This window comes from Temnothorax americanus, unplaced genomic scaffold, assembly GCF_048541705.1.
Source record: "Temnothorax americanus isolate GAGA-0224 unplaced genomic scaffold, ASM4854170v1 Scaffold102, whole genome shotgun sequence".
Classification (NCBI taxonomy): domain Eukaryota; kingdom Metazoa; phylum Arthropoda; class Insecta; order Hymenoptera; family Formicidae; genus Temnothorax; species Temnothorax americanus.
In genome coordinates, this window is record NW_027509234.1 from 715 (window position 1) to 61,662 (window position 60,948).

At 37.1% G+C, this 60,948-nt stretch overlaps 4 protein-coding genes and 1 long non-coding RNA gene across 9 annotated transcripts in view; 2 read left to right on the top strand and 3 right to left on the bottom strand.

The window, feature by feature from the left end:
• The window catches only part of LOC143902575 (uncharacterized), a 5,153-nt gene extending 696 nt beyond the window's left edge, over positions 1 to 4,457 (bottom strand). Inside the window, exons 1-3 of the long non-coding RNA XR_013258409.1 lie at positions 4,144 to 4,457; positions 3,310 to 3,461; positions 1 to 1,176 (exon numbers count right to left, since the gene is read on the bottom strand). The exon at positions 1 to 1,176 is cut by the window's left edge and continues 696 nt beyond it. This is a non-coding gene — a long non-coding RNA (uncharacterized LOC143902575). The remainder of the gene's footprint in view (positions 1,177 to 3,309; positions 3,462 to 4,143) is intronic.
• Positions 4,458 to 4,563: 106 nt separating this feature from the next.
• LOC143902541 (uncharacterized) lies at positions 4,564 to 9,697 on the top strand. Of its 5 annotated transcripts, none has more exons than XM_077415537.1 (9): positions 4,565 to 4,766; positions 5,005 to 5,214; positions 5,371 to 5,495; positions 5,556 to 5,660; positions 5,740 to 6,010; positions 6,113 to 6,213; positions 7,649 to 7,868; positions 8,870 to 8,983; positions 9,075 to 9,487. In XM_077415537.1, exons 2-9 carry the CDS (start codon positions 5,043 to 5,045, stop codon positions 9,377 to 9,379), a joined length of 1,413 nt encoding a protein of 470 aa, XP_077271663.1. In that variant the 5' UTR covers positions 4,565 to 4,766; positions 5,005 to 5,042; the 3' UTR covers positions 9,380 to 9,487. The 5 variants fall into 5 exon arrangements, with proteins under 5 accessions (XP_077271692.1, XP_077271663.1, XP_077271671.1 ...); XM_077415545.1 differs by having other exon boundaries at positions 5,024 to 5,214; XM_077415554.1 differs by having other exon boundaries at positions 5,036 to 5,214.
• An 8,320-nt stretch (positions 9,698 to 18,017) lies between these two features.
• Positions 18,018 to 19,514, bottom strand: LOC143902573 (uncharacterized). Its single transcript, XM_077415593.1, has 4 exons — positions 19,343 to 19,514; positions 19,099 to 19,279; positions 18,521 to 18,633; positions 18,018 to 18,452 (listed from the first exon to the last, which is right to left on the bottom strand). The coding sequence occupies exons 2-4, from the start codon at positions 19,131 to 19,133 to the stop codon at positions 18,142 to 18,144; spliced, it is 459 nt and encodes a 152-aa protein (XP_077271719.1). The 5' UTR covers positions 19,134 to 19,279; positions 19,343 to 19,514; the 3' UTR covers positions 18,018 to 18,141.
• Positions 19,515 to 31,754: 12,240 nt separating this feature from the next.
• LOC143902676 (uncharacterized) lies at positions 31,755 to 32,622 on the bottom strand. Its single transcript, XM_077415786.1, has 2 exons — positions 32,553 to 32,622; positions 31,755 to 32,422 (listed from the first exon to the last, which is right to left on the bottom strand). Exons 1-2 carry the CDS (start codon positions 32,620 to 32,622, stop codon positions 31,755 to 31,757), a joined length of 738 nt encoding a protein of 245 aa, XP_077271912.1.
• A 9,905-nt stretch (positions 32,623 to 42,527) lies between these two features.
• LOC143902683 (uncharacterized) lies at positions 42,528 to 44,515 on the top strand. The gene is given in 5 exon segments (XM_077415799.1): positions 42,528 to 42,803; positions 42,805 to 42,821; positions 42,907 to 43,003; positions 43,128 to 43,227; positions 43,301 to 44,515. Coding segments are annotated over 5 exon segments (534 nt in total). The 3' UTR covers positions 43,345 to 44,515.
• The last annotated feature ends 16,433 nt before the right edge of the window (positions 44,516 to 60,948 follow it).

A 60,948-nucleotide genomic window follows, 5' to 3' on the forward strand; every position in this document is an offset into this window, starting at 1 on the left:
CAGAAATATATAGCCCGGGATGATAACAGTAGCTACATCCAAAATATCCATTATATTGTATTCTATTTTGAACTACTGGTCGAGCTACGGAGTCCATTGAACAACATAAAACAGTTGGCGTATATGAGGTACGAACATTATCAACCGTTATGCCAAGATCAACACCGTCTTCACATAATTGATTGATTTGTTTAATAAACTCCGTAATGTATGTATTCATAAGTTGAGGAGTCGGCTCATGTTCAACAATCATGATACCTACCGTCAATACATATTTAAATCGCATTGTTGGCGGTAAATCATTGAAAATGAGTTGAAGAGGCCAAAAACTTCGTTTTGACTTATGAAATAACGGCGCTCCATCAGTATTAATATTGCATGTTAAAGAAGTGGGATAGTCCATAATCAATTCACGATATAATTCTCCGTCGCTTATATCACTAATATCTCTACTTTCCTGTGTAACGCGCCGAGCATTAATTTTTTCAATCAAAGCATTCTGAACATTTTTATCTTGCATAAGTAAATCTAATTGGTACCGTAAATCTATAGATAAAAACATATTTGTGCTTGACAAACTTATATTGTGTTTATGATTGCAAAACTCGCACAATATTTGATTCGCGTGAAAATGTTTCTTTGTTGTGGAATATAATTTGCTGTAACAATTAGTGCAATAATAATGATAAGTTATTATATTATCCGGTGGGTCAATTTCCTTCGCGAATCTATGATTTGATATATTAATATTACGAAAAGCTGGTCCAGCACATATACGAAGAAGTTCCATTATGGATTTGCGCGCTTCATTTGACGCACGATATCGCAAACAGTGCCCAGCTACCATCGAGACAACATCATCTACACTTAAACCCGCCGCCGGAAACATTATTGCACTACCTGTGCGTGTATGAAATTCTTCATTTCGCACGTCTAAATCATCTTCATTTTCTTCAATGTCATCAACACTCCCAGTGACGCTTCCTGCATCCGATGTGTTTTCATCAAATACCATTACCCATTCTTGATCTTCAAATGAGATATTCTCTTGCACGCATTGTGCAGATTGTGGTATTGTATTTTCGTGACTAACACCAGCACTGCCAATGACTTCTTGTTCAAATATTCCAGCGTTGCAAAGCTGATTCGAACACGATGGTTCACAATCAGTAATCCCTACAAGGAACACAAGAGATTTATTATTACTCTTGAAAAGCCATTAATATGATACACAAAAGATATTGAAAAATTACTAAAATAAAGATATTAATATGATTATGATACACAAAAGATATCGAAAAATTATTCAAATAAAGATATATATTTAGATATATATTTTGTTGCAATACCATCAAATTAAACAAGAAATAAATTAATACTTTTGTTTCCAATTTAATAAGATAATGATATTAATTTATTGTACCATAATTGTACCAAAACGTATATATATTTCATTAAATTTTAAATAAATTTGTAGAGATCTCTAAAATTCGCAAGAACATGATTAAGATAAACATCGTTCTAAATTGATTGAAAATTTCATGTAAAATCCAAAATAAAGTATTTTTTATTTACCTAAAATCTTCTTTCTTCTAATCTTTTTTTCGCATTAGTTATAAAAAAATTTAATTTTTGTTATAAAGTGAAGAAGCTGTAAACTTTATAAATTACGTAGGCCTGCCAATATGATGGGCCTGAAAGATGTTTCAGATGTTGCAATGGTTTTCGAAGTATTTTTATTTGTTGAATTCAAATCCGCCCGCAAAAATTGTCTATCACGTTTTTTTTTTAGAAAAATGTAATTTTATGAGCTAAAAACAGCGATTTTTGCAATATTAAGCCGTTACTGTAGCCGACTAATTAATCTCTTCAATATTTTCTTTGCGGTATCTTAAAGAGCTATCTTTTATTTTTATATAGCGTTCTTTATTTGCGTTTATTTTTTTCGTTGAACTGTAAAAGTTTTAAGAAGAAAACTTTTTAAAGTAAATCCTGTAATGTATGTACACAAGGAACTGGACTAGTGTTCACATAAGCTGTTTATATTTTAAGGGGTTTTTGAGGTGACTGATTTCGAATCTGCCATCAGATTTGCAAAATTAATTTGTTTAAACAAATTGTTATAAATTATTTGTTTAAATAATTTGTTTAAACAAGTTATTGCAAAATTCAATTTTTTGAACCTGTACTTATATATAATTTTTTTATCATTTTTCCCTAGAACATAATTTTGAGATTTTTTTTTTTAAATTAAATTTTGCAATAAAACTTTCACAACCCGGCAAAAAAAATTGTACGTAAATAAAGAAAAGTCGCTTTATAAAGATAAAAAATAGCTCTTTAAGATACCGCACAAAAAATATTACAAAAATTAATTAGTCGACTACAATAACAATTTAAATATGACAAAAATAACTGCTCATAAAACCCCTTTTTTTAATTTTATGATAATACAAGACTGTATCACATTCTGCACCTGGGAAATATTTATTATTACAAAAATATTTATAATTACAGCCCAAAGTATTACAATTTTTTAATTTATATACTTTATACACGCGATACATATACCGTAGTAAAGCAAAATTAATAAATTCTTGTCATAATATTTAGAGCTTGTGAACAAAACTGTGATACTAACTTTATATATTAATATAAAAAAAAAATTTCATTGTCAAGACACAGCATAGAATTGAATATTAGAATCCTGGCTAAGGTATTATTTTTCTCTATAAAATTTCTTTACAGTTTTACGAGGGAAGGGGGAATATAGATGCTAGTTAGCATTAAAAATATTAAATGGCTTGTCAATTTAATTTCTGATATTACGTTCCGGCTTCACGTAAGGACTGTGTTTTAAGACCGACAAATATGCGGCGCGCAGTTCGCGTGAGCTATGTTTCGTATATAAATTCACACAAATAATTATTAGGCACTAAAGAACCGCCGCAGATTTTCTGCAGACCGACATAGGCATTTCTATATATCCTTGTTTGAATACTAGATATTGTCACTGAATTTGATTCTTATCCAGCATTGGCTTTAATAATATATATTTCCTTGTTCCCAAATTGAAAATGTCATACTGTCCTATATATATTTTCATATATGATACAAATTTTTTTTTTACTTAAAAAAATAGTGACTTGATCAACAAATACAAAAAACATTGTTACGTCTTGGAATAAAAAACTATCATACAGCAGATAAAAAGTATTTATGAAGAATGCGATAAAGAAAAGATGAAAATAAACAAGTGCCCAAAAGTTAGAAGTTCATTATTATAATAAAATTGAAATAATATTAAACCTGTGCGTTCATCTATGCGAAGTAACATTGCGTCGTATTTCTGTTTCCATTTCGTATATGTAGCTTTCGACACCATATTCTTGTTGAAGTTTCTGTGTAACCACAGTTTATATCTTTTTCTTTCCATGTTGTATTCAGTGTTTCAATATTCACTGCAATTCAATGCAACAAAAAAATTAGCAATATACAACAGTATTTTACTACATCAATTTTACAACAAAAACATAAATAAAAATATTAATTAATTTTATGACAAAACTATACAAAAGACTACAAATATTTTTAACTAATTTGCATACATTTCAATACATTGTTACGTTCAAGTAAGGTGAAAAAATGATGCATGCTTATGGCGTATGAAAGAGATTGATTAGGTTTATTTATTTGCTTGAAATAAAACATAAAGAAATAAAGCCCCTATGAAAAGCGCAAAAGCATATACTTGTTACATATGTGCAAAGGCCTCACCATGCAAAACGAGGAGTTTATTTTCATTACAAAGGCAGGATGAAGTGTGCTGCTTACGAGCTTTCCCCTTTTTCTCTTTCTTTTACCTTATTTTCGAATGAAAGAGAGAGAAAGAATTACTCGCGAGCAATATTTTGTCAGACTTATTGTAAAGTTATGTACATATGGAGGGGTTAAAGCCATAGTGGTGTAAGTCACTTTTTTTAACCTATCGAGTTAAGTTCATAGATGCAATCTACACATGCAGATATGTTGAAAAAAGAAGAAAAAAAAAGTTGTCAAAAAAATTAACTTACACCACTATGGCTTTAACCCCTCCATATATACAATGACGTTGATACTTGTTAAAATGATAAAAAATCTTACCTTGAATACCTTAAAATGATCTCTGCTATCTGCTTCCAATGACTGCGTATAATTTTAATGGAAGATGTACAGGTCAACAATGCAGTCTTTCAAAATCTGAATGTCACACTTGAAACGCAAATATTCGAAAGTCACAGAAATATGTAACTGCTTTCCGTGAATGCACTGCACAAGACGTAAATTACGTAGTTACGTATTATAAATTACGTATTACACAATATAGGCTGATCAGGCTTCTCTCATGTTCGGCAATTGACATCTTGAAGGTTAATCGACCGATTAGATTAACTCGCGTTGGTGAAACCGAGCCTAATGCTGGGTCTACAATGCAAGCCGCAGAATCGTGAGTCGCAAGAATTGACCAATCACAGTCGATTATTCTCCTCAAATTCGACTGTGATTGGTCAATTCTTGCGACTCACGACTCTGTGACTTGCATTGTAGACCCAGCATAAGGCTTTTGTTTACGATATGAACACGTGCGTCCCGGCTGCGCGTGACGTAGTAGTCAATGATTGGGCGCACGCTTGCGGCAATAGACACGTAGACAGTAGCCGAATATTATCGTTATGTTGATTCTCAGTGTCCGGCGAATGTGATTTTCTCTGCTTTCGCGTGTATCGGTATTTTCATCCTTAGTCCTTATATCATTTCTTGAGCTGTGTATTCGCGTTCGGTTCTCTTGCCTGCACAGCATTAATCGATTCTCGCGTCGTTTAAGTTTGACCAATTTCTCGTGTTCGGTTTCTGCCACAGTGGCAGAAAGTGGCAAACAGTGCCGTTTCTACCGAACACGAGGAAATCGGTCAGACTTAAACAATGCAATGAGCTTTTCACGGTACGTGAGTTCATGATTTTTAGTTAATTTTTAAACAAGTAGAAATTTATTAAGACCTAACATGTATGCGTACGTGCGGATTCCGCCAACAAAAAATGTCCGCGAGATTCGGAAAGTTATGTCGGTGAGGGATATTAAAAAGTTCAAATCGCAAAATCCACTTAATCCGCGACAATTATATAAAATTAAACACAATGGAGATATTGTCGTAGGTCACGTTCTATGTACTGCAAGTAAGTAAAAAAATCTAATTTTCTTATGTATTTAAATTTTCTATTGTACTAGATTATCAAAAATTTCCTTAAAAATTCAACATTTAATGCAACAGATTTTTCATAAAAATTTATTGTTAAATATTTTTATTATTAATTTATTATCATTATTTGTAGGTACCAAGAGCGAATTGGAAGCAATGGTGGCAAGAAAAAGGATGAATATTCCACCGTCCCAACATCTACTGTCAGCATCTGACAGCTTTAGCACCGATACTGAAAACTCACCTAAGTCTGCTAAGGTACGTTAATATACAAAGAAACAATGACTCTACAGTAAATTTTTTATGTTTCTTTTATAGAGGATAGATGAAGATTTAGAAAATAGAAAACAACATAGGCTAAAGCAATTGAAAGAACGTCAGGCTTTGTGTGCAATTAATGCACAATCTGTTGAAGAATACCAGGTATGAAAATTTGATACAAATTTTTATATACCTGATATAAAGTAATTTATGCAATTATAACAAACACATTATTAAACAGGAACATAGCACTTGCAACAGAAGCTCGTCGACTTTAAATATTGAAATTGAAGATTTAAAAAGTACTGTAAACGCATATAAAGCCCAGTGTGACTTCTTAAAAGACAGTCTCCAAAAAAAAGAAAAAATAATTGCAGAAAATGCGGAATGGATTGCTAAACAAAAAGATATGGAAGTAACTATTGTGGCATTAGAGGAAGAAGTACAATCATTACGCCGATTGAATGTTGAATTGCAGGAATCTGCAATCTTAAAAGGAAAAGAAATTCAAAGTTCGTATATATATATGTTTAATATACACAACATAGCAGCTATATTGTACAATATGAAATAATAATACAATTATTATTATGTAATTGATCACTTTTTCACAGGTTTCAATGAAGGCAACAATTTAAATGTGGTTACAGGAAACAACCTGACAGTATCAAATAAACATCCCGCAGTTGGTTCTATAACGCCTGATAATAAAAGCGTAAGTGATTTCAATGTTTGCAAGATTAATTTACAGATATTCCTCTACTTACAACAAGATTACGTTCGTAAAACTTTGTTATTTGTAAATCAAATTTATTTGTAAGTCGAATGAATAGCATTATTATATTTTATGTAGTTTATATGAATGAAACATTATTTAAGCAAAATAATTATAACTAAAAACGATTAGAGATCTATTTAGAAAATGACAAAGGAAAATGTTTTTCTAAATTATCATTTTTAATACATTTATTATAAAATTAATATTTAGCTGCACCTCGCACAGCGACTAATAATTTAATATGAAAGACTGATATTTATAGTTTGATCTTCTATTTAAGATCTTAAGTTTATCGTTAAATACTTTGTTTTTAATGAAATTGTATCTAAAGACAAACTTAAGACAATCTTAAGTTATATCAGACTAGAGATTGAGATTGAGATTGAATTGAAATTTCACTAATCAAAGTTAAAGAATATTGGTTTCTTATTTGTTCATTTTATTCAATCCCAATATCAATCTCCAGTTTGATACGGACTTAATAAAAAACTAAACTATGAATGCCAACCAAAAAATAATAATAAAAAAGTAAATGTTCTTATTCGTATGAACATCCATTTTTATAGTTGGCGCATTTTCTTTATTTTACTTTTTTTTGTAGAGAAAACATCTTTTTTTGAAAAAGATAATTTCGTTAAGATTTCACACATTTGTAGTACCAAATTAAAGTTATTTTGTATAAAGTTATTTTGTATTTGTCGAAAAAACAAATTTTTTAAAAAAAGTTATAATTTTATTTTGTACGAGAATAAATTTTTGAGGACGTTTCTTGCATATACTTGGCGCAAGGCATTACTGTGCCTCTTGATTTTAAAATTTTATTATTTTTTTTAAATAAATATTTATATATTTAACAACATTAAATAGTAATTAAATAAATATGAAAAAAATGTCTTTAAGTTTGCGTTATTATAAATTGAATTTTTGTTTACTTTATAACTATAGTATTTATTTGTGTTTTGACCATTTTTATATAAAATGTAAAATATAATAATAAATTACAATAGTCTTTTTCAGATATATGTTATGCAGTTTATTGAAAAAATTTTAATAAATTAAACTTAAATTTTTAATGTAAAAATAAATTATTAATTACAAATAGATTAAAAAAAAAACATTATCAACTGATTGGATAGTTTTGCATACACTGCTGCTTTCCTCATACTATCCATACTCTCAGAGTACCACAGCATTTTACATCTAACATAATGCAGTAAACTGTAATATTTATGAAATATTGCCATCTAAACAATTTTAACTTCTGTTATTGCTCCCCACAATAATAACCTTTGGAAATCTGCCCAAGTTTTTTATATATCTTCTTTATATGTCATATCTACGAATGTAATATTATAACAATTAAATCTTGCAGATTCATCTTGGATATGGCGAATACTTGCCTAAAACTTCATATGTCGCAGCTGCTTGCGATTGCAGAAGGCCCGCAATTTTTGTTCGGCAAATCGCGATTTGTCTGTTTTCTTTGGAAACGCTTTTAAATAGCACTGTAACAGGCAAAGGAAGCAACCGAAACAAGAATTCTAAACAGCCGAAAAATGCCTTAGATTGCAACAAAATTTTAGCAATTAAAGGTAATCCATGTGTAATTTCATATTATCTCATCAATGATGTCTTCCTCTTTTATCATTGCTTTTCTTATTATTAGATGACGAATAAAATATATCATAAAACAGTCAACCCTTAACATTTTTTACAACCACAACGATAGAGATTTTAATTTTTTGCTAAAATTGCAACCGGTGTTGTACAAAGTAGTCATATTCATATCTACGAAGATAAATTTAATTCTCTTTAACGTTAGAAACTATATCAATGCTTTTAAATATATCTGTCTAATTATATTTGCGATAATAAAAGAAAACACCGGTCTAAACATTTCTGCTGGAGACAATTGTTCTAAAGCAAAGGCTGCAACTTAAAAAAATGAAAACATACAAAGTTTTCTAATTTTATCATTGCATATTTTGCATTATTTTACAATTTATTTAGAAGTTTTGTTTGTTGAAGTCGCTATTAGTCTTCAAAATAACATGTCATTGTTTAAGGGTAACATAAGACATGTTTTTTGAAGACCAATAGCAATTTAAACAAACAATTAAAATTTCCATATAATTTGTAAAATATTGCAAAATACACAATAATAAAATTAGTAAACGTTTGTAGTATGTACCTACGTTTTTACTTTTTGAGAAAGTTAGAGTTGAGTTGAGTTGCAGCTTTAGTTGTGTTGACGGGGCCCTTCGTTCTAAAACGAATGTCTCCAACAAAAATTAAAAAATATTCAGTGTATCTTTTATTTTTGGCAAATTGCCGTAATGAAGCAAACATTTGAAAGCACCAATTTCTAATTAATATTCAAGAGAATCAAAATTATTTACACAGATAAATATGGACACTTTGTACAATACCGATTGCAACTTCAATAAAACATTGAAATTTTAATGTTATTGTTGTAAAAAAAGTAAAGGGCTGATTGTTTAGGAGTAAATTTTATTCTTTGCCTAACAATACAATAACATTTTATTTTCTAATTCTCTTTGATAATATACTATTAAACTCTTCTTTTCTTTAGCAATATACTATCATTACTTAACAGTTGAAAAAAAAATCCCACCAGCACAGGCGGACAAATTAGTGGAAAAAACTAGAAACATTTTAGCTAAACTTATATCTTCCTTAAAAGATTGTAAGCAATTTTGTTTCAAAATGCGACTATAGTTACAACTTCTTTATTGAGATATTCATACCGACATATTTATAATATAAACATTTTTCAGCACATACATGTACTGCAGAAAAAGAAACCGATGCAATAGATGAGGAGGTTCTTAATTCAGAAGAACCGGACATCGAACCAAATATTGATGATGATATGATTGATATTGACATTGAACAAAATATTGAATCGAATATTGAACGCGACACTGAATCGAACATCGACTTCTCGATCGACCCGTTAGGAATGGAAGAAGCAGCACAAGTGCCTAATGAGGAAACATCTTCGTTGAACGAAAATAACAGCGATCCAGACTTCAATGTCCTTTTCCCACCCGAGTCATCAAGTAGTGGTGGGTACAAATAAATATAATACTTATTTTTCGAAATCGCTTATACTCATCACAATTTTTTTTTTCCAGATTCTGATTAAAGGTGAAGGTTTTTGGACATTTTAATATAAAAAAAAAATGTTTATATCTATTTCTTATAAATATAAGTGTTTTTATTTAACATTTTATTTTTAGATTTCTTATTTTTACAAGTTTTTTTTGTTTAAATTTGATTTTTTATTTTTTGTTTGATTATAATTTTTAACCGAAAGTTTTTTATTAATACTTATGTATTAAGATACTATAAAGTATATTAATTATATAATAAATAAAAAATAAACGTTTATCTAAAAGCATTAAAATTTATTATCCTTTCCTATTTTCCTTTCCTTTCCTATGTGTGTGTGTGTGTGTGTGTGTGTGTGTGTGTGTGCGTGTGCATGTGTATGTGTTTGGTCATTACGGGAGGCATTTAAAACAATTTCCTAAACCATCTAATGCCATGCAATTCCATAACCTTTACGGATTCCATAGGATTGGATGGAATTGAAAATTTCTTTTTTGGATTCCATGGGATTGAACCATCTCATTTCGAATCCCATCTAATTTCATCTAATTCCGCCAAAAAAGGGATTCAAAGGTATTAAAAAATTTTAATATCTTTTAATCCTTTTTCGTTTGCTGGGGTTATATCTTATGCGAATCTTCAAATTGTGTTGGAAACATGCTCTTTTCGGAGATTATACATCTATTATGGATTTAAGATGTAACAAAATTTGAAGTTGTACAGTCTGAGATGAAGAAATGGAGCTAGTTTTTCTAAAAAAGGAGTTCAAACAATTAAAGTTCTCAATAAAACTGGAAGAAAGGAGTTAATGAATAAACATTTGGTTTGAGAACTAAAATTGAAGTGTGCTAAAAATGTAACGAAATCGACAAAAGTATGTAATTAACATTTTCATTCAACTTTAATATAGCATCCATTTCCTATTAAACTGATATTCATTAAAATATTCATTAAAATGTAATAACGTTGAAAGAACGATGTTTTTAGATTTTAAGGATCGACCTGTTTGGGAAAAATAAAAATCAAAACACAATTGATAGCTTGTTGATATGACTGATTAGTTATAATAATAATCCGTAAATAACAGTAGATTCCGTAAAAGTGGTGAATGTTACTTCCACAAAGGCGGTATTTAATTTGTCAGTAAATCTCTATAATTATCTCTTGCATGTTGACAAATTGATCACAGTCTGGGATACTTGATATTTTAAAAAACTAATTACTATAGTATCGCAAAGGCAAATTAATTACACACACATACATACACATTAATAACATTTATTGTGCTTCAGGGACAAGTATGGAAAGTATAAAATTTATAATTAATAATTAGTAAGATAATTAATATAATAAAATTCAATAAAATTCAATAAAATAAACTAAAATAAAATAACATTATTAATAAAAAATATATTTATAGCTTATTATGTAATAATAAATGTTATACTATAATATTATGAACAATATAAATATTTTTTTGTAATTCTCGTGAATTTTAATATCTTATGTATAGAATTAAGCTAATTTTTATATCTGGACACTTTTTATTGAATTTTTTTACCTTGGATTGAAGATCATTTCTTTTTTCCCACTCATTGTTTAGACGTCGACTATAAGCAACATAATGTCCAATTCCACCAATATCTAATGGTGGTATAAATTCCACAGTTCCGCACAATAAAAAATTCTGCTCTTTAATACACAGTTTGGTCGGTATATCTCTTAAGTTAGTTTTAAAATTTTGAATATTATTCTCTTGGGTATAATTCGACTTTGCATATACATCATCTGTATCAATACACAAATACTGTCCTATTTTAAATTCCCTATTTGCTGTATTTTGATGGCATTCAGAACAATATACAACTTTATTGCTTATGTATTTAATTATTTCATTTTCCAGGTTTTTATAACCATTTTCCCAAATGAAATTCAGTGATGGCACAGGTATTACTGGTTTTTTAATCACCTTCTTGTCTGCACATTGACTGCAAGTAATAACTTCCGATGGACTTGGATAATGTTTCATTAAAGTAATAAATAATGTATTTACATTAGAGTTACAGTTAATAGTTGGTTGCGTGTGATCAAAAAGTCTATATTGGATATACGCACGCCGTTTGTAGAATTTATCTTGCAATCCAGTATTAGCATAATCTACAACGATTTTTGCATAATTAAAATCAGTTGTTTCAAAATCATTCAAGAAATTTCCTGTAGATTCTTTTGAACAACTATTTAAAAAGTCTTTAAATTCTTGACTTATACCATAACCAGCTCTTAATAATTCTGTACAGCTATCAATTGCACAAGTATTGAGGAATTTAAATTTTCTTTTAAATACGATTCTTGGCCTTAATTTGTTTCCATTTTGTATGACTGTTTTATATGCTTGACCCGTTGGTTTTTGAAGCTGTAATTCAAATTCTGGATCTGCTGAGACAAATTTTCCTCGTTTATTTGTTTCTGCATTATCAACAATTTCTTGCACACTATCAATATTCCTTTTAAAATCATCAAAATCAACATTTTTGTTAGTTACTTTTGTTGAGTGTAATGGTATATTTTTAAGAAAGGAAGAATAGTTCACTACATTAATTTCATTAATTTCTTTAAAGTTGCAGTTCTTGATAACTGAGTTACTATTTTCGGCATGGTTAATGTTTTCGTCGGAAATTTTGTTGGTGTAGTTGTGATCATGATTAATAGAAACATTAATTAAACTTTCAGAATCTCGTTTATTTAAAGGTGTATGTAGAATGTTTTCCTGAAGCTCCTCTTTTTTTAATAGATTTTTATATCCTTCTTTTTTGCTTTCCAAGTTATCTGTAAAAGTATCTGTTTTATCCCATTTGATATAAACGTCATTGATTTTTCCGTCTTTAACAATTTTTTGTGTACCATTATCACATTCCAATTTAGTGTTATTATCTAAATTATTATTGTCTGAAAAATCATGTAAATTAATAACTGAAGCCGAGTGTGTGAAATTTTGAGGTAAATAATCATTATTTTTGTTTATACTTATATCATTAGAGTCTTTTTCTAGAGAAAAATGTACAGAAGTATCATTAAAATTTTCTGGAAAATTTATTTTAACGATGTCAGCCTTTCCTTTCCAGTTGTCTGTTGCCTCAATGTGTTCATTATTGTCTTTTCGTTTTAAGATTTTAGTTGAAGGAATTTTCCCAGAATCTTTTAATCGATTATAAGCTGCTATACCTAGTTTTATATCTGTGTCGATTTGTCTACAATGTTTAATTAATATTTTATCAACTCTTTGACGTCTTCTTTCTTCTAACAGTGAGCCTTTAACATCGGAAAAGTAAGCTTCTGACCTAGCTGATGTAGCTACATCATGAGGACTTTTAAAATGATCCTGCATCACGTTTGTCCATGCCGGGAATTCCATGCAAAGCCTAGACAAAGGATCTATAAAAGCTGGCAAGTAATAATCATTATTCTTTAAATCAAAGTCAGAATTATTAAACTGAGAAAAATCTAATAATGGTGTACATTTTAAATTTTCAATATAACAAAAAATGGGTCTTCTTTTAGCGTCATTATTCATATCTTCATTATCTTGTAAGAAATCCTTATTTGCTCTTTTTTTATTCAAATCACCTTTCTTTTCTGTTTCCTCTTTCCGACAATTATCTTCAAATTTGTAAGTTTTAATTTTTTGAATTAGATTCTTCTTCGCTTTTTGACACTCTTCAGTATCGATTTTATTACCGGCCACCATGAAAACTTCTTTTAATGTTATAGTGACTGCAGTCATAGTTTTTACATTACTTAAAAGCCCTACACATCTTCTGAAAAATTCCTTGACTCGAAAGTCACATCGTGTAAAGCAATCCCATTTTCTCACTGCATTAGTTAAATGAGCTATGTCAGTTCTTAACCAACATTTTAAGTTTTTTATTTCTTCAGTATCTTTTTGTAAAATCATAAAACAGTTGTCAATATAATCTTTAAATGTACTAATGTTAAATGCTAAACAAATTGCATTTTGTAAAGCTTTACTCATATCCGTTATTACTTCTTTTGGTGTGAGAGCCCCAGATTTTTTCCAATCATTCAGCCACCATGTAAGAAAATTGCTATCATTTTTTTCAGTCATTGTTTGAGTCACTGGTATAATAAGATGGTCAATATGTGTTACAAGTTCATGAAGAAATATTTCACTGCTTTCTCCATTGGGACGACTAATTGATGTAACCATGCTACCAGTTGAATCAATAGAAACTGGTGTTCCAAGGTATTTTTGGATGTCATTATATAAATTAGTTTGTTCTGGTGACCAGTACGTTATGTGAAACTTATCATACCCTATGTCTTTTATAAATTTATTAAACTCAACATTTTCTTTTATTAGCGACAAAGAATCCCATACTGAAATACCAGTTACGATTCCTAATTTTTTATCTTTGGCTTTTTGCCGAGCCTTAGACAGAGCAGATAATGTGTACACATGTGCAGGTTCTGGACAACCATGAACCATTTCTTTGGCTGCTATGTCACGTCTCACTTTTTTTGGTTTTTTTGTTTCCAAATCCTTCATAAATTTTTCCAATTCAATGCCAGCTAATCTTCTTTTTTTCGTGTGTGGGATTCCGTGAGAGTTTTTCGTTTTAACTTCAAAACGCACTTTTGTGTCACTAGGACCATTTTCAGATTCAGCTATTAATACAGCGCTGCACTCATTGCAGTATCCATTTATTGTTATCAATGGAAGACTATCTTTTCTAACAATCGCATGCTTGAAATTAAAACAACAAGGCAACTTCTGATACTTCCAAATAATTTTGCTTATAATGTATGTCCATCCAGGTTGAAGAACATAATTACCTTTTTGATGTTCTATGGGTTTAATGGAATCCCACTCCTCACCTTCTATCTCTATATAAAAAATTAATTGCTTTGATTTTTTGATATTTTTCTTTTCTGGAGATTTATCTATGCTTTCATCTTTTTCGAAAGTATTTGAGTGCACAGTCTGTATTTTTTGAATGTTATCTACCGCTAAACCTATTGTTTTTCTGTACTTTAAGTAAACATCATGCCGATTTTGAAATATATAAATGTATAAAGTCACTGGTTTCATGCGATTATCTAGGGCTTCAGATATTTTTTCCCAAATTTTGTCTTTCTTCCTTTTAATTTTGTCATTATTATCTAGAATATTAAAATCATTTTCAAGCAAAATTATTAAAATGTCCTCTGGCGACACTGCATATTTTCTGCCTCGTTTTGCTATAATCGAAACAATTTTTTTTATTGTCTTCCTATATAAATATACTTTAATATTCTATCTTTATCTTCTTTATTCTATCTTCTATCTTCCATCTTCCATCTTCTATCTTCTATCTTCTATCTTCCATCTTCTATCTTCCATCTTCTATCTTCTATCTTCTATCTTCCATATTTTATCTTCTATCTTCTATCATCTATCTTTTATCTTCTATCTTCTATCTTCTATATCTTCTATATCTTCTTTATAATTTAATATATATTAATTCGCTTTAATTATATCTTTATTTAATGTTTGATATTATCTAGACCGATGATTTTATACTTTATAAATAATATAAAACAATAATGATAGTAAACAATGCTATACTGCCATCTCGTGGTATAAATAGAAAGCAAAGGTGTGTTTACAGGAGTATGGCCGATATTCACATCTGAATTCAACACAGGTTAAAGCGATTAGGTCCAATCCACAAGTCAATTATTAGATTGTGATTGGTCAATTCCCTGGCTACGGCTTGCGACACCTATTGTGGATTGGACCTAGTCGCTCAAACCACAGATTAATAGACAGATAGCCAAAGGCCACCTGGAAATAAGTTGGCGCTGGAAGTTTATATTTTTTAATGAACCATAGCTCAAACAATTGCTCCTTGATTGCTCCCTCAGAATCAACAATTGCTCCTCTTTTAAAATGATTATTTTTTAAGATATTAAAAAAAAAAACGAAAATTTTCTAATTTTCACTCAAAAACATATTTTTAATAACTCTATGCAATTAAAACCGGTATAGAACGATTGCTCCTTAATTGCTTCTTATTGCTTCATCATTATTTTAATGATTTATTGCATTTTTCATTGAAAAATTATCAAATTGATTATTTTACAAGTAACGCCACCGCCACTTATCGGCCGCCTATTGTAACTATGGCTCGGCAGCCATTGGCGGAAATATTCAAACGTAATATAACAGCTCTATTGTTTATAACTATATCTCAAAGAGTTTAGTCAATATTTCCTATTGATTTTTGCTAGAATAACTGATTCTCGCTTGCTCTATTGGGATATTCAATTGCTCCATTCGTATAATTAATTTTTAATGATATTTTAGCAAAAAACCACTTATTTCTTTGGAATAACATATTTCCTATAGTTCTCTGCAAGTATATCCAACATAAAACGATTGCTCTTTAATTGCTCCATCATTACTTTAATGATTTATTGCATTATTATTAAAAACATAACAAACTGAATGCTGAAGCACAGACTTTTGCATAACGCATATAGGTATCAACCAATCATAATTCTATATTTTTATTCTGTTGTTAAGGCTATTGCACGTAACAAAGTTTTAGTCATAATCGTAAGGCTGTAAGAAAATAGACCAATCACAGTCGATTATTCTTCGAGCTGGAGGACACAAGGCGTTAAGCTGCGATTTCATTGACGCTAGAAACCAGCGTCAAATATAGTCACGTGACTAAATTTGACGCTCGTCTGATGGAGGGAGAAGTAAGCGGCAAAACGTGCGCGTCGTGAAACCGCCGCTTTTGACTTGCGATAACAGTTCGTCCCCAACAAGGTTATGTTTGTCTGAGTATTTTGAACATAATGGCCTTCATGCAGAAATATCGTACATGGGTGACAGAACGTGCGAGGCAGTTGAATAATGCTCAAGAGGAATAACTCCTGAATGACATGCTACTAATTGTCATTGTGCATGAAATATTGCGGACGAACTCAGAGGAGAAAAAGAAACGGATCTACACAAAAAAGCGTTTTTGGGTACATCCTATATTTAGATTGAGAAATAAGTATGGGTTTTACTACGCAATATATCCAACTCTATCGAAGTATAACCCTAAGTTTAAAAACTATATGCGGATGTCATTATCGCAATTTGAGGACCTGCTGCATTTGGTTGCACCTCATATCACAAAACAGACTGTGACTCGAGATCCCATACCTGCTGCAGCACGATTATCTCTGACATTAAGGTAAGCTGGATATGTTAAATCGAACGTGTTCTTTCCATAAGGACAATATTACATACAAAATCTTTTTTTCAGATATTTGGCTACTGGTGATTCAATGAACTCCATGTCATATCAATATCTTGTTGGAACTACGACAGTGTCAAACATTATTACCGAGACATGTGCAGCATTATGGGATTGCCTTGCTAAAAAAGTGCTTCCTTTTCCATTAAGTAAGGAAGATTGGCTCAATATCGCACAAGATTTCGAAGATTGCTGGAATTTTAATCACTGCATTGGCGCAATTGACGGAAAACACGTTGCTATTCAGGTATTTCTTTTATTTGACATTATCTAATAATGGCAACTGGCGAGCTAGCTATATAATTCCATTTGTTTTAGTGTCCTCATAATGCTGGCTCTTTATATTACAACTACAAGAACTATCATAGCATTGTACTGCTCGGAATATGTGATGCCAACTACATGTTTACGTTCGTCGACATCGGAGCTTATGGCAGACGTAGTGATGGCGGAATTTTCCGAGATTCTATTGTAGGTCAGAAATTTTATAATAGAGAAATGGGATTGCCAGAACCTAAGAAACTCACGGTCGATGGTGATCCTATGCCATATGTTCTTGTTGCCGATGAAGCATTCCAGTTAACTGATTTCATGCTAAGACCATATCCAGGAAAAGGAGGACTTAATCACGAAAAAAACATCTATAATTATCGCCTCAGTCGTGCTCGTAGAACAATCGAGAATTCTTTTGGAATTCTTGTGAGTCAATGGAGAATATTGAAAAAGCCTATTGATGCTACGGTAAAAAATACAATGCAAATTGTCCAGGCCATTATTTGCATTTATAATTGGCTTCGAAAACAGGATTTAGACGAAAACGAATATATTTCTGCGGACATGATTGATCACGATGGACCTAGTGGTTTTATTCCTGGAAATTGGAGGAAGGAAATTGGTAGTAGTCATGCCTTGAGAGATCTTGGTAATTGTGGCACTAACAATTCTTCTCGAGATGCCATGAACATCAGGAATGAATTTTGCGATTATTTTAACGGCGAGGGTGCTATACCCTGGCAGTATCTTCAATAGCAGTAATTACAATTATCATCATTATGTTTGATTTTTTTGACATTTTAATTCAATCAAAATGGTATATATAAGTCATTTAATTAATCATAAGTAGACTACAATAATACTTATTTATATTATATTAATAAAATTATTCTTATACCGCTTTTTAAATATGTATTACACGTGTACCGTCATAATATACGCAACTACATCCATATTTTGAAGAAAAAAATAAAAAGATCTAAAAAAATTTAAACAATATATTATATAACTATAGAAGTCTATATAACTATAGATTTATTTATTTTGTTAAAATAAAAAAATAAAAAAATTTTATAATTATGCTCGTATAAAAAAATATAAAATGTGTTGTCGGAATCTTCTAAAACATCCAGCTGAAAAAAACTTAGTTATTATTCCTTTCTTCCTGTAGTCTGGAGAAGGTCATTTGGACAATATCATGTAGAGTTCGCATTTGTAGTTGAGGCGACATTTTGCGCAAATGTAATGCTGCTGTTTGTAGCATATGATCTACCTCATCGAATGGATCATCTATATTTGGTGGTGCAACATTTTGCGCCTTTTCTCGTCTCTCAAAAATTTGGATTAGTTTATCCAACGGATTCGTAGAACCAACTGAAATATTGCTATTAATAGTGGAATTGGTATTGAGTCTTCGTCTTTTTCCACTCGTAAAAGTACTTGATAAGGTTGGTGCTGCAAACAAATTTTTATATTAGTTATAGTTGATATAAAAAAAAATAATAATAAAACAATGATCATACTTTCTGTGCTACTACTGTCATTTGGATCTATGTCAATCGGACTTTCTACTTGAGAAGTTGACTGGTCCACCGATAATAGCTCGTTCTCTGTGCTAGGAATATTACTCGACGTGCTACAATAAATGAACAAAGTAAAAATTACAGAAACAAATTGTGGAATTACAGTAACTTTATCGCTGTCTAATGATGTTCCTGGCACAAAGAATGAGCAATTTTAGAAATTTGGTTGAGTAGTTAGCCTCAAGATCAAGTGCAAAGTCTGTTTGACATGGACAACATATGCAGTAGCTGGGATAGTATAATGGTTGTTATTATTATTGCTATTGTTAGAAAATAATTTAATAATAATAATAAATAATAAATAAATTAAAAATAAATATAGTTGGATTATTATTATTATTATTAAATAATTTTCAAATAATAGCAATAATAATAACAAAACCATTATACTACCAGAGAGCTATTGTTGTCCATGCCATACAGAATTTGTAATTTGTACTTGATCTTGAAACTGATGTCTACTATTGTGTTGTGCCAGGAACATTACTTTATAATAATAACATAAATCAGTTACTTACTCCTTCGATAGACTGGTATCACGAAGAAACTCCATTATGTTATAATGCTTCCACTTGTGACGGTCCTCATTTTCATTCCTCCCAGATCCACTCGGAAGGTACTGCTCTGACTGGACAATTTTGCGATATGTATCGCGTAATGATTTAAATTTCTGCTGTACAGCAGTTGCGTCGAGTACACCTAGAAAAATCAGATTTTATCATATCCAACTAATCCAACTGTATAATATATTTATTTATTTACCATTCAATTCATCAGCAACTTCTTGCCAGAGTCGTTTCCGGGTTTCCTTGGATCTCCGGTCCACCGGTTGACTAATGTCCCACAGAGGCCTTCTATGTTGGATAGCCAAAATTAAATGTTCTTCCTCTTCTACCGACAATTTCTTTGAGGCCTTTCTTTTGGAAGGAGTTTTAAAATTTTAACTGCCAACAGCATTTTCTTTAGATTGACAGCTGGAGTTCGCTAATTGGCAATTTCCTGCCACGACTAAAATTAAGTGAAAAAGTATTCGATTTTATTGTAGAGGAGCAGGAGAGTTTATTATTGTGTCAATTAATCCATAACTTACGTATATGCTGGTTGAAGGTTGCACCAATGTTGACCTCAACTATTTGCTCTACGCCGTCAATGTAGGCACGGCGTAGGCACGTTTTTCCATCATCTACAAACAAAATTATTATTTTAGTGAAATACACCTACAATGTAATAAAATGTACTTATAGTAGATAAAATATATACTTAAAAGCGGGTAAAAATAGCGTGTCGCCTCATCGACATAACACCCAAATCCCTCCAGACATGCGTGGCCGTCCACATCGGCGACGTTGCAAATTGTTTCGCAAACCCCGCATGTCTGCACCATTGTAATTTCCTAAAAAAAAATTATTATTAATTATTATTTTAATGAAATGGACTAGCTAGCAAAGCTCGATCTTAGTGCTCAAAATCTTATATTACAAATTCAAAATATTCAAACGTTTCGGCATTAAATGTGGTCTTCATCAGTGATAAACAATTATAACCTTGGTCGTTTAAGAAAAATTAAAACGACCAAGGTTATAATTGTTTATCACTGATAAATGCCACATTTAGAGCCGAAATGTTTAAATGTTTTGAATTTGTAATATAAGATTTTAAGCATTAAAATCGAGCTTTGTTTGCTAGCCCATTCCATTGAAATTGTTTATATATGCAAACATGACTAATTGTTTATTATTAATTATTTAACATAGCCAACTAATCCAAACATAGCTCTATCCCTCAACAAAAGTTATTTTAATCACTCATATATTTGCAGATATATCCAACTATAACCTAAAATGTAGAGTTATCATAACTTATTAATACCCTAAAAAGCAGCATATTTATCCACAAGAATGATCAAAATATTCCATATCTACCATATAATATTAATATATTACTTACTTCATTCTCGTTGATGTCACCCATTGTATAACTTCAAACACGTTAAACCTTTGAATTTCGTAGCACGTTGAAAAAGTTGGAACGGTCTGAACTTTTTCCCCCACTACATTTTCTTGACGCCAAAAGTCACGTGACCCCATTTGACGCTGGTTTCTAGCGTCAATGAAATCGCACCTTTAGGGTGTCTCCCCATGCAGGACGGAATCTCGGAATCATTCTGATTGGTTAGTCTCATGAGGCTAACCATGAGGTCATTAACCAATCACAAAGCCGTATTAGCATCTTAAGACATTACTTAAGACGGTCTTAAAATAAGAACCGACTATGAATACCGGCCTAAAAGCCATTGCACGTAACAAAGTTTTAGTCATAATCGTAAGGTTATAAGAAAATAGACCAATCACAGTTGTTTATTCTCCTTGAGCTCGAAGAATAATCGAGTGTGATTGATCTATTTTCTTACGGCTTTACGATTATGACTAAAACTTTGTTACGTGCAATGGCTCTAAGTCCGTATCTACAATGGGTACAATGGGTGTAGTAAAACAAGGAGCACACACTTCTGCACAACGCATAATGCGTAAGCATAAGAAAATTGATTGGTTCATACAAATGTGCATAAGGAAATAGACCAATCAATTTTCTCATGCTTACGTATTATGCGTTATGCAAAAGTCTGTGTTCCCCGCTTAAGCCTCAAGCCGTAAGCAATTGACCAATTACAGGCGAATGTGAGAAGAATAATCGACTGTAATTGGTCAATTTCTTACATCTTGAGGCTTACTACAGCTATTAGTAGATACGGACTGTGGGTTTTCAGTAGTTTAGTAATTTCCTAAAAATTACTATATAATCTCTAGAAAAGTTTAATAATTTCTAGGGAAGTTTAGTAATTTCCTAGGAATTTTCTAAGAAATTACTAAACTGCTGCTCGCTGCTGCAGCATTTCACTGCCTATGAAATTTCACCTTTAGACTTTAGGTTTGTTCGCGTGGCATACTCCAATATACACCAGAGAGCACTTGGATCACGAGTAAAGGTTGCGATTGGAGCAGATGAGTTTTTGGAGTGCGTTGGAGTGAGTAGGAGCATGGTGGGGCATGCGACGCGAACAAACCTTTTTACATTTTAATTGAGATAAGACTATTCTTCTGGATCTACAAATTTAATCCAATCAGCCCAAAGCGCTTACTAAGCGCTGACTTCTGCTGAACGCAGCCAATACCTTCGCGCATGCGCACAATTTCTTAATATCCCGCAATATGCATAATGGAATTATTTATGTTTTCCTTAATAAATACTGTAGATAATTAGTTTTTAAAGGTGGAGCAAATTGAAACAAGAATGGAGCTAATTGTTTGTGCCTTGAGAATGTACAAATTCCAATGAATGATATACCGCAAAATGCATAAAACGATAATTTATATTTTTTTCTTAATAAATACTGTAGATAATTAGTTTTTAAAGGTGGAGCATATTGAAACAAGAATGGAGCAATTTGTCTGTGCACTGAGAATGTACAAATTCTAATGATTGATATCCCGCAAAATGTATAAAACAAATTAACGAAAAATGACAATTTTAAAAATGGCGCTTTCGATTTCTGTTGCGCAGTCGCTAAATACTTTTGCGCATGCGCACAATTGCTCGATAACCTCCAAACTGCATAAAGCAATTATTTACGTTTTTCTTAATAAATACTGTAGATAATTAGTTTTTAAAGATGGAGCAAATTGAAACAAGAATGGAGCAAATTGTCTGTGCCTTGAGAATGTACAAATTCCAATGATTGATACCCCGCAAAATGCATAAAACGATAATTTTTATTTTTTTCTTAATAAATACTGTAGATAATTAGTTTTTAAAGGTGGAGCAAATTGAAACAAGAATGGAGCAAATTGTCTGTGCCTTGAGAATGTACAAATTCCAATGATTGATATCCCGCAAAATGCATAAAACGATAATTTTTATTTTTTTTAAATAAATACTGTAGATAATTAGTTTTTAAAGGTGGAGCAAATTGAAATAAAAATGGAGCAATTAGTCTGTGCACTGAGAATGTACAAATTCTAATGATTGATATCCCGCAAAATGCATAAAGCAAATTAAAGGAAAATGACAATTTTAAAAATAGCGCTCTCGATTTCTGTTGCGCAGTCGCTAAATACTTTTGCGCATGCGCACAATTGCTTGATAACCTCCAAACTGCATAAAGCAATTATTTACGTTTTTCTTAATAAATACTGTAGATAATTAGTTTTTAAAGGTGGAGCAAATTGAAACAAGAACGGAGCAATTTGTCTGTGCCTTGAGAATGTACAAATTCTAATGATTGGTATCCCGCAAAATGCATAAAACAATAATTTTTATTTTTTTCTTAATAAATACTGTAGATAATTAGTTTTTAAAGGTGGAGCAAATTGAAACAAGAATGGAGCAAATTGTCTGTGCCTTGAGAATGTACAAATTCCAATGATTGATATTCCGCAAAATGCATAAAACGATAATTTTTATTTTTTTCTTAATAAATACTGTAGATAATTAGTTTTTAAAGGTGGAGCAAATTGAAATAAAAATGGAGCAATTAGTCTGTGCACTGAGAATGTACAAATTCTAATGATTGATATCCCGCAAAATGCATAAAGCAAATTAAAGGAAAATGACAATTTTAAAAATAGCGCTCTCGATTTCTGTTGCGCAGTCGCTAAATACTTTTGCGCATGCGCACAATTGCTTGATAACCTCCAAACTGCATAAAGCAATTATTTACGTTTTTCTTAATAAATACTGTAGATAATTAGTTTTTAAAGGTGGAGCAAATTGAAACAAGAACGGAGCAATTTGTCTGTGCCTTGAGAATGTACAAATTCTAATGATTGGTATCCCGCAAAATGCATAAAACAATAATTTTTATTTTTTTCTTAATAAATACTGTAGATAATTAGTTTTTAAAGGTGGAGCAAATTGAAACAAGAATGGAGCAAATTGTCTGTGCCTTGAGAATGTACAAATTCCAATGATTGATATTCCGCAAAATGCATAAAACGATAATTTTTATTTTTTTCTTAATAAATACTGTAGATAATTAGTTTTTAAAGGTGGAGCAAATTGAAACAAGAATGGAGCAATTTGTCTGTGCACTGAGAATGTACAAATTCTAATGATTGATATCCCGCAAAATGCATAAAACAAATTAAAGAAAAATGACAATTTTAAAAATGGCGCTCTTGATTTCAGTCGCGCAGTCGCTAAATACTTTTGCGCATGCGCACAATTGCTTGATAACCTCCAAACTGCATAAAGCAATTATTTACGTTTTTCTTAATAAATACTGTAGATAATTAGTTTTTAAAGGTGAAGCAAATTGAAACAAGAATGGAGCAAATTGTTTGTGCCTTGAGAATGTACAAATTCCAATGATTGATATCCCGCAAAATGCATAAAACGATAATTTTTATTTTTTTCTTAATAAATACTGTAGATAATTAGATTTTAAAGGTGGAGCAAATTGAAACAAGAATAGAGCAAATTGTCTGTGCCTTGAGAATGTACAAATTCCAATGATTGATATCCTGCAAAATGCATAAAACAATAATTTTTATTTTTTTCTTAATAAATACTGTAGATAATTAGTTTTTAAAGGTGGAGCAAATTGAAACAAGAATGGAGCAATTTGTCTGTGCCTTGAGAATGTACAAATTCTAATGATTGATATCTCGCAAACTGTATAAAAAGCAAATTAAAAAAAAATAAATAATTTAAAAAATGGCGCGCTCGATTTCTGTTGCGCAGGCGCTAAGTACTGCGCATGCGCACAATTTCTTGATAACCTCCGAACTGCATAAAGCAATTATTTACGTTTTTCTTAATAAATACTGTAGATAATTAGTTGGTAAAGGTGGAGCAAATTCAAACGAAAAGGGAGCAATTTTTCTGTACCTTGCGAATCTACAAATTCTAATGATTTTCGCTTATATTAACGTTTACATTGTTATTAACTTTATCATTTATTTATAAAAAAAGTAAAATGGAGCAAATTATGAAACATGCATATTATGAAGGAGCAAATTAAGCAGATTTTTTTCATGTATCGTAAGTTTCATTACTGTAGAGGTCGCTGGCTGGGAACTTGTGGGTCAGAAACACCCGCTCGATCCGTCCAGAATTGAGGAAATATACGCGTTCCGATCGGAAGGAATAGCGGGATCAAGAATTCACTAGAATTTTCTAGCAGAATCCGATCCGTCATTCTGATCCGTGCTTAATGGGACTGCACCCTAACTTTGTTGACAAACACTAAACTTACGCCCAAATTTGGGCGTAAGTTTAGTGTTAACACTCAATTTAAGTGTTGACCATCAAAGTTGAGTGCATTTTTTCATAAGGATCTAATGCTAATAAAGTGATCGTATTTTGAAAACAAGTGCTGAGTATTTATTGTTTGTTATTTTTGTTCATATTATTTATAAAAAGTTAAAATTGAACTTTATTTTAAGTCCAAAAAGATTTAAAAAAATGTATTAACGCCGCCGTTCGCCGTCGCCGCCGATAAATTATCACCCGCCAATTCCGCCGCCGCTGAAAGAGAAACGAACTTTGCCGCAGCCAAACTATTTTGCTTCAAACGCCGCATGCAATTCACTACCATTCACTATTGCGCTGTTCATAGAGCCTGTACTGATTTTATACAGATTGATAATAATTTCAGTTGATTCGTTAATTTCAGATAGTTTTAATACACAGAGAGCTAATAGGAATGATTCCTGGCCGTTTCATATTATTTACACTTTTACAGATTATTTTACGATTTTGTAAGGTCTTTAGCCAATCAGAGCGCTTTGCACGATTTCTTTAGATGAGCGCGTCAAACCGACCAATGAGAAGCGAGCTCAGCTCGGAAAAGCGAGATTCGATAATAACGCGCGAATAACATTATATACTTACGTTTTATGTTTTTCCCTGTCGACCTTGGGGCTTATCCCGTAACCGCATACGATAAGTGCGTGTAATTAACATCATATACGGGACAATCCTTCGTGAGCTTTCGATGCGTTAACACGTATATCGGTTGCGCGTAATAAATCGAACCCTTGGGGCTTATCCCGTAACCGCTTACGATAAGTGCGTGTAATTAACATCATATACGGGACAGTTCTTCGCGAGACTTCGGCGCGTTAACACGTTTGGTTTTTGCATTAAAATCCGATCCCATTGAACTTATCCCGTTGTCCGCTAGCGATAGTAACGTAATTAATTATTGTATAAGCGTGATTGCGCGATAACGGGAAACGACCAGCGTAATTCACGGAACGACTTACAGTCGTAGTAAGCTCTAGATCGTCGGTTACGCAGTTCAAGAATACTCGACGCGAGTGAACACGTCCGCGATAACCCTGAGTACTGTATTCAAAGAATATTAAATTATTATTGTTTATAATAACACGTGAAGTGTTTATTCGAGAACCCGTGCACATCCTATCCACCGTAGAGTACTCTTCGCATAACAAGGGCGTGGCCGACGGCCTTGAACACGTCCGCGACGTAGAAGACGGCAGCTATCTTGCTGGAAAGAAAAATCGGGGCATTGTTCTAATAAGGCTTTCTGTATTGATGCCTGAAAATACAGTGGCGATCGTAATTTCAGCCCAAGTAGTAAGTGGCTATAACATTGATTTTTATCATTTCATTCGTTGTTCCGGTCACAACCTGACCATCCTGACCCGTCATAGGGAAGGACTATTACGGGAAAAAATTTTGAGTTAGCATTTTTCTTTGGCATTTTTTTCTTATGGATCTCGAAGAGAGGAACAAAAAAGGTCCTTTTCACTAACCTCGTATCTCTTACCGTTTGGCCCGGAAAACTTATCGAAAGCTATTGAAAACTTATTGAAGTTTTGAAAAATTTTTTGAAATTTAATATTTTTTGAATTTTGGCATTTTTTCATTATAAAACTCGACGATAGGAGCATCTTTGGTCCTTTTGGCCAACCTCGTATCTCTTACAGTTTGGCCTGGAAAACTTATTGAAATTTTTGAAAAGTTTTTCAGGCCAAACGGTAAGAGATAGGAGGTTAGCCAAGGGGACCAAAGTTGTTTCTCTCGTTGAGTTCTATATGAGAAAAATGCCAAAATTAAAAATTGAATAATTTTTACTTTTCCAACATTTAGTAATTAAAATATATTGAATTTTGCAATTTTTCTCATATAGAACTCGACGAGTGGAGCAACTTTGGTCCTTTTGGCCAACATCGTATTTCTTACCGTTTGGCCTGGAAAACTTATTAAATTTCGAAAATTTTGAAAATTAATTTTTTTTAAACTGGCATTTTTTCCTCATAGAAGTCGACGAGAGGAACAACTTTGGTCCTCTTGGCAGAGAGAAGGATGAAAGGCGCAATGACGGCGATTTTCTTGGGACGCTTTTGCTAGGCCGTACAGTAGCGCCACACATCCACTTTCAAGAATTAGGAATGTTTGGTGTAAAACTCGGAGCAGATAGCGCCATAGCGTTCTGTCCTGTCATGGCGGCGTCACTAACACTAACTCAATATACATGTATGTGTTGGTGTATGCGTGAGCCTATCTGTGATACTTCGCGGCTAGTTCGATTCATCAAAAAGTTGAAAGAAGATTATTACGGTCGAATCGAATCGAGTCAAATCGAATTGATGAATCAAACTAGCCGCGAAGTATCACAGATAGGCTCACGCATACACCAACACATACATGTATATTGAGTTAGTATAGTGACGCCGCCATGACAGGACAAAACGCCATGGCACCATCTGCCCCGAGTTTTACACCAAACATTCCTAATTGGAACTACGAGTCACATCCACTTTTCGATACTGTCGACGAATTTGGTTCATGTCCGTGCTATGTATACATCCATTTTTCGATATTGTCGGTCTTTGGTGGTTTGTGTCCGAACTACCCAGCTGAAGGGGATATGGCCGCGGCGGCACGCGTCGGCTATGTTACGATGCCACGCATTTCGGGTATCGTGTTTCATGCCTCGCCTGCCAAGACTGCCAAGTCTCGAGTTGGCAAATCGACGATGCGCTACGTCATATTTATAAATATTTATTTAATCATATTTACAATTTTTTTATATTTATAACTTTTAAAAACAATCATGCATATATTATATATATAACATATATGTGTAAGCAAGTTGCCACGGCCCCCCCGGGAATTTGAACCTACCGCCGAACTTCCCGACCGACAACGCTGCCGATTCACGGCGGCCAGTAGGAAGACAAGAAGCGGCCAATCCGAGGCTCGTTACGAGAGCCAATAGGAAAGCTCGAGGACGGACCAATCCTGACCCTCGCGAGCCTACGAGTGTGGCGTGGCGATACCGTCGGTTGTCGTTGCGTAGTTGCATAGCAGGAAAGAACAATCCGTACTAATTGTCGAAAAGAAAAGATATTATTATTTGTAACGAACGAGCCTGGTCTAACGCTCACGCTTCCACAACCGTATAGCAAGTTGCTTACATATGTATATTAAAAAATTATATATATATATTTTTATTTATTTATAAATGTAAAAATTGTAAATAAAATGAAATAAATATTTATAAACATTAATTCAGGAAGGAAAAGATTTAGGAGTTACATTTAGGAGTAGAGAGAGCTATGCATAATTAAAGTATAGATATTAATTGTTACTTAATTATTTATTGAAGATTATTTTTGGTAATAATATATATGTTGATGTCCGATATATTTTTTTCTTCACCAGCTTCGCCTCTTTCTCTACCTCTGCCTCTGCCTCTGCCTCTTCCTAGCCACAAGAGTGCTAGGATATTTATTTTAGAAATATCAGTATCCGTTATTCAAACTTGATTTTTTATTCCCTCTATCTTTAATATAAAAAAAATCGAATTACGACAAATAGATATCACTTCTTTCTTCTAGTAAGAATTAATCATGACTAATTATTACTTTGATAAAAATAGAAGGAACAAAAATCTCTTATTAGGGAGACGAACGTTTATTGTAAGCGAACGAGCGATACAAACGAGCGAACTCAACGCGACACAGAGCGAGTCTACCGGACGGACGGTTAGACGCAAGTCACGCACGATTTCTTTGTGTATATATATGACATGAAGGTCGCTCATATTGGAGTAATCATACCTACAGACAATTATATCACGCGACGCTACCGCTAGGATGTGCGAATTGCTATATCTGAGAATCATTTCTAACAGCCAAGCTATTAGAACACTTCCAAAGCAAATCACCGCGCCGGACACGGTCCCCGATGATTCCAACTTAAAATGTTAGAACTGCGATAAGGGGCACCGGGCTAAAACCTGCAAAGCGACTTGGCGACAGCATTGCTATCGGTGCGGTAACCTGGGGTACACAACGCGGACTGCCCTAATTGCTCGGGAAACGCGGAAGGGGGTCAGTAGAACGGGTCCCTACGCCCCCGACTGTCGAGAACGAGGCCCGAACAACGAATACTCACAATAATAAGCTATCTCACTCGTACGTAACGCTCGATCCCGACAAATTTCCGCCGCTAAGGTATTTCAAGATTCAGATAGACGGTCGTCCCCTATTAGCATTGGTGGACTCGGGATCAAACATGACGCTCCTTGGCCGCGAGGGGTTGCAGATAGTGGATAGCCTAAGCATCCTGACCACGCGTGGAGGGGGGTGCTAGGATCCGAATGGCAAACGGACAGATAGCCCCGATTAAGAGAAAAGCTTCACTCCCTATCCATCTAAAAGACAGGAGCTAAAAAATTTCAGTAGGATTATTGCCAGACTTGGCCGTGCCGTGTATAGTGAGGATGGACTTCCTAACAAAGTTTCGGTATCGCGTTGAATTTCGGAAAATCGGAGTAATATTTCGCGGATAGACCTCGCGCTCGCTACCAGTTTTATTTGAGAGAAACGGATTCTCGCGTTTGCGGACTGGCGGAATTAACAAGGGATCAGAGAAAACATTTGGAAAATTTTTTACGGAACATAGTAACCCCGTCGGAGGATCCCGGGCTGACAAATCTAACGGAGCATAAAATCAAAGTAGGAGAACACCCGCCGTTAAAACAACGTTGCTACCCCTGGTTTCTCCGAAAGTGCAGGAGGCAATTCGTGCGGAGGTAGATAAAATGCTAGCAGCCGGGATAATCGAACCGTCCTCGAGCCAATGGTCGAACCCAATCGTGATGGTCAAAAAGTCGAATGGCAAGTACCTGTTTTGTTTAGATTTCCGCGTAGTTAACAAAATTTCGAAAAAAGACGCGTACTTAATATTACCGATGGAGGGGAAGATACTTAATAAATTACGTTTGGCAAAATATATATCCACGATCGATCTCAGTCAGAATTATTTCCAAATTCCGTTAAGTAAAGATAGCCGAGAGATCACCGCGTTTAGTGTCCCGGAAAAAGGCTTGTATTATTTCGTCCAAATGCCATACGGATTCCACGCTACGTCCCAACGACTATTAGATAATTTAATAGGCCCGAAAATACTTAAATGACATAATTATCGCGACGGAAACTTTCGAAGAACACCTCGAATGGCTAAAACAAATGCTAGACAGAATCGCAGCGGCGGGATTAACGATTAATATGGATAAATGCAAATTTTGTAGTTCTCAAGTTTGGTATTTGGGCTTCGTAGTGGAGGGGGGAGACCTGTCAGTCGACCCGGAAAAGACGCGCCCCATAATGGAGTATCCGGCTTCCCGAACACTCAGACAATTGCGTAGGTTTCTCGGGATGTCATCCTGGTATCGGAAATTTATACCGGGTTTTGCGACATTGAGTGAGCCCTTAACTCGCCCTTTGAGGAAAGGCAGGCGCTGGGAGTGGAAAGATGAACAAGTTCATGTTTTCAATAGCATTAGGAATAGCTTGATGGCGGCCCCCGTCCTGGCGTGCCCGGATTTTAAAGAGCTTTTCGTGTTGCAGATCGACGCGAGCTCGGATGGGTTAGGGGCGGTCTTGACTCAGAAATTAGAGGGCGAAGAACGCGTGATAGCCTATACCAGTCGTGTATTATCGGACCTCGAAAAACGGTACTCGATGACTGAACAAGAGTGTCTGGCCGTGGTGTGGGCCATTCAGAAGTTTAAGCCGTACTTAGAAGGTTATAATTTCACCGTGGTTACGGATCATAGCAGCTTGCGGTGGCTCCACAACTTGAACAATCCCACGGGTCGTTTGGCCCGATGGGCGTTAGAATTATTAGAGTATGATATACCGTGGAGTACCGCAAAGAAGCCCACACCACGTTCCTAATGCCTTGTCGCAAATGTATAAGAGCGCAAACGTCGGAAGGGTGAATGTCGCAATCGAGATCGAGGAATGCGAGGGTACGAGCGATGCGTGGTACCGGAGAAAGTATCGGGAGATGGCGAAGGACCCAAAACAATTATCCTATTGGAAAATAGTTGATAAGCAGCTATATTTTTTACGACCGCGACCGTTTATTTCGGAGATAGTGGGCGATTTGGACCAGTGGAAACTGGTGTTGCCGAAAGAATTACGCGCCGAGGCCATTCGCGAATCCCACAACGCTCCTCAAGCCGGTCATTTGGGAGTCGAAGAGACATATCAGCGTCTCGCCGTGTCGTATTATTGGCCAAATATGTTTCGTGAAGTTACCTGGTACATTAGAACGTGCGACACATGTCAAAGGACTAAAGTCGAGCAAGCTAGTCCCGCGGGGTGGATGGGTCGCCGCGTTATTGAAGGGCCGTGGACTTCTATCGCCGCGGACATAGTGGGACCCTTACCTTGCAGCAAGGCCGGCTACCAGTACCTTCTGGTGATCGGTTGGGTGTGTGTGCAAACCGTGCGCATCACCACGGTATCGGTCTGGGCCCACCGTGTGACCCGACCCGCCCGAAGCATGGACCATGGCAGGACCCCCAGCTCCCACCACGTCTGCACGGCATGGTCCTTTCGGGGCCTCGCGGTCTCCGGGGATACGTCGTCCGTCTAGGCGTCCCGGTCCCTCTGGGGTGGAACCTCGGAAATAACCACGCCTCCTGGGGCCCTCATTGAGATCCAACTCTGGATCTCCCGCATCCACTCCAGCGTTTGCCCCAGATCGTCCCAGAAGTCCGGGTTGGCCATCTCTAGGGTGATCCACTCATTAAGGTGGTCCATCCAGAAGTCGGACCACATCTCCCGGGCAGATCGTCGGGCCGCATCCATAACCTCGCGGGACCGCTCGTCGTATCTCTCGGTAAGCCCTACAGGTCGGGGACAAGAGGGTAGTACGGTTTCACATCCTTGACATGCATCTTCCCTACGGTTGACCCGTCCAGCTGTGTCAACTCGTACACCACCGGAGAGATCACCCGCCTCACTCTTAGAGGTCCCTGGAATTTAAACGACAGTTTCTCCGCGATATTATGCGCGGCCGACGACAGCACGTGCTGCCGTCTTAATACCAAGTCCCCTATTCGAAATCTCCGCGGTCGCCTACGTAGATTATAATTCGCGGCCTGCCTCTGGTTTGCCTGATCCATGTTCTCCGCGAGCCACTCTCGGATGGCCCGCAGCTCGGTCATACGCCGTGTCCACTCCGTAGGGTCTCGCGGCTCCACCTGAGAAACGTCTTCCACACGGTCACGCAACAAGTTCGGCGGCACCAATTTGCGTCCCAGATTCACGAATGCCGGGGACGCTCCCAAAGACGAGTGCGACGCGGTGTTATAAGTAAATCGAAATTGTGGGAGGTACTTATCCCACTCTCTATGATCCCTCTCAATAAATGACACGATCATGGTTTTCAAAGTTCGATTTACCCTCTTTACGGGGTTGGCCTGCAGATGGTACGGTGGCACGGTGGTGTGCGTGATACCATGCTCTTCAGCAAAACCCTTGATCACGCGGTTCACAAATTCGGTTCCGTTGTCTGTGAGAAGGATCTTCGGCGTACCTCACCGCGACACGATAAGGTCTTCCAATGCCTCTTTAATTTTCGGGCCGATGGCCGCTCGCAAGGTCTTTACCTCGATCCATTTAGTAAACAAATTCTGGATTACCAGAAGGTACTGGTAGCCGGCCTTGCTGCGAGGTAAGGGTCTCACTAAGTCCGCGGCGATAGAAGTCCATGGCCCTTCAATAACGCGGCGACCCATCCACCTTGCGGGACTAGCTTGCTCGACTTCAGTCCTTTGACATGTGTCGCACGTTCTAATGTACCGGGTAACCTCACGAAACATATTTGGCCAATAGTACGACACGGCGAGACGCTGATATGTCTCTTTGACTCCCAAATGACCGGCTTGAGGAGCGTTGTGGGATTCGCGAATGGCCTCGGCGCGTAATTCTTTCGGCAACACCAGCTTCCACTAGTCCAAATCGTCCACTATCTCCGAAATAACCGGTCGCGGTCGTAAGAAGTATAGCTGCTTATAAACTATTTTCCAATAGGGAAACCGTTTTGGGTCCTTCGCCACCTCTCGATACTTTCTCCGGTACCACGTATCGCTCGTACCCTCGCATTCCTCGACCTCGATCGCGACATTCACCTTTCCGACGTTTGCGCTCCCATACATTTGCGACAAGGCATCAGGCACGTGGTGTAGGGCTCCCTTGCGGGAGAGGTTCACTGGCGCACAGTACAATTGCGCACATTGCAATTGCACACAGTGCTATTGGACACATAACGTCGCGCACCGTACAATCGCGCACAGTTCGTTTGGACACATTTCATTGGCGCACAGTACAATTGGACACCGTTGCTTTTGGACACAACACATATTATTAATTTATTTAAATAAATAAACGTATGTGTGTGTGTGTGTGTTGGATTGGACACGGTTTTTGCGCACCGTACAATCGCGCACCGTTCAATCGCGCACCGTATTTACAATTGCGCATTGTACAGTCGCGCACCATACAATCGCGCACCGTTACAATCGCGCACCGTTACAATCGCGCACCGTATAATCGCGCATCGTACAATCGCGCATCGTACAATTGCGCACCGTACAACCGCGCACCGTTTAATCGCGCACAGTTAGATCAAGCATATCTTAAATATTCATACGTTATGACTGGATACATCTGAGAAACGGCAATGAAGTGTAAGGCAAAACTGGAGAATAATATAATGTAATTATTAATAAATATATTATATCGTTCCGTATAAGTTTGCCTTGCATACCACCGTTTTGACAGATTTACTAATCTCTCGTAATGTGTCAGCGTAATAATTTATTTTTATTTTAAAAACATTCTTCTTTGAGCTTTATGTCGAATGCAATGTCAGTAAGTATTGTGTATTTTTATATTTCGTAAAAATACAAGAATGCAGTTCAATAACATTCCTAGCAATATTCGAAAAAGTATTAAATTCCTTATTTTCAGTGATGAATTATATTCCATATTTATGTTATAGATAGCATATCACGGTGTTTTGTGCAGCATCTTCATCAGTGCTGAGATGGAAGAAGTTTACTTACAATACAAATTGCTGTTTCCGTGTCCTTCATGTAAGTTGCTAATTACTAAACTATTCGTACGTATATACTGCAATACGTATACTCATGAGATTTGAATACTATTTATTAACATTTTTAAACGCCTATTTCAGGTATAAGAGAACTGAGAGTTGCATATCATACGCATCTATAGCAATTTGCACAGCAGGCCTGTTATCGAGCAATAAAAAAGAATTCATTAACAAAACACAAGATTCTTTTAAGCGAGAGTTGATTATAATTTTCTCCGCTATTAGAATCCTGTGAAATGTTATGAAAACATCAATGATCATCTTTTATCTTCCTGACTTTTTGGGAAATTGAGGCTTTACTCTCAAAGCGTGTTTGTACAATGCCATTTATTGTCCATCACAAGCAGTCAAAACAAGAATCTACAAAGAGCAACATTATGTATTAGATATATATAAACAATAAATGACGTAAATAAATTAAAAGTTTATTTACACAAAATTGTATTCTTTTAATCATAATGATCATTTATATATGAACCTCTGTTTCTTGATAGTTAAACTACACACAATTTCTAGTGTATATACATTAAAAAAGATTGATTCAAATGTTTAAAATATCAAAATGGACTGTTATTCAAATAATCATTATAATCAAAAAATTTTATCGATCAGATGATATATGATAGATACTAAACTGGATTGTAAATCGCTGTATAAACGTAGTCTATGATAATTGTAAAATGGTAATGATAATGGTTTCTTATTAAAACACGTTTTTTCTGTTTCTTTACAATTTATATCTTTATTGAACATTTTTATAAAATGTGTGTACTTATCGTGTTGTATAATGTATACGGCGAAATGTTAGAAAAATAATATCACATGGCAGCGCATTATACATTTATACTTATACTTACGTATCTATACATAGGAAGACTATCAAATTATCTTTGGTCATGTATCTCTTGCACAAAAGGTAAAATCTATGTATTTAATTACAATGAGCTGCATATATTACGCATAAACAACTTTACATCGCGAATTAAGTACATTAAAAAAAAAAAAATTATTTAATATTTGCATGTAAAAATCAAACATCAAGGTATTTCGCAAACAGAAAACTAAATAATAATATTGCACTATGTATTCTACTTCACAATTTGTAAGTCTGTAGAAACTTTTAATTGTTGGAAATCTTCAATCTTAAGCTCTCTAATTTAGAGCAGACCCGACACCTGCGATCAATCCATTGCTTGACCCAGAAGGTCTTTTTGTTGTTATTTAACATCTTTTTCCTTTTTTTAAATAATGCTAGCCACTATGGTAGCCGCAAGTCTCTTCGTTTACGAGACATTATGATGTCACCACTCTCAAAGATCGACTAAAAAAGTACGTAAGTGGACACAGTTTTGAGAGAACTCTCCGAAAGAATACTCTCTGGATTCTCACGAGATGCTCGCAAGAATACAATGTCAGAAAAATTACTCTCAAATGGACAGTGTCAGAATAACTCTCCAGAGCTACTTTGGAGAGTTTTACTCGCAGGTGGACACGCGCCTTAAAACTCTCGAGAATATCTCTCGAGAGTTATTCTGACACTCTGTCCATTTGAGAGTAATTTTTCTGACATTGTATTCTTGCGAGCATCTCGCGAGAATCCGAAGAGTATTCTTTCTCTCCGAAAAACTCTCCGTTCTCTCAAAACCGTATCCACTTACGTATTTTTTTAGTTGATGTCTGAGAGTGGTGACATCATAATGTCGCGTAAACAAAAAAACTTGCGGCTGTTATAATGGCTAGCATTATTTTAAAAAGGAAAAAGATGTTAAATAACAACAAAAATACCTTCTGGGTCAAGCAATGGATTGATCGCAGGTGCCGGAACAGCTCTAAATTAGAGAGCTTAAAATTGTGAAGACTCCCAACAATTAAAAGTTTCTACAGACTTACAAGTTGTGAAGTGGAATACATTGTGCATTATTATTATTTAGTTTTTAGTTTGCCGAATACCTTGATATTAGATTTTTGTATTTAATTATTTATTTTCCTTTTTTTTAAATGTATTTAATTCGCGATGTAAAAATGTATTTAATTTCAACACTGTAACTAAAACGTGCAAACTATGTAAAACTAAAGTGTAACTAATTATTGACCAAGTAATTAGAAAATGTATTAAAAATATTCTTACCTAATTCTTTAAATTATGAATTTTTTTGCACTTTATTCGCAGAACATAAAAATTTTAAATTTTTTTTATTTCTGTCACAGTAGTTATAAAGTATCGTTTTCCACAATAGTTCATGATTTCCGCATTGTTTAATAAATTCCTTTGTGTCATCAAAGGAACAAACTTTTGCATTCTCGATTTTTACTCTCAACATGTAGCTCTCAAAATACGAACAGCGTCCGAGCTTGGCGAGCTGATCTCCGAGAGTAAAATAACGTCGTGTCGATTTGCAAGTAGGTCTTGACAAGTTCGCTCGCCGAGAGCTGCGATTCATTCTCCGTTAGGTACTCTCCAGGAATATGTCTATTTGCGAGAATCAATCTCGAGAGCTACTCTCGAGAGTTTTACTCGCAGGTGCACGCACCATAAGACGTTCTATTTGTTAAAAAATAATTGTATTAAAAAAACTCAAAATAATATTTAATTTCAACATGACATACGCATACATTAAAGTAATAATTAAATTTTGGTAACACAAGGAAATTTTAACGTATACACACGATTTTTTGCTGGGTACGTTCCGCGTAACGCAACATTCTTGTACGTAATTTCTGTACGTAAGGCGTAAGATACTACGACAATGTACGTGCGCTGGCTCTTAGCCTCTCGCCTTTTTCGATGGCAGGAAAATGATACGCTATCATTTCCACACCACCTTGCGGTAGATAGCTTGGTGCGTTTTTTTAATAGTGGTTTCCCCGGTAGGCCTAATCCACTCTCATTATTTAATGCAAAAATTGTTCGAAGTGCCGTCCTCTTTCTCGTATGCAGAGTTCGGCTCTTCGTACAATATTGCGCGTCGCACGGTGCGTCATGTCCGGCGTAATAGTATGGAAGGCCACACAAAAATAGCTTCACGTACTTCGTTTTCTCCACCATTACGCCGGTGCTCGATTAGACTTTTTATATGACCCCATACAAACTGTCACAGTAGTATTCTACAATGGTTTATGATTTCCGCATTATTCAATAAGTTCCTTTGTGTCATCATGTAGCTCTCAAAATACGAACAGCGTTCGAGCTTGGCGAGCTGATCTCCGAGAGTAAAATAACGTCGTGTCGATTTGCGAGTAGGTCTTGAAAAGTTTGCTCGCCGAGAGCTGCGATTCATTCTCCGTTATAGGTACTCTTTAGGAATATGTCCATTTGCGAAAATCAATCTCGAGAGCTACTCTCGAGAGTTTTATTCGCAGGTGGACACGCACCATTAAAGTTATTCTAACATAAACAAAAGTTAAAGTAAAGCTTGTGGTAAACCTTGTAAACTTTGACATGCAAAATAATTAAATTTACTAAAATTAAATGTTTCTATTACACATAATTCAAGCTAAACTAATTAATATTATCTAAGGCGTAAGACGCTACGGCAATGCCTATGCAATACGTGTGCTACCTACTGTTACTACGTTTACGCGAGCGCGTTACTTCTGTAGTAATTTACGATAATTCACTCGTTTACGTGGAGTAAATTATTGTAAGTTACTACAAAATCCCGTTTACGCGAAGGAAAATCCCGTTTACGCGAAGTAATTATTGTAAGTTTAGTATGGGCTGGCTCTAATACTTTTTCGCCGCAGTGTATAACATCTGTCGCTCGACGTTCGCCGCGCTGCGCCGCGCCCCGCTCGCCGCTCGTCTCTTGACCCCCACCACTCGCCGCGCGCCGGGCACCGTGCCACCTCAGCCAGCCGCCGAGGCCCGCCTCTATCTCTCCTTGTGCGCTCATTCGCTCAGACGTTTTATTTAATAACTCGTTAATTATTGCGAATTTTGCAAAATGGTACGAGACTTTTCTTTTCAGTTTGACCCAATCTACCCCCCCTATTCGGGTGGTTATTTTTATATCGAACACCCTGTATATATGAGAAAATCTCTTTTTCAAAAAAGAAATTCTTTCATTCCGACATCCGACAGCAACATGCAATATATTGTAGAATAGGTCTTAGCCACTTCTACCAACTCACACAGAGACAGGTCTATAGGTCTGCAACTTCTCACATCTTTTTCCTGTAAAATGTTCACAAAATTAATAAAAGTTTTAATGACAATACATTATTATGGGAAAAAATTATACATTTATTTTTATTTGTTAATTTTATTATTTAATTGGAGAGATTTATATTATTCAATTTTAATTTATTATATATTATTAATGTCTTGTTGACAAATAAATGACAATGCGAGAACTTATACGTTTTACTGTAAAAAGTAATAGGTAATTTGTTACATCAAATAAAGTTTTATTAATTTTATCTCAAAAATTTTTAAAAATTTTAAATAATAGAATTTTTGAAAAAAATTTATCATTTTTACCCATTTCGTTTATCCTCCTCTTAAATCCAACATCTTGACAGACGTGTGGTGACATGTTTGGAATGACACTTTAATGGATCCCACCATCAAGCACGATTTTGTTTATAGATTATATATAAATAAATGCAATATCAAAATGGAATTAAATTTGTCAAAATAAATTGACGATTTTTTTCTTCTAAATGGATATATACAAAGAATAAATTAGAGAAACTATTTATGTACATTATTAACAAAAGCTAAGTATATATTAAAGTCCATTTGCAAGATGAGGTTTTGTAGTCTTTGTAGTCTACTGTTTCTCACTTGCACACCTACAAAGTCAAGCGTCGTCTACAATACACTGAGTAAGTGTGGAATAAGGAGTAAGAGTAGGCAGATTGGCCGAGCGTAAGTGTAAGTAAAAGTAAGAGTAAGAAATAAAATTAATTTATTTCGCTAACGCCCTTACGCCAGCTTTCTTAAACTGAAAATAGCCCTCTTACGCCTACTGTTACTCCTTACTCTACGCTTATTCCGTGTATTGTAGACGACGCTTTACAGCTATTGTAGACGACCCACAACACGGTCTGAGCACAAAGATTATTGTAACTTTTTTCCGACAAAATCGCAAACGTAGGTCAGAGTCGGAAGTTAGCGTATGTCATTTCCATCGCGTTGCACGTTACTTTGATGCGACATACATTTATGTCAGTTCTTGTGCGTTAACTTAAGACGCCGACTTCGCGATTCCGTTGAAAACAGTTATGACAATCTTTTATGCTCAGGCCCATACAGCAAATATTTTTTTATTGCGTTGTACTTACACCGGTAACGATTCAAGAACCAGGAAAAAAAGTGTACGGCAAAAAAATGATGTTACTTCCTAACAAGTTCTGTAGGATATTAAGTTACATAGTTTAGGATATGAAAAGAGCACGAGCAAAATTACTGCACTACGAGCAAAATTAATACAATACGAGCAAAATTACTACAATATGAGCTGATACAACAAGAGCCTGACCGATACATGAGCAGAAACAAGGTTAAAACGGCAATGTCCTTCTCCTTTGCCGCGATAACCATAAACATACAAATATGTAGACGGAATATGAAAGGCAACATTGGGTGCGTTCAGGCAAGACACTGCTGGTACGCATTCGTGTAGCGCTACAGTAGCGGTGTCTTGCCGGAACGCACCCATTCTTCGTTATGCGTTTGCGGAGCGCGCTATTAGGCTGGATTCCCATGGCAGGTATTTACCGCGTAAAGGTATATCTAGACAAACTTGCATAGAAACGCATAGAAGAAACGGATTGGTCTATTTCCTTATGCACATGCATATGGACCAATCAATTCTCTTATGCGCTATGCAAGTTTGTCTGGATTGACCTTAAAGGCCATCACACACAAAATACATAGTTTAGCATAAACGTAGCATAAGACCGTTAAACCAATGAGCATCCAGTATAAAGTCGCCATATTAATTTACATTAGATGCTCATTGGTCCAGCTGTCTTATGCTATGCTTATGCAACTTACGCAATTTTGTGTGCGACGGCCTTAAGGCCTTAAGCGCATGCGCATATGGCTTCTGCCTTCTGCTTATGGCATTCGTATGTATTTGACCGGAAATGAATGTCCGGGAAAGAATCTACCATATGAAATCGTTTGTATTTCGTATGAAGACTTTTGAAGTGCAATTGAAAAAGTTTGTGAGTCATTCGTTTAATTGTAATTAATTAATTATTTTTACACCATGCATTTAACCGAAATAGATAAATTAATAAAAGTTTTTATACGGAATCGTTTGTATTTTGTATGAAGAATTATGAAGTGTGATTAAAAAGGTTTGTGAGTCACCCAGATAATTTTAATTAAATATTTATAAACTCGGTAATTAGCCGAAATATAAATTTTTAGTTATTCATGTTAAAAGAAGAAGGCGCTAGTGTTCCCGAAGGTCCGTCTGCAATCAGAATTAATATGAACGTTTAAAAAATTATTTTATACTGAAATAAATAAATATACAGGCTAATATCTGTAGCTATATAAGCGATAGTTGCTAATTAAGTTTGTAAAGATGTACCAGCTGTGCAGGGTGAAGAGCAGGTTATCTCAAACGCCACAACCCACAACCCAATTAAAAAAGACTTAAATGTCATTACCGCTGAGAAGTACTTCTTGCCATTTAAGTTAGCATGTCAGAGCAACCGAATTGTCCATTGCGTTCCACCTTGAATTTTTTTTACAGTTGTTTATTAGGATTGCCCTACTTTTAAATTGAGCGCTTTTTAATGTATTATTATTATTAAACTACCGATATCGATATATTATTAATAATTTAATATTAAAACTTGACAGAGTGACGTAAACTAATTCGCTCATAGTATTATAACAAAGTATTATGCGTTCAAATTCTCGAAAGCTAGCTTCTTTACTATGCTCTCTCTTTATGTCGATCGATTCAGATAAAACTCTCCGAAGTCTTTCTTTCTCTCGCGATATTCCTAGAGTAAAACTGTACAAAAACTCTACGAAAGTGGCGATATTTTTCACGGATCTGGTTTTGAGTCTCGGCTCTTGGGGAAGGTACGCATGTAGAAAGAGTACGCCAACACAGTTTATCCTGATAAAATGGTTATCAATCTCTATAAGTTCTTTATTGTTTACACATAAATTATAGAATATCTAAACGTTTCTTTTTTTTCGATGTTCTGTGAAATTGTACAATAGAGTTACAAATAAAGATAAAGCCACACTTTACGTATAATCTGATTCAGTTTTTGCTAATGTTACATAATAACGTGCCAAAGAACTAACAGTTAGACTATTTAAGAGGCTATTTAAGAATTTTAATTAAGATACTGAAAGCATAAAACTGTTCAGCTAGCTTTACACAAAGATATTGGTCTTCTTTAATAATCTGCAGCTGCACACCCTCATCGGTCTGTGGACCGGTGAAGCAACCGCAGATTGTCTCGACAATGCGCACAATCAGCAGCTTGTTAGGCCCGTTGAATCAGGCACATTGCCAGAGAGATGGCTATATGCGATTAACTTCTGCAGGCAGTCCAGTGCTATGTCACCACAATCCGTAGTGACTAGCTCTGACATGCTGATTCAAATGGCAAGAAGTACTTCTCAGCGGTAATAACATTTGAGTCGCTCAATTGGGCTGTGGCAGGGCGTTTGAGATAACCTCTTTACCCTGCACAGCTGGTACATCTTTGATCTCGTTACGGAGGTCCTCTGCAAGACAGAATATTAGTCACAAACTTAATTAGCAACTATCGCTTATAATTACAGGCTTATTAGTCTGTATATTTATTTATTTCACTATAAAATAATTTTTAAAACGCTTATATTAATTCTGATTGCAGACGGACCTTCGGGAACACTAGCGCCTTCTTCTTTTAACATAAATAACATAAAAATCTATATTTCAGCTAATTACCGAGTTTATAAATATTTAATTAAAATTATCTGGGTGACTCACAAACCTTTTTAATCACACTTCATAACTCTTCATACAAAATACAAACGATTCCGTATAAAAACTTTTATTAATTTATCTATTTCGGCTAAATGCATGGTGTAAAAATAATTAATTAATTACAATTAAACGAATGACTCACAAACCTTTTCAATTGCACTTCAAAAGTCTTCATACGAAATACAAACGATTTCATATGGTAGATTCTTTCCCGGACATTTATCTCCGGTCAAATACATACGAATGCTTATGGCTCCTGCAATTTTATGTGCTTCCACCTTTAGGGCCTAAGCAGAATGGCTGTCTTGGCAGTGTTTTATGCCTTAAGTCTTTGTCTTATGTAATGCACAATGCTGTACAGTCTTGCAAATGGACTTTAATGTATACTTAGCTTTTGTTAATAATGTACATAAAAATAGTTTCTTTAATTTATTCTTTGTATATATCCATTTAGAAGAAAAAAATCGTCAATTTATTTTGACAAATTTAATTCCATTTTGATATTGCATTTATTTATATATAATCTATAAACAAAATGGGTAAAAATGATAAATGATTATTTAAAACTCAAAAGGAAAATTCCTGTAAAACGTTTAGATTTTGAATATGTCCTTCGTTTAAAACATACGCAAATGGAAAATCTCAAGACATTGAAAGATAATGTTAACATAAATTATCTTTCACCAATAAAAATGCATGACAAGACCGATATCGAAGACGAAACTTTTTATCTGTTTGCAGAACAAACTGCAAATAAAAATAAAAAGGATAATTCCAGTCTGGATAGCACAGAAAACAAGCCACCTAAAAAAAAAGTTATTAATGGATAAATTTAATGTGTAAATATTACTTAATAATTGTGTTAATGTGTGTGTGTGTGTGTGTAAGTTGCTTTTATATATCTAATAAAAACATTATTTACAGATGGTCAAAAAGAAAGGACGTTTCAGAGCAGCTTAACATGCGACGTAAAGCTGACAGAACAAAGTTAAACGGCTGGGATTGCTGGGAATGCAGAGAAGTAATGCAATATTAACAGTAATTATATGAGATATGAATAAATAAAATAATATAAAAATAAATATAAATAAAGAAATAAAAATATTTTTTTCATAAAAAAGTAATTTATGATATTTGATTTCCAGTATTATAACAATTTGTCATTGTCAAAGAAAGAGTTACAAAAACGGAAGAATCAATGCTCGCGACATCGACGCAAATATGAGCGACCAAATACACCAGAAGGTATATTTTATTTTATTATCATTTTTTTATGTTATATATACATATATATAGAATAAACATTATCTTTTTAAAGGTTTTTGGAATCCGGAGTTTCCTGAGACATCAGGCACCTATTGACAGAATAAAAGGTGAAATGTGATAAGCCAAGTGATGGCTCGTATCATTTTGATTAGGTTGTTTTCACTGAGTATATACACATATTGTAGAACGCAAACAACATTACTATACTTCTAATGTACAAACCATATTAACATATATATATTCTTATATTTACAAATAGATATAGATCGGCCAAAACGCATCATTCAAGTCATCGAGTACCAAACGACGTTTTCGGATAAAAATCTAATAAAGCAAAGGAGGAGCACAACAACAGCTATACTATTGTATCAGGGATAATCGACGTCGACATCGAGGACATCAACAGGATGCTGGATGAGAACTCTACGCTTACAAATATTAATACACACACATGATACATCCATATACACAACACGCACATAACACACATACACACACAACCGCACGTAACACACAAACACTTCACCTTGCATCGGCGTTACGCTTCACAAATACAGACATACGCAAATACACATGTATACACATCGTCTATCACACACACACACACGCACGCACGCACGCACGCACGCACGCACGCACGCACGCACGCACGCACGCACGCACGCACGCACGCACGCACGCACGCACGCACGCACGCACGCACGCACGCACGCACGCACGCACGCACGCACGCACGCACGCACGCGCGCACGCACACACACACACACACACACACACAATGCACAAAATTTAACATTTTCTGCAAGTGCTGATGAAATATATATTAATAATACTTTGCTTAAGTTACAGAATGCCGCAAGATCCAGATCTATTAACAAGAAAACACGTTGCCATTACCGTGTGGTGAAAACGAGGGACATGGTATCCATTATTCACAAGAAGTCCCGAAATAAAATACAGACAAAAGCTACTTTTATACTTATATGTACAAAGATTTATAAAAAACAGATAAGTTTGTGAAAAGGATGTATACTTGTAAATAATATATACATATATATAAATTAAAGGAAATTAGAGGAGCCACTCGATCGCGTGAAGGCAGAGCTAAAGTAAGAATGCAATGTATATTAATATAAAACTTTTCTTTTTCTCCCGACTGCTGCCAACCTTCGGTTGGCGAAGACAAGAGAGTATGCGTTTCACGGAGGCCGAATCTTTGTTACCTTAGTTCTCGATAACTACAACATACTTTGATATGTGCTTCCGTATATAAGTTTCCTATTGATCAAGCAGGGTTTATAGCGTATAATTATCATCAATCGTTGTGTTATTCTCCCGACTGCTGCCAACCTTCGGTTGGCGAAGACAAGGGAGTATGCGTTTCACGGAGGCCGAATCTTTGTTACCTTAGTTCTCGATAACTACAACATACTTTGATATGTGCTTCCGTATATAAGTTTCTTATTGATCAAGCAGGGTTTATAGCGTATAATTATCATTAATTGTTGTGTTAATAAAAAAGCGAAAAAACGATACATTACATTTATATGTTCTCTTATTGGCTATCGACTGAGTTACAGAGGAAATTGATTAACCAATGACATGCATCCACATGAGGAATTTTAGTGAGATTCTAGTTGCCTCTATGGGCTTCGGCAGAACGTATAGCTTTTCTATTCATCGCTGCACGCTCATTGAATATCGCGCGGCGTGCACGATGTTATCGCGCGCGCTGGTCTGCTCTATTGCTCACATGTCATATTTGGCCGGTAGTTAGAGGTTAAGTTTGTTTATACAAATTTAATCTTTACAAAATTAAATAAAAATATAATAAATAGTGTGATAAACAGTAATACACTGCCTAATACAAGTTTGTTTATTGAATTATTTCCTCGGAAATACCATGTGGTATCAGGTATCTTATATATGTGTATACATACAGGGTGTCAAGTAATAATTAAGCGGATCACTGCTCGTGATGGGCAGCTAGAGCGGGTAAAACTGAATCAAAAAGTCTTACTGTTTTGTAAGTATTTCAATAATTAATAATACAATAATTAATAAAGATACGCAAATCAAGATGCGTTTGTGCGATTCGACGAGAAGGAGCAGTCAAATGTTTACGTTGCTATTAGGCCGCAACGAGACATTGGGAGGAACGCTAATGTTTATAACAAAAGTTATTAACTATACATAAGTGACACTCATTGTCATTATTGTTTATAAAGCACTCTTCTCATAATATTTTGCTATGCACATAGTAACGTAAACGTTGGGCTGCTCCTTCTCGGCAAATCGTGTGGATGCACACTGATTAATTCTCTTATCTTTATTAATTAATTTCTCATTAATTATTGAGAAACTTACAGTACGACAAAAGACGTTTAATTTGATTCAGTTTAATTCGCTCTTTCTGTCCACGAGAAGTGGTCCGCTTATTATTACCTAATACCCTATATATACATGGTTATATAATTGTGAATTTATTATATATATAAATAAAAATCATTAAAAATGTTGAAAAAATAGAGAAAATTACCTAAGTCATAATTAATCTCATACTATTGTGTATAAGATTTAGATTATGCCTAGTACCTATATTTTCAACTATTTATATGTATAGTGTAAAATATGTTTCTGCATAGCATAGAAATATATGTATTGCTTTTAAAAGTATAAAATAAATAAATAATTAAAATCTCGCAACAGAACAGCAAAAAAATAAGTAAACAAAAATTATAAAATAAACAAAAACCTAAAAATTGATTAGTAAAAAACAGATTTAAATAAAATCTCCGGAGCAGCAACAAAAAATTATAAAAAAAAGTTAAAAACAAAAACAAAAAATTAAACAAAAAATTTAAAAACAAAAAAATTTTAAAACAAAAACTTATAATAAAAATTTAAAAAAATTTAAAAACAAAAACTTATAATAAATAAATTTAATTAAAAAAATTAAAAACAAAACATAATTTAAATAAAAATTAGAAACAAAAAATTAAACAATAAAAAAATTGTTTAAAAAAAAAACTTGACTGCTGCCTAACTAGGTTAAATTAAATGCAAGGAGGAGAGTGCCACGCACCGCGGCGGTCACATTGACGTGTCCGCCGGACGAATATACGGAGTGTATGGCACTGGTCCGTCAGCGCATTGTGCTGGCGGACCTTGGCATCACTAAGACGCCGAACATCAGGCGCACTGCGACTGGGGGCATTAGTCTGGAGCTATCCGGCTAGGGTAGCTCCGAAAAAGCTGATGCCCTGGCCGCAAGGATGGCCGACGTCCTCGCGGGGAGAGAAGGAGTTAGGGTCGGTCGCCCCGTGACATCGGCCGACTTCCGCCTGACCAACTTCGAGGAGTCTGTTCTGGAGTGGGAGATCAGGCACGCGGTGGCGACAAACGGAGGGACACTACCGGTGGGCGTGCATGTTGGGCCCATACGTAAGGGGCCCAACGGTCTATGCACCGTCGTGGTGCGGTGCCCACTCGCCGCCGCCAATTCGGTTGCCTGTATGGGGCGTATAACGCTGGGGTGGTCCTCGGCTCGGGTAGCGATGCTGGAGAAAAAGCCTCTCCAGTGTTTCCGCTGCCTGGAGCTGGGACACACCAGGGCAACCTGCACCAGCGAGGTGGACCGCACCGGCATGTGCTACCGGTGCGGAGAGATGGGGCATCCTGCGCGTACCTGTCAGGCTCCCGTGAGGTGCACCGTGTGCGCCGGGAAAGGTCTCCCCCAGGACCACAGGGTCGGGGGTCCTGCGTGCACCGGATGCAGGAACAGGACTCGTCGCGCAAAGAAGGGAAAGAGCGGTCCGTCTCCCCCCCCCAACGCGCGACCCCCACGGCACTAAATCCAGGGCCAAAGTCAAAAGGAAGGCGCCGGCGGACCTCGAGGTAACGGGTTTCGAGGTCAGCCATGCGGGAAAGGTGGCGGGTCTAGCGGTCGGGGGGACGGGGACCCCGGAGCCCCCGAAACCGCAGAGGCAGCCGAGGGTCAGACTGGCCATCACATCGGCTGCAATTGCTGCGACGTCACCACCCGAGCGAATGGAGGTCGACCAGATCACCGACCTGACCAAGGAGGATGACTCAACTCCACCTTATTGCCCCCCTCCTGTAGACAAAGACCTCAGGGCGCTGCAGGAGGTAGAAAATACCGCCGGGGAACCTCCGCTCGAGATGGAGATTGAGGAGGGTGTCCCGCCTGGAGACACAGGGACGGGTGTGGACGTGACTGCGGGCAGCGCCACCCCGACAAACAAGGAGGAAGAGAAATCGGAGGGTCTTGTAGGCTACATCTAATGGCCCTCAAGATCCTCCAGGCCAATCTGAACCATGCCCGCGCGGCCCAGGACTTATTTTGCCAGGCTTTGGCCGAGCGCGGGTATGGTTTGGGTATCGTGGCGGAGCCGTATCGCGTGCCCCGCGACCACCCCTGTTGGTTTGGCGATAGGGGTGGCTCCGCTGCGATAACGATGAGGACAACGCCTACATCCCCCCCGTGCAATCTTAAATGTGCGGGGGAAGGTTTCGTGGCCGTGGAGTACGGGCCCCTCTGCGTGGTGGCAATTTATGCCCTTCCCAGCTGGACCCGTGCCAGGTATAGCCAGCTCCTCGCTGAGGTCGAGGGCTGCGTGCGGTCTTGCACGACTGGCCGGGTCTTGGTCGCGGGGGACTTCAATGCGAAGTCCGCATTATAGGGTTCTCCGCGAACCGACCGGAGGGGCGACGCCACCGAGCGGTGGGCGGCGGGTCTCGGCCTCTGTTTGGCAAACAGGGGCCGGGAGAACACGTGCGTGCGGTGGCGGGGGGGGGTCTATCGTGGATCTCACGTGGGCCACGCCCCTCGTCTCCCGCGACCTACACAATTGGCGGGTGATCTCCGATTTGGAGACCCTCTCGGATCACCAATATATCGAAATGGTCGGACTTGCTCACCCGCCGTCTGGCCGCTGGCAGAAGATTGCGCAGATGGGCCCTGAAGAAGATGGACACAGACCTGTTACAGGCTGCGATCCTGGCCCTCACGTGGGGCAAGGAGGAAACAGAATACGGGGGGGCGGAGGCCGACGTAGACGTTGATGAACTCGCTGGGGACATGGTCAAGCTAGTATCGCGTGCGTGCGACGTGGCCATGCCCCGGCTCAAGCCAATGCCCCCCCGAAGACAAGCGTATTGGTGGACCGAGGAACTGGCTGCTCTTAGGCGGTCCTCGGTCCGCGCCAAACGCCAATGGAGAAGAGCGCGTGCAGGAAGGAGCTCCTCGGCAGCGTAAACAAGGATCCATGGGGGCGTCCCTACAGGCTTGTACTAAGCAGGCTGAAGCCGTGGACGCCCCCGTTGACGGAGTCGCTGGCCCCCAAGTTCGTTAAACGGATAGTCCGCGAACTATTCCCCTCCGCGGACGGGGGGAGGTAAACTTTCCTCCCACCGCTCATTACGTATGGGAGGGGGCTTGGGAGGTCGGCGACGACGAGCTGTCGGGGGCCCTAAAGAGGGTCAGAAGAGGCAAAGCCCCTGGCCCCGACGGCATTCCGGGTCGCGCGTGGACCTTGGCCGCGGGGGGAATCGCCGGCGATATGAGGCGGGTATATACCGCCTGCTTGCGAGCCGGTCGGTTCCCCCGAGAATGGAAAATGGCCGGCCTGGTGCTCCTGCCAAAGCCGGGTAAGTCTCCGGACCAACCTGGCGCATACCGTCCCATATGCCTGCTGGACGAGGCAAAATATTCGAGCGAATAATTGCCGAACGCCTCGTCCAGCACCTGTCCCGGAAGGGAAAGGAAGGAATTTCGGATGACCAATTCGGCTTCCGTGCCGGGAGATCGACCATCGACGCAATAAAACGCGTCCTCTCTCGGACGGAGGCCGAAATCGCGGGGGGGAGGGTAGTTGCTGGCATCGGCTTCGATGTCAAGAATGCTTTCAACTCTCTCCCCTGGCCCGTGATTGGGGACGCTCTTAAGGCGTATGGCGTCCCCGATTATCTGACCATGGTCATCCGGGATTATTTTCGGGACAGGGGTCTAATATATACAGACCGGGACGGTGTTCTGAGGACCCGTCGGATTGAGTGCGGGGTCCCCCAAGGATCGGTGTTGGGGCCCCTGCTATGGATCGTCGGATGCGATCGGGTCCTCAGGACTCCCCTCCCCGCATGCTGTTGGCTTTCGGGATATGCTGACGATATATACCTGGGAGTCAATGGGGAGGGGTGGCGGGAGCTTTTCAGGTTGGCCAATGCGGCAGCCGAGAGCGTGGTGCGCTCGATCGAGGGACTGGGCCTGGAGGTGGCGCCCCCGAAAACCCAATTTACGGTTTTCTTCAACAAAAGGGAGAGGGGCCCACCTCCGGAAGGGCTCTGTCTCTCGATCAGAGGAATACGAGTCCCGACCACTCCGTGGATGAAATACCTCGGCGTGTGGCTGGACAGCAGTAGGAGCTTTGGCGAGCACGTGGCCCGTGTGGCCCCGAAAGCCGCGCAAACGGCAAATTGCCTGGCTCGGCTTATGCCGAACCTTGGCGGGGCAGGAGGGCACGTGCGTCGTCTCTACGTTGCGGTGGTCCACTCTGTGCTGCTTTACGCAGCACCGATATGGTGGGAGAAGGTGAGCCAAACGGCTCGCCTACGTGGGCGCCTGGCGGCGGTGCAGCGGGTCGTTGCGATCCGTGCCGCCAGGGCCTACCGGACCGTTTCGCACGTGGGGGCGACCGTCCTCGCCGGAATACCGCCCGCGCATCTCATCGCGAGGATGCACGCATCCGTGTACGAGAACATCGCGGCGATGCGCGGGCGCGGACAAGTCATCGTCCCAAGGGCGAGGGCGTTGCTAAGGCTCCAGGGTAGGGAGGCCCTCCTTCAATGGTGGTCCGACTGGTTGTCGGACCCCCGACAAGCCAGTTTCGGAAGGAGGACTGCGGAGGCTGTCCAGCCGGTACTCGCGGAGTGAGTGGAGGGCAGGAAGTATAGATACCTGGCCTTCCATGCGGTGCAGGTGCTGACCGGTCACGGTTGCTTCAACACTTACCTGCACCGCATCGGGAAGGAGCGCACCGCGCGCTGCTGCTACTGCCCGGAGGTGGCGGACACGGCGCAACACACGTTAGAGTTCTGCCCCTTCTGGGACGAACAGCGCCGTGTCCTCCGGGCAGCCATAGGAGAGGATCTCTCCCTTCCGGCCGTGGTGGCTGCGATTGTGCAGCCCGGCGACGGGGGGAGACGAAATGGAAGGCGTTCGCCAAAGTCTGTGACCAGGTGATGTCGCAGAAGGAGGCGGATGAGAGGGTAAGGAGGGGGCAGGTTTTTCCCTCCCACCTCCCCCCAAGAGAGTAGTGAGGAAAATGAGGTGGGCCCCTCCCCTGGTCCCGGGCCCTCCGACTTCTCGGCGGCGACGTAGATAGTGTCGTCGTCGCCACTGCCGCGGCGACGGGGGCAATCATGGGTCGCCGGCCTCCGACAAGGCGGCGTCCCGGGGCACCCGTTTTTTTTTTTTTTTTTTTTTCGAGGAGGGTGGTGCAAGCGACACGGGGGCGGACAATCCTCTCCTCGGAGAGGGTCCGCCCCCCTGCCACTCTTTTTTCGCTGCCGGGGCAGCCGGCGGAGGTGCGCGCCGGGGGTTTGGCTCGGACCGATACCCCACGGGGATCGGTCACATGCGCCGCCCCCGGCGCGCGAGGGCGGGAGGCTGCGGCCGCTTCGGCGACCGTGGCGTCCGCCTGCCCGCTTGCGGGCGCGGGGGACGGAGGTACCTCTTCCTTCTTCCGCTCAGGGGGCTGGCGAGAGGACTGGGAGAGCCTCTCGTCCGCTGCCGATAGGCAACTCCCGAAGGGGGGGTGGTGGATGAGGTGGTGGCATTCATCTACCACTTGTATAGGTTAGGAGGGCTTGCCCTGAAGGGCGACATACGGGGGGCCCACGGAAGTGATGCCTTCGGGTTTTCCCGGGGTCCCCTCCCATGGTCATAGCGAGGGTCACCGGTTGGTAGGTTTAGTGGGTAGGCGGCGGGACGGACCTCGGTCTGGCTCGTCGAATCCCACACTCCCTCTGTCCCGCCCAGGGGGCGGAGGGGTCTTCCCCTCTCAGGAGGGGTCACAGGGCATGGCCATCGCCGGGTCCGGTAAGGCTCACGGGTCTGCCGGTGCGGCGTTGGGCCTTCCCTGTGGTGGAAGATTCCCCCAACCAAAAAAAAAATTTAAAACAAAAATTTAAAAACAAAAACAATAAATATTTAAAAAAATTTAAAAACAAAAATTTATAAAGAAATTTAAAAACAAAAACTTATAATAAATAAATTTAATTAAAAAAATTAAAAACAAAACATAATTTAAATAAAAATTAGAAACAAAAAGTTAAACTAAAAAAATTTTTTTTTTTTTTTTTTCAAAACTCCCGACTGCTGTCTAACTAGGTTAAATTAAATGCAGAAAATAAAAATTAAAAATTAATTAGTAAATGAAAACTTATACAAAAAATTTAATAACTAAAATTTAAAAACAAAAAATTAATTTTAAAAAACAAAAAATCTAAAAACAAAAACATACAAAAATAAATTTAACCAAAAACAGGTTTAAAAATTAATTAGTAAATAATAAGTTAGAAAAAAAATTTAATAACTGCAATTTAAAAAAGTAAAAACAAAATTTAAAATTGTTAAAAACAAAAACTTATATACAAAAATTTAAAAACAAAAACTTATACATAAAATAAATTTAATCAAAAACAGGTTTAATAAACAATAAACGAAAATTTAATAAAAACTTCTAAAAGTTTAAAATAATATTAATTATAATATATTAATACAATTTTTTGACACACTATTAGAAAATATTATCTAACAAATATGATTGAAAATACATACAAATACTTGATTACTTACTACAAATTATTATTATTATTATTATTATATTATTATTCTAACTTTGTGTAATCTGTTTTCATAAAAATGAAAGGACTATTAAAACAGATGGATGCATTCGAAAATATGATACATATTTAAGAATTAATGAGGGCAAAATTGTTCTTACAGCATCGGCGAATAATCGTTGTGGTCGATATTTTTGAATGCGTCCGTCTGTTTTAATTATGATCATTTCGAATATCCAGCAGGCTTTTGCGGCGCGGAATGGCGATCCTGTTCGCATTTCAATATTTTTTTTAATAGTCCTTTCACTTTTATGAAAACAAAAAAATTACACAAAGTTAGAAAAAGAGAAGTTTCATATTAATATACATTTCATTTTTACTTCAGCTCTGCCTTTACGCGATCGAGTGGATCCTTTAATTTCCTGTAATTTATATATATGTATATATTATTTACAAATATACATCCTTTTGACAAACTTATCTGTTTTTTATAAATCTTTGTACATATAAGTATAAAAGTAGCTTTTACTACGCGAAGGTCGCGCGCCATACTAGCTTGCCGATACACGCATTGTCAAGCAGAGCACGACTATTTCCTTGTTTCTACAAGTATATAGAGAGTAGAAAGCATAAATCAGTACTCAAAGCCTCGGTACTACGAAGGTGGAGTCAATCACAAATGTAAGTGATAGAAATACAGCGGCTGAAAAGCTTAATAGCACAAAAGCGATCGACATAACCTCGCATGTCAAGCTGGACGAGTCCACTATACAAGGCCCACAAGGAAAGCCTCCAAATATTCCCGGGATAAGTAAAGCAGCAATAAAGAGGCTGCAAGAGCAGATAACAGGAAAACGCAAAGATAGGCGTCTTAACCCGATGCCGAATATCAACGCGTCTAGAATGAAAAAACCACGACAACACGAACGGACAGACAAAGAAAACGAGTCGCCCGAATATTCTCGCACCATGATGACGTCACAAATAGACGAATCAGACAAAAAAACGGAAGCCTCAATAAGGGAAACACACCGGAATACAATATCAAGGTGACGAACAAATTCTCACCATTAACCGACATCACAAATCAAATGGACACCGATTCAGAAGATCCTGAAAATATAATTAAGGAGCTGAAATCTCGTAATCAAACCCAGAATACTGATATAATCAGCATCTCACAGAGCTCGGATACAGACGGGCAGACGGAAGCTTCACAGCACACGCAAAATACACAGCCAGCACTCTCGGGCATTCAAAAACAGAATGAAGAAAGGAAAACCCTGTCCAGTAAGAAGAACCAAAGCAAAGAAGGGAAGCCACCGCCCCTATACTGTATCAAGACCCCAAGGATACAGAGCGACTTATAGTAAGCCAAATTAAAAACTCAGAACTTGTAATAAGACGCGTAAACGATAAAAAACATGTTCTACAAATGTACTCACTGACCGATTATCACCGAGCGAAAAAACTATTAGAATCAGTGCAGACGTGCTTCTATACGTTCACACCAAAAAAAGAAAAAATAATTTCAGTTATTCTAAAAGGTATAGATCACTCATATAATCCGCAAATAATTCTTGACGAGCTAAACGCATTAAACATAGAAGAAGTAAAGTTCCAAAAAGTAACGCCGTTTAAGACAAAAAAATCGGTCAATGAGAACATACCGCTACCGATGTTTATGGTACAGCTGGAGGCAGGAAATAAAGTACAAAAACTGTATAAAATTAATAGGATTTGTCACCATGTCGTAAAATGGGAAAAATTCCAACTGTAACCTGAGATATCGCTGCGTTAAATGCAACGAACCGCACTTGCCAGGAAAATGCCCGATTACCCCTGACAGCATAACCGATAGATCTAAATTGTTTTGCGCAAACTGTAATAGCCATGGCCACCCGGCATCTTATCGAGGATGCCCGGTGCTCCTAGATCTCAAAAGAAAAATGATAGAAAGAAAGGATGAAATTAAAGGAAAAAAAGATAAGAAACTATTAAGCATGACAAACTATGTAAAAAACAACGTTAGTTTTGCAGAAATATTCAGAGGCAGCTCAAGTCAGGAAGAGCCACAGTCAAAAAGAAGTCCATTAACTAATAGTTCACCTTCAGTAAAAATAAATGACATGCTAAAGGAATTCAAAACGCAAATATTAGCAATAATACAAAAACAACAAGAACAAATAAATAATATAACAACTTTAATAAAAAATACAGATAAAAAAATAAATTATGTGTTAAACATCATTGACAATGGATCTGTAAGAAATGGCTAATACAGATTACAGCAAAAAAATTATAATAAAATTGAAAATTATTTCAATTAATGTAAACTCTATTGTAACAAATCAGCGCAGGTCATCCCTAACAAATCTGGTAAAGGCAAAAAAACCCGACGTAGTTTTTCTCTCGGAAACAAAACTGAGAGCAAATCATGTAGTAAATTTCCAAAATTATAACATGATCAGGAATGACAGGAAGAATAGAATGGGTGGAGGAACGGCGATACTAATAAAAAGAAATATCCAATTCAAAAGAGTAAACATACAACTACAGCAATGTGAGTCACTCATTGAGTATACAATAATTAAAATAAAAATTAAAGCCAACACACATATAATATTAATTGCAGTCTATGCACCATGCGGAACCCAAAAGGAATTCATCCCGGAACTGGACCTACTATTTAAAAAACTCCAGCTAGAAAAAGATCAAATATATTACGTAATTGCAGGTGATCTAAACGCTAAACATACTAGTTGGTCAAATTCAGAGAATAATCCGCGAGGTATATCCCTCAACGGATGGATGAAAAACAACAAATTTAAATATAGAAGTAAATTGTATAGTACGCTAACACCCTCCTATCCATTCGGTGAGTCATTCCTAGATATCATCATTGCAGATGTAAGGTTAGACTTTGAAAACGCGGTGGATGATTTTAAATTAAACTGTATTCCTTACGATAGCGATCATAATGCTATAATTGCTAAGATATCACTACAGTCAGATACACAGATACCCCTCAAAAACGACACACAACAACACATATATAACTATAAAAAGGCCGATTGGGATAAATTTCGCGAAGCATGCAAACAAAATTATAATTGTAACATTACTAACACCAGAAATCTATCGATAGAAGAGACTATACTATACTTAAAAGAAATAGACAACATAATTAAAAAAGCAATGACAATAGCAATTCCAAAAGTCAAAGCTAAGGACGGCGTAAACGTTTACATTAACAAAAACATTAAAAACCTACAAAAATTTAAGAGCCACATCCTAACACAAATACATAGAAAACAAAGAGACTGGACAGAGGACAATAACAATATAATTAAAATGTTAAAGGAATTACTACAAGTAGTACGCAGCCGATTAAAAATAGAATTCGCGAGCTCGGTTAACAAATACTGGGAAGAAAAAATTAAAAATATACCAATTAACAACTCCGCAGATATGTTCCCCCAAATAAATTCAATATTTCGCAAAAAAGGTAAAGTAGAAATAGGAAACTTAAAAATAACATGCAATAAAACACACATTTTAAACGACTATAATGTTAAGATAGATAACTTAATAACAAACGAAAACGACGAATTATTTGTAAACAATGACGAAGATAAACTAAATGTAATCGGGGCTTTTTTAGCTAACGTTAATAATGAAAATAAAACAGAAAACAATCGTTTTTCGGAACCTCTGTGAAGTTAGCACCCCATCTTTAAAAAAATCATTTTTTTCTTTAAGTTCTGAATGCACCCCGAAGAGTTCTAGAGTTCCTTGTCAATTTTAGAAATAGTTCCGGCGAATAAAGCTAAAAAAAACCGTTGATTAATCTTGGGGGTGCTAACTTCACAAAATGAAATCCCTAAATCAGCGATAACAATAAAAGTATTAAAAATATTTAATTTTGCCATTAGGATTTCTTTTAGAACTCTTAAGGTGCTACCCAGAACTCTCAACAGAACTCCCAGAATTTAAAAAAATATTTTTCTTATTTTCCTTAAAAACGGAATATATCGAAAACTTTTTATATATCGGTCGTAGCGCCTCGAACATTAATAGTTTTTGGTAGAACTCGTGAGGTGCTACCCAGAACTCTCATAAAATTGCCCGGTTTACGAAAAAAAAAATGTTATCCTTCGGAACTTAGAAATTTTTCGACCTGACATACGAAAAATCGCGAGAACTTTTTATATATCGGTCGTAGCGCTTCGAGCATTAATAGTTTTTGGTAGAACTCGTGAGGTGCTACCCAGAACTTGGATAAAATTGCCCGGTTTACAAAACAAAAATTTTATCCTTCGGAACTTAGAAATTTTTTGACCCGACATACGAAAAATCGCAAGAACTTTTTATATATCGGTTGTAGCGCTTCGAGCCTTAATAGTTTTTGGTAGAACTCGTGAGGTGCTACCCAGAACTCAAAGCAGAATTCCCAAAATTTTAAAAAAAATTTTTTGATTATACGAAAAATCGCGAGATCTTTTTATATATCAAGGCAATTTTACAGAGTTCTGGGTAACACCTCACGAGTTCTACCAAAAACTATTAAGGCTCGAAACGCTACGACCGATATATAAAAAGTTCTCGCAATTTTTCACATGTCGGGTCGAAAAATTTCTAAGTTCCGAAAGATAAAATTTTTGTTTCGTAAACCGGGCAATTTTATCAGAGTTCTGGGTAGCACCTCACGAGTTCTACCAAAAACTATTAAGGCTCGAAGCGCTACGACCGATATATAAAAAGTTCTCGCGATTTTTCGTATGTCGGGTCGAAAAATTTCTAAGTTCCGAAAGATAAAATTTTTGTTTTGTAAACCGGGCAATTTTATCCGAGTTCTGGGTAGCACCTCACGAGTTCTACCAAAAACTATTAAGGCTCGAAGCGCTACGACCGATATATAAAAAGTTCTCGCGATTTTTCACATGTCGGGTCGAAAAATTTCTAAGTTCCGAAAGATAAAATTTTTGTTTCGTAAACCGGGCAATTTTATCAGAGTTCTGGGTAGCACCTCACGAGTTCTACCAAAAACTATTAAGGCTCGAAGCGCTACGACCGATATATAAAAAGTTCTCGCGATTTTTCGTATGTCGGGTCGAAAAATTTCTAAGTTCCGAAAGATAAAATTTTTGTTTTGTAAACCGGGCAATTTTATCCGAGTTCTGGGTAGCACCTCACGAGTTCTACCAAAAACTATTAAGGCTCGAAGCGCTACGACCGATATATAAAAAGTTCTCGCGATTTTTCACATGTCGGGTCGAAAAATTTCTAAGTTCCGAAGGATAAAATTTTTGTTTCGTAAACCGGGCAATTTTATCCGAGTTCTGGGTAGCACCTCACGAGTTCTACCAAAAACTATTAAGGCTCGAAGCGCTACGACCGATATATAAAAAGTTCTCGCGATTTTTCGTATGTCGGGTCGAAAAATTTCTAAGTTCCGAAGGATAAAATTTTTGTTTCATAAACCGGGCAATTTTATCCGAGTTCTGGGTAGCACTTCACGAGTTCTACCAAAAACTATTAAGGCTCGAAGCGCTACGACCGATATATAAAAAGTTCTCGCGATTTTTCGTATGTCGGGTCGAAAAATTTCTAAGTTCCGAAAGATAAAATTTTTGTTTTGTAAACCGGGCAATTTTATCCGAGTTCTGGGTAGCACCTCACGAGTTCTACCAAAAACTATTAAGGCTCGAAGCGCTACGACCGATATATAAAAAGTTCTCGCGATTTTTCGTATGTCGGGTCAAAAAATTTCTAAGTTCCGAAGGATAAAATTTTTGTTTCGTAAACCGGGCAATTTTATCCGAGTTCTGGGTAGCACCTCACGAGTTCTACCAAAAACTATTAAGGCTCGAAGCGCTACGATCGATATATAAAAAGTTCTCGCGATTTTTCGTATGTCGGGTCGAAAAATTTTTAAGTTCCGAAGGATAACATTTTTTTTTTCGTAAACCGGGCAATTTTATGAAAGTTCTGGGTAGCACCTCACGAGTTCTACCAAAAACTATTTATGTTCGAGGCGCTACGACCGATATATAAAAAGTTTTCGATATATTCCGTTTTTGAGTAAAATAAAAAAATATTTTTTTAAGTTCTGGGAGTTCTGTTGAGAGTTCTGGGTAGCACCTCAAGAGTTCTAAAAGAAATCCTAATGGCAAAATTAAATATTTTTAATACTTTTATTGTTATCGCTGATTTAGGGATTTCATTTTGTGAAGTTAGCACCCCCAAGATTAATCAACGGTTTTTTTTAGCTTTATTCGCCGAAACTATTTCTAAAATTGACAAGGAACTCTAGAACTCTTCGGGGTGCATTCAAAACTTAAAGAAAAAAATGATTTTTTTTAAAGATGGGGTGCTAACTTCACAGCGGAATATATTGAAAGTAAAGCGCGTGAATTCATAAACAACGTGAATGAGAAAAAAGACATTACGTTATGTACATTTAGCAAAAATAATCTGGCAGACAATCCGTCAATTACTGAAGGACCGCAAGGATATTTTACAAGTATAACATGGTTGAAAAAAAAATTTTAAAAACTTAACAACAAAAAGTCAACAGGCATAGACGGTATCCCGAATGTGGTCTTGAAACAGATACCACCACCCATGATTCAAATTTACGCAATACTCTTTAATAATCTACTAAATCACAGACATTTCCCAACGCACTGGAAAAAAGCAGCAGTAGTCCCCATATTAAAAAAAGACAAAGACGACACAAATCCAACAAATTATAGACCTATCAACTTACTACCAAATATTAGCAAAATATTTGAAATGGTAATAAATGACGCATTACTAGTTGAATGCAATAACAATAATATTTTTCCGGAAAACCAATTCGGCTTTAGAGCTAAACACTCGACAGTACACGCAATAAACAAACTAACATCAGATGTGTGTTGGGCATTGAACGGGAAAAAATGCGAGGGCGCGTGTTTAATAGATTTGGAAAAAGCGTTCGACTCTGTATGCATAAGCGGTTTAATAGTCATACTAATAAAAAAAGGATTTAAAATGCACATGATAGAAATGCTAATTAGCATGACAAAAGATAGATCCTTCATAGTACAATTAGGAACGAGCGTTTCATCCGCAAAATTTATAATACTAAATGGATTACAACAAGGAACGGTCAATGCGCCCATCCTTTTTAACATACACACATCTGATGTTCTAAAGCTTTTTGACATGACCAAAACATACCCGATCAAAGCAATAGCATTCGCTAATAATCTCATTATATACCACGAAGATTCTTGGCCGACCAGAATCCAATCTACTTTACAGGACAGATTTGAAAGAATCCACGCGTATTACACAAAGCCTGGAAACTAAAAATAAATATTAATAAGTGCGAAACAATTCTGTTTAAACAAAACCTCGATTACGCTAATAGAAATGTAAGGAAACACTACAAAACATTTGCGTTAAAAGGAAAGGGATTGGTATTAAACAGTGAAAAAACGAAGATAATGAGATGCAAAAAAGGGGGAGGAAGGTGGAAAAAGGTGAGTTGGAGGTGGAAGGGTAGGATAATAGAGGAGGTGAGAAAATTCTGCTACTTGGGATATGTAGTAAAATGTAATGGGAGGCAGGATGAACATGTAAAAGAGAGAACGAGGAGAGGGGCGGCGTTGCTGGGACAAGTATGGGGGATCGGAAAGAGGAGGTTTGGGGGGGATTGGGGTAGGAGAATATGGTTGTTTGATAAGTTGATACGGACGGTGATAAGTTACGGAGTGGAAATATGGGGGTGGAGGGAAAGAGGGGAAATAGAGAGATTACAGGAAAGATATTTAAGGTGGGTGTTGGGAGTGGAAAGATGTATACCGGGATATATGATTAGGGAGGAGTTACAAAGGGAGAAACTAAGATGAAGGGCGGTTATAAAAGCATGGGGGTATGAGAAAAAATTGGAGGAGGAAAAGGGAGGGGAGCTGGCAAGGGAGTGTTGGGAGGAGGTAAAGAGGAGGGCGAAAAGAGGGGTGAGCAGGGGGGGATGGGAGGAGGAGAGAAAAGAAGCGGCGGAGAGCAGGGGCTGGAAGATAGAGGAGGTGGAGGAGCTGAGGGAGGAGGGGATGTGGAGGGGGGAGGACGTGCTTGAGAGAGAAAAGAGAATGCAAAGAGAAGAGAGGTGGAAGGAGATAGGGGAAACAAAATTTAACAAGTGGTATGGCATGATAAAAGGGGAGGGAATACCGGAGTACTTAAAAAAGAACTGGGGAGAAAATAGGTGGCAGAGGGTGGTTAGATACAGGCTGGGGGGTGGTATGAGGGGGGTGAAACATTGGATGGCAGAGGAGAGAAGAGTGTGCAGAGTGTGTGGAGGGGGGGAGGAGACGTGGAAACATGTGTGGGAAGATTGTGCAGATTGGGGGGGAGGGAGATCATGGCAGGAAGCGGTGGGGAAGGTATTGGGGGAAGAAGGGGAGGGGGAGAGATGGCTGAGGAAATTAGAGAGAGTAAGGGAGGGAGGAGGTGACGGAGGGGTGTGGGAGGTAGGGGAGGGGAGGAGTGAATGAGAGAAAGAGGATGAGTGAGGAGTTTGTAAACGGAAACAGAAGTCCACAGAGATAGGGAACTTGCGAGCGTGTGTGTGTGTGTGTGTAAAGATAGGCAGGGCGATTAGTATGTAAGGTTAAATGTAAGATAGGCTAAGGTAGGTTAAGTGAATGTATGTAAAGGGTTGGGAACGTCCCTACAAAACGCCTTGCAACCCTGAGGGGAGTCAATAAATATATCTATCTATCTATCTAGTTACTATCTTAGTCATACCCATAAATGGGTTTTTTGCGTTGTTGTACTTTATGT

Excerpts from the sequence above, each read along its gene's own strand:
- LOC143902676 (XM_077415786.1), bottom strand. The coding sequence starts at position 32,622 with ATGGACTTCTATCGCCGCGGACTTAGTGAGACCCTTACCTCGCAGCAA. Across the intron at positions 32,423-32,552 it reads CCGGCTACCAGTACCTTCTG|ACAACGGAACCGAATTTGTG; the intron begins GTAATCCAGAAT and ends TCCTTCTCACAG.
- LOC143902541 (XM_077415537.1), top strand. The coding sequence starts at position 5,043 with ATGTATGCGTACGTGCGGATTCCGCCAACAAAAAATGTCCGCGAGATT. Across the intron at positions 5,496-5,555 it reads ACTCACCTAAGTCTGCTAAG|AGGATAGATGAAGATTTAGA; the intron begins GTACGTTAATAT and ends TTTCTTTTATAG. Across the intron at positions 6,011-6,112 it reads AAAAGGAAAAGAAATTCAAA|GTTTCAATGAAGGCAACAAT; the intron begins GTTCGTATATAT and ends ACTTTTTCACAG.
- LOC143902573 (XM_077415593.1), bottom strand. The coding sequence starts at position 19,133 with ATGGAGTTTCTTCGTGATACCAGTCTATCGAAGGA. Across the intron at positions 18,634-19,098 it reads GATACCAGTCTATCGAAGGA|CACGTCGAGTAATATTCCTA; the intron begins GTAAGTAACTGA and ends CATTTATTGTAG. Across the intron at positions 18,453-18,520 it reads TGACAGTAGTAGCACAGAAA|CACCAACCTTATCAAGTACT; the intron begins GTATGATCATTG and ends ATTTGTTTGCAG.